The 67558-nt window shown below is 40.5% G+C and overlaps 1 long non-coding RNA gene across 1 annotated transcript; it reads right to left on the bottom strand.

Annotated features, from left to right (window-relative positions):
* Positions 1 to 4560: 4560 nt before the first annotated feature.
* On the bottom strand, positions 4561 to 24891 carry LOC116714065 (uncharacterized). Its single transcript, XR_004337992.1, has 3 exons — positions 24607 to 24891; positions 19589 to 19591; positions 4561 to 4571 (listed from the first exon to the last, which is right to left on the bottom strand). It is a non-coding gene; the product is annotated as an uncharacterized LOC116714065 (long non-coding RNA).
* Between the last annotated feature and the right edge of the window lie 42667 nt (positions 24892 to 67558).

Below are 67558 nucleotides of genomic sequence, written 5' to 3' on the forward strand. Positions count from 1 at the left end.
AGCTAGAGAGAGAGGATAATACTCTGAAGGACTGAAGAGAATCAGCTAAGACAAGAGGAAACAAGTACCTCTTCTATTTTAGTGAGCTGTTTTATTATTTTTTTTATTTTTATAGTGTATATGGAAAGCACAGATCCTCCAGTTTCTAAACAATGTTTTGAAATGTTTACGTGTCAGTCCAAAGTAGAAATTCTCCATTCTCCTTGTGTGGGGTCAGGCAGGTTCCAGCACTGGCAGAACAGAACAGAAATTATGGGCAGATGTCACAGAAAAGTCACATTTCTCTCAGTGGTAGTTATCTCTCTGTCAGTAAGGTCAAAGTTCATCAGACACACAGCACCGAGAAACCTGCGATGGTGGAAAATCCCCTGTAGGCAAATCAAGATCAAACTCTCCAACCAAATGTCAAGGTACATATTACATAGAAATTTACTCAGAAGGTTATGTAAAATGATATGCTTGTTTTTTTTTTTGGAGTGATGCAAAAGGAAATGTATGTTACAGACTGTCAAATGCAGAACTAGAGTTTATTCATCCGAGAACTGTACAGCATAGAGAAGAAATTAAAGAAATGTATAAAATTAAAAAATCTAGATCAGCTAAAAGGATAGAGCAAAAACTCATGTTCAGTATGTTCATATTTGTTTTCTTGGCTCTATGACATCATGGAAAAATATGACACTATGGAGAAACAAGGACGAGGAAATGACCTTTCAAAATGTTCATGTTAGCAAGACTCAAAACAGAGCAGAAGATGGCTACGTTACTCCGGTTTCTGTTTTGAACAAGTGTGTCAGTGATCACCTGCCTGATTCTCCACCTTCTACAATTCCTGACCTTCCACCTGAACAGACTTGGTTTTGCTTACTGGTTGACTCATTTTGGCCAATATCTGCAACCTCTGGGCTGCCCTTCTTGACTTTTCTTTTGTCATGGCCTCATCATGAACAAACCAATTAGGTTTGGAGGTTGGTTAAAGAACCAGGCAGAAACTCAAGTCCAGGGGTCCTGGACTTGAGTTTCAGGTGGAAGGTCACGGCCTCATCATGAACCAATGGAAGACCCAGTGAAATAATTTACTGTTCCTGCCATGTTTGAAACACCCTTCAGAAACGATTCGATGGTTCCTTGGCCTCTAAGGCACCTTAAGTAAGTCCTTCAGCAATCTTTGAAGTCTCCAAGCTCTCTTCCAGTTGACTTTTTTTAGTCCCTGCTGCCTCTGGGTCATTCACCAGATCTATTTCGACGTATGCGGACTGAACGTCATCCACAGTGAAAACGTCTAAAACCTCTAAAACGTCTTTGTCAAATCGTCCTCTCCAGTCTGCCGTCCTTTGGGCCGAGCTTCCTTCCCAGTCATATTGGCCCTTGTGTCCTCTGACAGAATTTCCTTGACAGCTCTGCACCGCCCTCTTGAACCACTGACACTCATGAATCAATGCTTGATGAAGCAAGCACTGGGAGTTTTCTTACTGTTGAAAGTATGTCTTGACAAAGCGCATTATTAAATGAAGAAAAAGAGCCTTTAAAGGCTTTAAAGGGGTTAATCCTGGAAATATCTATCTACAAGACGAGGCAAAAGTATACCACTGGAAGAAAAACAGAAAGCAACTCCTTAAATGCTGTATTTAAACATGTATTGAAGTAGGATTTATAAATGGCTAAGACTACTAGTGAAGTATTTCTGTCATTTTTAAACAGCGATAGAAAGAGAAGTCAAGAGTTTGTCATCTCTTGACTTCTTGACTCAGAACAAGAAACATATTTTGACCTTTTGTTGTAAATCTCATGTAAATGGACAAAGAGAGCTCTAGAGAACAATTCATAAAAAATCAACCCTGTTCAAGCAGAACCTAAACAACAAAAACCTAAAATCTCCAAGACAACTAAGGGATAGACAAGTAAATTAAATAACTGAAGAACTATATTGTACTCCGACAGAGAAGGGGAGTCTAGCTGAGGGGAACAAAACAACTAAACTACCACGGATAAGTTGAAACTAAAAGGAAGAAGACTGACAGAAAATCGGATGCAAACAGGGAAGGAGGCGAAAAAAGTTTCAAAAGAAGGCAAAGAAAAGTCAGAGGAGCACTTTTAAAGGTGGAGGTTGTGGCCTTGACTAATTGTCCATACGGCGCAGTGGCAGCAGAGCAGCAGGGAGCCTCTGTTTGTCCGTGACGCATGAATATGCATTGTTCCATGTCAGACATCAGGCTGCCAGCGGGTTCCGAGCTGGCCCGTTTTAACCAGGGAGGACAGCTAACACGGATCAGGCACGCTTGGCCGCACACAGACGAACTGTAGCTTAAGCACACAGAGAGAAGCACACTGTCTCATCCGACTCTCTGGGCGCTGAGCAGAAGCAGCAGGAGCCCAGACTGCAGCAGTAAAGAAACACACAACTCCTACTGCAATCACTCCAAAGTGGACTTATGGCTAGAATTCCTAACACAGCCACAGCTAAACTTTTTCTTGGATAATTAAACGTTACTTGGTGCAGTCAATCACAACTCTGGACTCAAATCTATGTGTGTTTGTGAGCGGAATAGACTTTGGTCAGTGCGCTCTTTGTCAGCCAGGCCTCTCCAGGCTGCTCAGAAGGTGTGTTGGCAGAAGCCTCGGGCAGTATGGTCTCTTTGCTGGCACCACTGGGACGACCACTGATGTGTGTTCACATCAGCTGCGTTAGATGCTCAGAGTTGAAAAGCATGTGCCACCTGGAGGGGTCATCAATACTGCATTGTAGTTCCACTATAAATGCTTTTGCTTTTCTTTTTTTTAATCTTGCATTTGATGTGAAACACAGAAGTTTAGACTAGGAACATGGAAGCTACATTAGCATGTCAGACTCCCTCTAAACTAACAGTCTAATGATGCATTCAGCATTATGAGAAGGGACAATACATGATATTGGGTTCACAAGAACGGTGAGCTATTTATAATATTTAAGCTGAAGGTAAAAATGAGCTGACAGACACCGAATAAAGGTTTACATAGCTTTTAGCTTTTATTATATAGCTTTTATTTTAGATAATCTATGATCAGTGCAGTACCTGCCAAAACATAAGTAATCAGAATAGTGTTGTGAGACCTGCCGACCACTGGTAGGCCAGCTGTTGCTATAACTCAAATAGTTATAACTAAAATAGCTAGTTTAGCTTAAGCTGTAACTATAGCTAGTTACAGCTACAACCACCAATGGCTATAGCTAGAATAGCTATAGCTCTAACTATACCTATAACTAAAATAGCTACAGCTAGTTATAGCTATAGCTGCCTATAACTATTGCTATAACTACAGCTACTTATTACCAAAGCTATAGCTGTTACTAAAATCACTATAGATAGATTTTAGCTAGTATATCTAAAATATAAAAATACTTAAGACCCTCTCTAAGAATGCTTGCATCTGTCTATTTTAATAGTTCAAAACTAAACATTACCTTATTTTGCATTAATACTCACAGTGGAAACTGTTTTAGCGCTACAATAGAAGCTAGCATCTAGTCTTTCCTATTTCTGCCATTAGGGGGAGGGTAACAAGTTGCCAAGGGAGGCTGAGCAACTTGGTACTCTATCCCTGATGAAAAATCAGAATTATAGTAAGGAAACATGTTTAGATAAAAATGTATAAAGCCTGTTAATTGTTAAAAATGCCAAATTTGCTCCTGAAACAGATGGCATAGCTCCTCCAGTCTCTGCTGTTTTTACCCGCTACCCCCAACCTATCAATGGCAGCCAATAGCCTGTCAAGTAACACTGCAGCTCGATATTTCAGCTTTCCAAGATGCATTTTTGCTTAGAATATTTTAGATATGCATTGTTGGGGAGAAAAAAAACTGCAAATAGGCAAAGAAGAAACTAGATTTTTTTTTACTGCTTTTTTAATGATGTAAAAACATTTTTTGTTTAATATAGCCTCAATGCGGCTGTATATTCCAGTTGAATTTATCACTGTTGCAAATGATAATTCAGGTCAAAATTGATGTGCATGTGACTAATTCAGTTAGCATCCAATGTTTTCAGGAACTTCAATTGTCGGAATATTCATTTGGTGAGTAAAGTAAGAAACAAGGTTGCATTTTCCTTGGCCCCTGCTTGTATTGGCGTTTAATCAGTGGGTGAAACGTTGAGGGGCAGCTGGTTGGACCAGAGATAAAAAACAAGCCGTCTGCAGACCGATTAGCGACCCAATATTGTGATGCGTTGTGATTGGCAGGACCCGCTTTGATCATCTTGCTTCGGGGCCCTCCGCTGACTCGTTAAAAAGGACACCTGGTGCCCGACTAACTGAGCTGAGCGTGTTGGTGTGAGCGCACAGTTTCAGAAGCAGCGCAGATGGAGGTGGCTGCTCTCCAAGTGCTCCGCTAGTGTCTGGTCAGCGGACAAGATCGTTTCAAAGCAATCTACAAAAGAACACAAACAAGCATGAGGTTTACAACAAGCACAGGCGTGCAGAGTTGTGTCTGGACAAATTAGGCATTCCGTCGTCATGAATAAAATCTTCTCTGTGAATTGCAACTAAATTAACACAAAGAGAGGAAGCCTCTCTCTGCCACCGCATGCGCTCGACTCCTAAAGAGTGCCTACTCCTTTGTGCCACATTTCACAGAATGAATAGTTTAGTTTTTAGATGTCAAAGCTATCGAATCCTGCATTTCACTGTGTCAAGACTGCTCTGTTGTTCTTCCTCCCCCCCCCCACACCTCCAACATGTTCTATCATGGCATTTTAGGCATACCAGATACAGAAACTGGTTGCCTAAATATGCAAATTAGCTCAGCAAAAAGATGACAGAATCCGAACTGTGTGACAGATTTCAGTAAACCAAGACAGGATCCAGCATCAAAGTGGTTCAATTCAGTTCAATTCAGTTAGTGCCGTTGCGTAGGAAGAGCAGAAATAGTCAGAAAATAGCACAGCTCACAAACTCAGGTGACTTTTCTCTGCAGTTTGTAGAGTGTTATATTTTGAAAAGTCTTTTCTTTTTGAAAAAATCAACTTCTTCCTCTGTTCTTTCCAACAAATACGCTTTGCATGTGCAGTTCACTCATCAACGTCACAGTAACTTCTACTGAACCACTGCAGTGCTAGCAAAGTTAAACCACAGTGTTCTGTCACCCCATGACAACAGCTGCCTTTCCATTACACATCAACGCAAATTTTAGTTGATATTCCACTAATGATGAAAAAAAAGACTTTTCCTCAGTTAGTCCTTGATGCGGCCATCACAGGTTCGAGTCCCATCCTGGTTATCTTTGCCACATGCCTTTCCTCTCTCCCAGACCACACTTTTCTGTCTCACAACTGTCAGATGAAAGCCTCTAGAGGCAACAAAACCTTAAAAAAACTACCAACTGTCTAGTATGACGTGTGAAAACAGTTATTTCAGAACATGAAATCATAAAAGACAGAGGTTACTTTCTTTTCTCTTTCAATTTTATATAAATATGAATAAAGTGTATTATTAAACTTAGATATATTTTATTGGGCAAGCAGGACATTTTCTTTAATAACTTCTAAGTCATTGTAACCTTGAGTTTTGAGAATGTTTTTCCTACAACCCGATCTTAAGCGCCAATAGTTGACATAAACTTGACCAATGTTGCCAATAAGAGTGGACGGATATTTAGCCAGAAGCTTGTTGACAGCACTGAAAATTACACAAAAACCCTAAACCATGCCATCGGTTCTGGAATCAAACTCTGTAATATGTACATTAGGGGAAATTATCCTATTTAAACACTTCCCTCATAGTCACAAATTATTATATTGAATGTACTATAATTTTTGGGCACGTCTTTACATGTTAGGCTCTGATGACATAAAAGTTGTCTTCCACCACTGCTTTCAAAGATATAACGCCGGAGGCCACATCTAAAGTGACTGTTTTACTGTCAGTGTGGATTATTTATCAGACTGCCACTGACATTAGCCCAATTGCCACTGGTCATTGGAGTCTACCCCCCAACCCCTGAACTACATTTGCCATTAAGTCTGTAGTCAATCACTCTACTCAGCCGGACAGCAGCCAAAGGCATTTCATTTGCAGAACTACTCAAGCTGTGAATGTCCATTTCACTCATGCTTCTGGTGAGTTTGGACTGGAGATGGGTAGCTCAGCACACATGGAGACACTTCAGGCCGGACACAAGACAAATCCACTGGCAGGAAGTAGTTACATTTACATTTGTTCGCAATCAAATGGTTTGTTTTTTTGGGTGCTCTCTAATGATCAGGTGCCAGTTGCATGGCAGCTACATACTTTCCAGGGATTCCTCTACACGGAATGGAATGTGCTGCATTGATACATGACAGCACAACTTCAGAACAAAAATTTTTTTTTACCCTCCGTGGTCTGAGTGTGACGCTTAGGAAGAGCTCAGCAGATGTCACGGTCAGAAAGCGGGGAAACGAGGGGATTGTCCCGTCAGATCGTCAATTCCCGAAACCACACACACACACAAAAACTTTGTGAAAGCACACAGAGTAAAAAGCTTGTGGGGTCCAAATGACCACATCCCTTAAGACCTCGGGAGGGTTAAATCTACGTTAAAACAACGTCAAATATATCACTTTCCTAAAATAACAGAACAGTTTTAGCTTTTAGCCAAAAGCAAAACATTTTGGCCATTTTTAGCTTTTGGCTAAAAGTGTCTATTTTTGCCAAAACTAACAGTTTTGGCAAAAAATGATTTAGGTCAGTATTTTAGGAAAGCGACAATGTTATGGCTTAATGTTAACCTGTGTTGCAATTGAACTGCGTAATGTTTCAGATAAGTTTTGAAGGCTCCCTGATTATGTTAATTAATCAACAGAGCCGTGTCACCCAGACAGTCCACTGCCATGGTTTTAAAAAGTCCTAGAAGTAACCCTTCAATCCTAGCCATGTTTATTGGCACCATGTTTATTAGAGACGCATTGAAAGTTTTTGAATAAAGTTTTGAAACATCCAGTTTTTCATTGGAGTACATTTGATAAATGGGGGAGGGAAACCATATTGTTTTCTTGGTCATGTCAAAAAGGTTAAAGTTTTCCTTTAACCAAAACAAACAGGATTTGTTCAAGCTCTCATGACAGTATAACATGAGACCATTAATCTGTAAAAAATAAATCAATCCTCCCATTTAGCCTACTGACCTCTGCAGGAATGCACCGCAGATGAACCAATCAGAGCCAGGGGAGGGTCTTAGCGCTGTCAATGCTGTTCTCACCGTTGTACAAGCTCAAGATTGCCAGTTTGCCGGTGAAACAACAAAACGTCAGAGGAAAAGCGTTTATGCTGTCACAACATGGTGACGGTTTAAAAAACACGTGAAAAACATATTGCTTAGAAAATTTGCATACTTCAGCTTTAAGGACAACAAAGTCAATGTTTTGGTGTGGAGCAGAACTGCAGTAAACTATTGTTTAAAGCTTGTGGAAGGATTCTAGTTGTGTTTCTCCCTCTGATATAAATATAAAGAACTGAACCTTCAGATTGATTTCTGATGGATTCCAAGTCTGACTCCTTCCTAAACATTGATATAATTTACCATCCTTGATATTGCTACAAAACTGAAGCATATTGAACAACACGCTTCTCTATCTTCAAAGTGAAACACGCTTCCCTTTTTTTTTGTATTTGGCGAGTACAAAGTAATAGCTCGGAGCAATCATCCACGGTAAAGCAGAACATGTATTCATAGCTGACAGTCTCAGATTGCTATCAGCGGAGTTTAACAGCAATATATAGAAAAACACCCAGAGACAAACTTTCTCATTCATATTTCTCTCATTTCTCCTGGGCTCAGATGTGTCGGGTTTATTCTGGTGTTGTTTAAGGCTGCTTTTGTTGATGATTACAACAGCAAAAAGAGTCATTTTTGCCTCTAATCAGATCTCACCGCCATGTTGCCCATCAAAGGATGTGACACGCGGGAGCCGTCGGCGCTTATTTCCACACGTCTGGGCACGCCATCAAGCTCGTTTTCGACTTCTCGGAGGAGGCATTTATTTTCCACGTTCGGCTCTATTCATTTCAGCCTTCATGAAACACTTCGGTCCACCACTCCTGAACTGCAATCAGCAGTAGACTTGGTTCATTAGCAGCTTACGGCTCGAGATGGGAGAGAAGACGCTCCGTGAATTAGTGTTGTTTACAGTCGGAGGTAGCGGAACATGAGCGTTTTAAGTTGTTTACCTTCTTGCGAGCCCTTCTCATGTTCTCCAACAGCAAATGCGACCCGGTGACAGTTGCCCGAGTTGGAAGAGAAAAACATATACTCTAGCCCGTTTCGTATTCCTGCTCTGTAGAGTACACTCCTGCTAGCTTCACTCCCTGCAGACCAGTTCCACATATTGCTCCCTCAGTGAGATTTCAGCTGAATATCTTTCCATAATGTGGCTGGATGAGATAATAATGGGAACTGCATAACTTCTACGTCGTTACATTAGAATCAAACCTTCATAAAAGACAACCAGAGACAACGTTTCAGCTTTCAATCAAGTCTTTTGCAAAAGGAGAAAACAGAGCAAACCACTTCTCGAAGGTGTTTACCATGCGTTCTGACTCTCTGCATCAGAACTGGTCTTTGATTACAAAACAGAGCAAGAATGGAATGTGGAGGGAGAAAACAAAGAGAATACAGAAACTAACATTTTACACACAGGCCATTTAGAAAGTATCCCAAGATAAGAAACAACTGTAGCTTTAAGGTTTAGGGAAAAAGCAAGTTTCGTCTTTCACACGGTTTAGCAAATTCCTCCTCTCTGGGCTGTGAATACTAAACCTATGAATGAAAAACAAACTAGTAAAACTGCTAATGTAAGAATGATAACAAAACATAATTATTCTAACACTAAGGTTTGGGTGAAGGAAAAAATCAATATTGAACATGAAGACAGAGGAATCCAAAGAGAGTTAGTAGAGCACCTCAACACAATGGATATTACATATTGCAGCCACCGTATGACTTTAATGTGTTGTGCTTCAGAGCATGTCCGAACCCTGTACAGTTGTTTGGCTCACCTTTTTCCATTCTTAAACTCTGTAGTTTGACGGTAGCTCCGATTCTGTGCCGAAGACTGTTGTCAGCAGATTAGATGAAATTCAAAAGGGGAAAACTGAAAACAGGACAAACAAAATAATAAAAATATAAGCATAAAATACAGAATTGTAAAATGGACCCACTGGGTCAGTCACAGGGAAACACTTGCATCACGGCAGCTCAGCCCCAAACTCAGCGAGGGTTTAACAGACGTTTTGTCACGAGTGTACGCGCTCAGAGATGAAATCAGGATGTTTTTGGACCAGGAGTGCATGAACGAGAGTTCAAATAAGTTAGGTGATGAACAGTTTGTGCTGAAGCTGGTCTACCTCAGTGATATCTCTGATACACAAAGTGATACATCTGCAGCTTCAAGGCAGAGACAAGCACCTTCCAGGCCTTCACTTGGAAGTTGGAGACGCGACTTGACCAGGGAAATACTGATCCATTCGAGAATATGAGTGAATCTCCATGGATTTCATGACTGTGATGTGACCACAGTGATTGACCACAGTGATTGACCACAGTGATTCCATGTCTGAAGCGCTAAGTGGATTCTTCAAAAAGTATTTCCCAGGTGGTAGCTCACAGTAAACCTCCACCTTGAGGCTGAGGTTTATATCGCAGACAATGGTTGAGTTCGGACTGTGTGTGGAAAGGGAATATACACTCATTGGACAGAAAGCTGTGAACATTCTACGACCCTCTGCCACATCCTCTGTTTTTAGTGCAGCAACAGTAGAAAAGCCCATCTCACAAAGTACAGATCTCAACTTAACACTGAGCAAGAGCTAAGAGTGGCAATATCAAGTCTGAAACCCAGATTTGAAATGATCTCCAGTCAGTAAATATATAGAGCAGAGTCATCGCTGTTTGGTCTGCATTTAAACACTGCAGACCAAACAGCTAGACCTCAACAGAAAGGATAACAAAACAATACGATCTAAAGAATCTCCATCAACTGCTCTTTCTGGCTGTGTGTAGTTTATACTGGCCTTTATGTGTAAGATAAACCACACGCAGATACACACGCCTCCAGTCATTATCTGCAGTATTGGGTAGCTGTAATCTGCTTGTTTTAGTTGAAATGTGAAAGCAAATATTCTGCTGCCCAAACTGTCTAAGTCTTGATTCCGCAAGTGCAGAAAGCATAGAAACACAACTGTCTGAGCTAAACTTTCTTTTCCCCTTCCTTTCTATTTCTATCAAGCTGCCAGCGCTAATAACTCGGGTTGTCGTGTACAAACTTTTCCTCTTTAGTCAGCTCTCCGATCTTTGGTGGAGCCCCGAAACTTCAACAAAGTAATGAAATGTTTGTGTAAACTTCAAGCTGAAAGGAACTTCATTTAAATTCTGCTGTTGCTTTATAAGCTTGCGACCTTGCTCGAGTGGGTTTTTCGTATTTTTGCCCAAATTTGACCCGCATAAAACATTCAACAGTATGATAAGCACAGTAGCAGAAAATGATGCCGAAAGAAAAATTCTTTAGGGATGTTATAATGAGGTTTCAGCAAAGAGAAAGTATCAAATGAACCAAGCCGCAGAAAGTCATGTTGAGTTTCTTCAGTTTTCTAATAATTGCTACAACATTTGTTGCCTTCTGACTAAGCTGTTAGCGTATTGTCCTGTAGCCCATCCTGGCTTTGTTCGGATGTACAGTTATGTCCTTGGTGTCCTTGGGTAGCTCTTTACTCTTGGCCAGGGTGGAGGAGTTTGAGTCTGACACAGGTAACGAGTTCAAACAAGTGCAATTACCCAAATATTTAAGTCACACAATGCTATTTTCTGGATTTTTTTAGATTCTGTCTTTTTATAGTTGAGGTGTACCTTTGATGAATTTACAGACCTCTCCATTCGATCAAATATTTATTGTCCCCTCTGGACTCTTGATGGTAAAAACACTTGAAGTGAAGCGTGAGCAAAGTCCAACTGAAATGTCAGATTTTGAAGATCTACTGTTGAACCACAGGCTTTATCTTCTGACGTCCCCTCATAATGCCGCGCTAATGCTGGGATCCATATGAAGGTGGGGGCATAAAAAGAGGGTGAACAGGGGGCGGGGTACAGTGGAGGGGCTTGTGCAAAGAGAATGGATAATCTATACACAGAGATGTACATTCATCTCCTCTCCTCTCCTCCGCTGCTGACTTGGCACAGAAAAGACTTATAAAGGCGTCAAGCCGAGCGCCGCTCGGTCGACACTTCCGTGTGTGCAGAGCGTGTGCCTGATTTAACAGGCCAGATCCGGTGGCAGACATTGGTCATGATTCAGGAAGTCAACATGCATGGAGGAATCATCTGGAAGGTTGACGAGCGGTACCGCGTTGCTCACCCACCGTACACAGAGACATCATCATCATGTGTCTGAGCTTTGCATATTTATGTTAGCGCCGATGAACTACAGAGAGTGCTCGCTTAGCCTCCATGCGAAGGAAACCTTATTCTACTCCATAAAGATTAAGGCAACAATTTGCATGGTAATCCCCGGTAACAGGGAAGTCTGAAGCATGTGAGCAAGGGGAACAATGAGCGGTCAGGGGTCTTCAGTCGTAACAAAAGTGCTTGCAGTGGCTTGAATGAAAAATTAATTGCTCCGTACTGTGTGGCGTAAAGCTCGATAAGGAGCTTTAAATTATTGGGAAATTGTTTTCTTACCCTCTCGACCAAAACAGAAGGGAGCGGTTTTACCGTGCGCTGCCGGCTCCGGACGGAAACATCAAAAGCATCACAGGGTTAGCTAACCCTGACCGTTATTGGCTGCAAGGAAAGTGAACTTTCCCGCTGACAGGGCTAATCTGCAAAAAAAAAAAAAAAAGTTCTGCTTTTGTCATGAAATTCAAGTGATTGCACTAATGGCTGTACAGGAGTCTCTGACAGCAGAGGCTGTGCACAGCGTTGGTATCAAAGCGGGAAAAAATTCGGCGAGGAGAGCTGTCTAAACCCCCTGAGAGATGCAAAAAAAAAAAAAAGAAACATAAAAAAGAAAAAGAAAGGCAAATAACTTAAATCAGTGAGATTTGACAGGCTTACATAAACATACGGCACTCTGGCATACATATGTGATTGGGAATTAATAACCCTAACAGCGTGAGGCGCGGGATCTGCAGGAGAAGGACAGATAAAGGAAGTCAGAAGTGAGCTGATATTTGGTTCTGAAGTTAAAGCCATTATTGTGGAAGATTTAAGCCAGTGGGAAACAAATCAAAACAGAGAGGGGCACTTTTCATTTATCTTCCTACACATTTTTACTGCTAACAGAGTCAGAAGAATTTACTTTTAGGGTTAAAGACAATGTTGCTGGTTCATAAATTGTAACAACACTCAGGTTATAGGTCATAATTGAATATTAAAGGGGCAGTATTATGTATTTTATAACAAAATCAAGTAGCTATATTACCTTCAGTTGTTAAAAAATGCTTTGTATAAAAAATAGAACTTAAAAGAATTTTGACTTGGTACTTTAATGGCTTGAAATTGGGCCTCTGTCTCTTTAAGAAACTTCTCCTCTTTCTGAAACTCCACCTTCAGGAAGTCATCACAACATGGCTCCTCGTTTATCCTTCAACAACATCTTTACCAAGGTTGCACTGAGAAGTAGCTCCTACGATGAGCTCAGCAGATAATACAAACATTTTCATATTCAATCAAAGATAAAAATATCACGATGCTGCTGTTAAGACAATGACTTAAAGAATCAACCTTACTGCATTCTCACCATGGAAGCCACATGCAAAGACCAAACCGCTCTGGTTTTATCCCAGTATGGCATAGCTTTGTCCTCTAAAAAGTACTGAAATATTAAAAATTGCTCAAGCATATACCTGGCGAGGGTAATAAGCTTTACTTTCTGTATAATACATGCACACATCAGGGCCCTCACCGTTTCAAGGCTAACTTCATCATTAAATAAAAAGTCACTGAATATCCAACATCCTACAAAAGCTGCAAAGAATTTCAATTAGTTTCAAGTTTTATGAAAACTACAAACGATTTCACTGAACTCCAGCAAGTGACAGAAAGCATCAGACCTCTGGTTCTTACATTTCTCAATTTTTTTGTTTGTTTCTCACTTCTGCCTTATTACATTCATGAACCATAATGTAAAAGTTGTTTTTTTCTTTTTTTGCTATTGCAGTCCTAGAATAGGTTTTCTGCATTCTGTTTTTGCCATGACATAACTGGAAGCAGCTGATTAGCATCTGAGAAGCTCAAATAGTAACTCAAAAAAAAGAAAAAGAAAGAAGAAGTCTTCTCTAATCATGTAGGCAGAAAAAGATTTGCAGCAAAAGCAAAGGAGGTGGATTAGCAGAACTAGATAACAAGTAACTGATGAAGCCATCCAGGACATGTTACTGTGGAATATTGTCTATGCTGCCTGGAAACTGAGCTGTTAGCATGTCTCGACAGTCTTCAGTCAGAGGCTTTTTTCATATTTGTTGCTACCAGAGATGCCCACAGCATCAACATCCACAACGACTCTTTGAAGATTCTTGGCCGATATGAGTTCCAACATTATTTAATTTCCCTTTGGGATAAAAATGAACATGTCAGTTACTTTCTCTCTGCATTCTGTTGCGTCATCAACCGGTTTGGTTTATCTGCCCTGGAGCACTTTGTGATGAGTTTTCATTAAATTCTGTGTTTCCCTCATGTGTCTGCTTTCTTACAGAACCTCTGTTTGATTCCTTACTGAGTTCGAATGTGAAAAGTGAGAATAAGTGTTATCATCACACAATAAAGACTTTTGAGGCTTTGCATGTGTGCCTCCGCTTACAAATACTATAAACTTACAATAAAACGAAAGTACATTTTAGTTTGGAGGTTGTTTTATGTTTGTTGTATCAAAGCTTCTGGGCAACAAAACCTCTATTGTTTAGAAAGCTGATGGATTTTCTTTTGAATGGTGCCATATTTGTAAGAGCAACAGAGTCTGACCTCTGTTACTCTTACACAATTATGTGTTTTCCACAGGCACATAGTGTCATTTTATAGCACAGTCAAGTCACCTTCAGTTGCTATAAAAATACTATACATATCAAATATGATTTTTAAAAAATTTTACTTTGTAATTTAAGGCCTTGAAATTGGGGCTCTGTCTCTTTAAAAGCTCCTCCTCTTTCTAAAACTAAATCATGTTGTGACAACTTACTCCTCTATTAACCCATTAACGTGTTTTTATCAGCATTTCACTGAGAAGTAGCTGCTATAATGAGCTCAGTAGATGTGCAGTTCAATCAGATGTTTGCTGATTGCTGCTGGCTAGTCTGAAGGAGCCGAGTGGGGGAGTCGCGCAGGAGGTGTAAGTTTGGAAACTTGGAAACTGCAGATCCGAGGAGGAAGGTGGCGCTAAGGTCCACCCTTTATTTATTTTTTTGCTGAATGGTTGTCGTGGAGATTAAAATGATTTCTCAAACATGAATGAAAGAATCTAGCAACACTCCAGGTATGTTTCGGATGAGGGAAGAAGTTTTTAATGACATGTTAAAAGAATTCTTTGATTTTACATAATCCTGCCCTTTTGAAAAATATTGAATGTTATTCAAATGTATTGAATAAAAACTTGTGCTTTAAAGCTAAAATGAACTAATGTCCTAAATATATAATGTCATAATGATGTATGTAAATGGAAAATGTTCTTCCAGAACAGTATGGAGGTACTCATGATAGACAATAGCTAAAAAAGCAACTTTGACTTGTTGTAAACAAATTGGTGCAGTAAACCCCATCTGGAAAACATAGCTGCTGGTAAGAGTTGGGCCATGGGAGAGCAGGGTCAGGGTTACGAAAAGCCTTCAGAAGCTGAGTGCCTCCCAAAGGGGAACAGGTTCAATCATGTATGTGGGCATGTGGGGGTGTGTGTGTGTTTTATGACTTCTGACATTGTATGGGCTTAGTTTTCCAATAAATACGACATTGTGAGGTCCCACTGCTCCTTATCACAGTATGGGCCATATAGGAATAAGTGCTGTTTCTGGGTTATAAGTTTGTAGTAGATCTAAGGTGTGAATTGAGTTTAGGGTTAGGCATACATTGGTGATGGTTAGGTTTGGGGAAGGATGTGGGTTAGGCATAAATCCCGTTATGAAAATTTATGGAAGTCAATACAAAGTCCCAATAAGAGCAGAAATACAAATGTGTGTGTCTAAACTTGTTCATTATATATGTTCACATTATACAGGAGGGACAGGGTCATGTATTATGTATTCATATCAGTGCTGTTTACATTGGCTAGCACTGAAACATTCAGGCAGAAATCCGATTGAGAATCTAAGTGTTGTGTTGTGGCTGTTGCATTTTGTTGACCCATCTGGGCCACTGTACACACACGCACACACCCACACACACACACACACCCCAACAGCCATAAACTTCTTAGTAAAAGGTGTTTCTACAAATTAATGACTGAGGGACTGAATGCAACCCTCTGTCTGCACTTTTCAGATTTTCAGTTTATCAATATCCTTTACAAATATGCATCGCTTTTTATTCATCCATTTAAAAAAACCAACACAGTAATGCGTAGTCTGTCTACTAGTTTCACATTCTGTGGTAGATCCTGTATGGACATCCTTTGATATCCTTATTTTTGTATTTTTAAAAACAAACCTGAATTACTCCATATACATTTATTCTCACTAATTTTTTTTTCTCTACAGTGGTTCAAATAAGACAGCGTCAGCAAGTATTTGAGAGCAAGGACATTAAGCAGGGAGGACAATTGGACCTACTGTAATCTCTATGTCCAGGAGATAGTCCTGAGAGAGACAGAGGGGATTACTTATTAGCCTATGTGTGTGTGTTCTTGTATTTGATACATTGTAGGGACAATGTTCCTAATAGATAAATTGTGGGGACCCATCTCTTTGTGGGGAGCGAAGCCTGCTCCCAATGAGGAGAAAGGCTGCATTTGGGTTAGCGGGTAGGGTTAGTACTAAGGTGTGAATTCAGGTTAGGCTAGGTTTAGGTTTAGACAGGTTACTGGTAATGTTTAAGTTTAGGCTAAGGGTCAGGATTATGCTGTAGAAAATCAATGGACGTCAATGAAAAGTCCTGGTAAAGATAGAGAAACATATCGTGTGTGTTGGTGTGTGTGGGGGTGGGTGGGTGTGTGTGTGTGTGTGTGTGAGAAAGAGAGAAAGCGGGGAAGACATAGAAGAAGAAAAAAATTAAAGAGCAAGCCCGTTCGGATGTTTTTAATCTTTCTCCAGAGACTGTTGCATAAAAAATGCAATTACAGACAAGGCCATGTTTAATATGCAAATGCACTTTAAACTATTGAAGCAGCTTTAATAATTTAAGGCAGGTCCTGCTATTGTTAATGCTGGTTGTAAAACAATACCGCTAACATCCTCACTGTCACACATCACTGTCATCCCTGCTGAGCAAAGATTAGCAGCATGCTCCCTTACAGTAGATGGATCTTAAATAGGTGAATGAACACAGGTCTGACAGCATGCAGGGAGGATATTATGCATGTATCAAGAATAAAGCTAAAAGCTGTGGGATGTAAAGAGGTTTGTGTGAATACATTAGTATATTAAGACAGAATAAAACCACTACAGACATCTAATTGAGCTTGATGCTCTGTTATTTTAGGTCAGAGTTCAGCGTTCGGGTTGTTGGATGAACCGGTCCAGGAGAGAAAACCCATATATGATTGATCGTTCTCCCCGACGACACTTTCCTGCTCCTTGTGGGGAATCCCAAGGCTTTCCTAGCCAAGAAGGGATAATCTGGGTCTTGCCTGGGGTCTCCTCCCTGTGGCATTTACCCAGAAAACCTTTGAAGGGAGGCACCCTGGAGGCATCCTGATCAGTTGTCTGAATCACCTCGAATGACTTTACTTTGAGCTCCCCCTTGGATAATGTAGCTCCTCGTCCTCTGAGGCTGTGGCAGCTTATTCAGGCTGCTGGTATCTGAGATCTCATTACTATCCACATCTCTGGACATTTGGGGAGAACTGGAACGTCGACAGAGCTGTAAATCCACAGCTTTGCTTTTTGGCTCAGCTCTTTCTTCCCCATGATAAACCAGAACAACACCTGCATTACCGCACATAGATATCCCAACTGGTCAATGTTCTGCTACATCCTACCATCCGTAGTGAAAAATACACCTGCATTCTTAAACTTTTCTGGTTTAAGCACAGAGCAGGCACCAACCCAGATGGAGTAATTTATCGCTATATCATTTATTCATATTTTGTGTCAATTTACTTTTGAGGCCAGGCTGGTTTGGAGAAAATAAAAAAACGATGAAAGGAAAAGTGGAGTAGATGACTACTCAGGCTGGAAGGTGTACGTTCATCAGAGATACAGCCTGGGGGAAGAAACTGCCTCTGTACTGTATAGGAAAACTCCTATACAGTGCTCCGCAGCATCGACCTGAAGGTGAGGATAAACAGATTGTGTCCAGAATGTGTGAGGTCTGCAGAGACTGAATAATAGTAGTGTGAAAGATGACTATCAGCCCCTTGCTTCTTCAGAATAATGTCTGTGTTTTCAGACCTTCTCAGGCCTCCACAGCGCGGTGCCTAGGCAGAGGTTACCCTAGACCTTTTCATCATCCATCTGTAACTGACGCCGTCAAAAGAGTCCTGACATATTCTGTTATTATCTGTCAATCTTTTGAATAATAATAATGTATTCAATTACATTTAATTTTCATCAAGCATGTAAATTCTTCTCCATGGGGACGAAAACCACTTACTGTAGCCCCCCACAACAACATATAGGCAATGAAGTTAAATGATTGCACTTGAAATATGAAATCTCCTGCTGTGGCCGAACTCACAGTTTCTTCCTGGTTTCCATGGTGTAAAATTGAAAAGGTCTAATGTCTTTATGTCTACATCAAGTGGTCAGGTGTGTGAATTGTAATCTGTCGAAATGATAGATGGCCTTTTGACTTTTCAATAATTGTTTAAAAAAAAAAAAGTTGGAAAATATTTAGTTGACAGGATCCCTGTTCCTAGAAAGTAGAATTGACTTAGAGAAGACATAGTGTCCTTAAGGATGGTGAGGTGATTAAGTTTAGGGGTGTTCTCTGGAAGTCAACCATCTTCCACAGTTTTGTGCAGGTTAAGCTCTGGGTGGTTCTGACCAGCTGACCAATCGATCCACCTCCTCTCTGTGTACAGACTCGCCACCATCCTGGATCAGACTAATAACAGTGGTGTCATCGGCGAACTTCAGGAGTTTCTTGGACAGGTCCTCTGAGGTCCAGTCGTTTGTTTACAGAGAAAAGTGGCCTGGGGTGAGAACACACCCCTGTGGAACACCGATGGTGATGCTGCTGCCGGTCAGACAGGAAGATGGTGGGTGCTGGAGGCCAGGGCCGTGCAGAGCCCTTTGGAGGGGCAGGGGCTCAAAGTTAAAAAGGGGCACATTGAACAAGTTCTTAAAACACCGTACAACAACATATCAAAAACCCCTATTGATCAAGCATCTAATTGGATCCTACTATATCATTGCCATCATGTGGGGACAATGCAAAGCAAATCTAGTCTATATTTTCCCCAACAGGTGTAAAGTTTCTGTTTCTGCTGCTGACAGTCCTGGAGATCTGAGCTGATCTGAGACTGTAGCTGTTAAACAGACCAGAGGAGAGAAGGTCAAAGGTTAAGAAGTTATGAAATAAGCTAATTTGCTGCCATTTTACTAATTAAGCCCTAATAATATCTATTTAACCTCTAGAACAACTTGGCTGCAGACTGATTTATAGATTAAAAAAGCTCAAAAGGGTTAACTCTATATAATAGTTTGATGTTAAACCTCTGAAATCTAGAATTTCAAGACAGGGATATCAAAGCAAAGAAAACTCAGTAGATGCTGGTAGGGGCCTCCAGACATTCAGGGGCCTCCAGACATTCAGGGGCCCCTAGAAATTGTCTAATTGTAACACAGACCATAGATCTAAACCTGTAGCATCATTTATAGAGAATGACAATGTTGTTAAATTTTATTTAATGCATTCAGCTGAGAAAAAAAAATTACATTTAGGATTTAATTAGGAAGTTTACTTTGTAAAAGTTTAAAGAATCATCTTGATAGTTTGATTGTTGTTACCATGGCTACAATATGGTGCAATCTTTGTGTTTGAGTTGGATTTGTTCACAAATACATCACAGCAAACAACCAATAATCAGTGACTGATTTTAAACTCGGCCAATAAACCTGATCTCCCTCTCACAGACTTCACCTTATCTAGATTTAAACATGTTAGTGATGCTGAGGTTCTTAGTAGGAAGAGTTTCAGGGGGTCGCAAGGGGACGGGGGGTTCTGTCTAAGGCCCCATATTACCTGGGGCCGGCCCCAGGTAATATGGGGCTGTTCATGCAGCGGCTGCATGAACAGCCGCTGCAATGCGCATCTCTGGAATCCACCTGGAATCTACCTGGAATCTGCCCTCCAGGTAGATTTCAGGGTCTTAGGGCTGTCAATCAATCACATTCACTCACTGCTAAATGTGCTAATGGTGGAAAAACAACTTATCATTACAGGAAAAACATTTATCTGCTGTCACTGGTAGCTATGCTAGCTAGACTGAGCATTCATAACAGGCTATGCTAGCTGCAGCCTAGCACAGAGCGAGGGGGAGGAAGGATGAGCAGCCACATGGAATTGTGATTGACAGCACTAAAACTCGCCTGCCTCTGATTAGCTGTTTGTAGAGAGCATTGGGAGAAAGCAGAGGAAATAGATTTTTCACAGATTATCTCTCATGCCATACTGTCACAACATAATGACAGTTTTAACAAATATGTAGAAAAAAACCAAAAACGAAAACAAAAGTATAAAAGTTCCATACTGCAGCTTTAATTTCACTCAGGAGAGGTCGGGTCAGGAGGGACGTGGGTTAGAGCTGCTGCTGACTGACTCATCTGTTGTTAAGTGTAGTAAAAGGTACAAGTTAAATATATCAATATGTTGGTAATTTCTTTCCTTAATTCATTAAATGCTAGTGAAATGGAGGCAAACAGTAGCCTGTAGCTAAGCTAACTATGCTGAATGGTTGATAATCTCACACAGTCTGCCCACCTCTCAGAGAAAATCTGGGTTATAAATTGACACTCTTACCTTTTTCTCTCCCTCTTTCTACTTTTTGAAAACCTAACTTTATTACTTTTCTTAGCAGCAGAGTAACAGCCACAGTCGTTCTTGTCTTCCACTAACTGCTGCTGAACAGCGTCACCGTCAAGCGCTGCAAGCAGGAACGAACCATTTCATGCAGATCCAGGGGGGTTCAGGGCAAATGTGAGCTTTTTGGTCTGGGAGGGGTAACATTTAATAAACGGGATCACAATTTTTCATCGGCGATGGTGCCAATCATTTGAAGAAAGCTTTCTGTCTATACTCCACTTATCTCTGTCTGATACGAAAATTTGTTTGATGATCTGAAATAAGGAAGTGTGACAAAAAAAATCTAAGGAGGCAAATATGATTTCACCGCACTGTGTTTGGGAACATTTCACAGAAATCTGCCAGTGAAAAGCCTACCAACCCCACTAATTTTATGGATAGACACCCATTTAGATTTTGCTACTTGTGTGGCCATAACAGTCCTCAGAGTGCGAGCCAACAGGCAGCCGCAGTTCCCCTGGCGCCACTGTAATAAATGGAGCCCTAGTTGCTCACCAGCCGCTGACAGGCATCCAGAAAGTTTAGAGACAATCTGTCACATAAGCATTTCTCTCTGAGGGATCATTGTACATATATTTACTGCCAGTGTGAGAGCTGAGATGCTGTCTTCAGCTTTAGTCTTTTGACTCTGGGCTGAGAGGAAGCTTTGATTAGAAAATACCAGGTCTGTATTTCACATTACTTTCAACAACAAGAACGGAGAAAACATTAAGCAGAAAAAAATTAAGGAGGAATGGAAAGCAGAATGTGATTAATCAGTGTGTAGCGTGCGTAAAGTAACAGCTGCTCGATATGCGTTTTGTGTTTAATCAGGTTATCTTTGCCTAATATGTAATGATCTGCAATATGATGAAACCGCAGAGTCACTTTTCATCCTACATACAAAACACTACACTGCGGTGGAATACTATTAAACTATAGTGACTAGACTGCAGAAAAACGACCCTGACCAAGTAACCAGTCTAAAATTAATTTCAGCGTTGTGGCTGTAATGTAACAAAGGTTAATGAATTTAAGTATTCCCCTAAGTATCCTTTGCAAAGTTGAAGAGTTTAACATTAACAGCAATAATTTGGGTAATTCCGCATGTCAAAAGAGAAAAAAATGGCGTGCCTATTTTCACCATGTTCTTTATGGTTTTATAGGGTTAGAGTGACTTACTCCTTTTTTACGTACAACGGTCCTAATACATCGTATTAAATATGCAAATTCTCATGCCAATAACCCAAACAAAGCAGATGATCGAAATGAAAGCTGAGTATTGAGAACTTCTAATATAAACTCCTGCTGGTGAGCTCTTGCAATTGAAGCAAATTAGTCACGTCTGCAGGGGTTTATATAAAGGTTCGCAAGACTCAGCTCTTATTCGGGTTGATTTTGAATTTGCAGATTGGCCAAATATTTAACACTGACCTCTGCAGACCTGGATTAAACGGAAGACAATGGAGAATGTATGCATGGTTCTATGAACTAATAATAAATAGGACTATGGCAATATTAGCCTTAGTTATATTGGAGTGAAAATCAGGTTTGTCATTTAAGTGTTTTTATTTGAAATTCTTAACAGTATCACCTCCATGTACAAAATAACTATTTGAAAGGCTGCCTGCTGATGTTTCTTTTTATTTTTAAACACATAGTCGTGTGTGTGTTTTTCTTTTAAATTAGTCTAGAATTTCACCTACTGGTTAGATTTAGTGAGAAGTTTATAACCACAGTGCTAGAAGATATCTTCTCCTCTGGGAGTTTCAACTCTTATCATTTTACTAAGTGCAGGCGTTCTGGTTTTGAGCCTGCACTCTGTGAGCAGATTATAATTAGACTTCCTCATTACTGGCGTCCTTTGTTGCCCTAAGCAAGGACAATCATCTCTCCGCTTATTAATGTGTTACATTATTAATTTGCATGGATTCTTAAAGTGCCACGCCTACATGTGAATTGTCTCCATTTGAACTTTTTTCACTTGAAATGACACTGTTGGTTGAGTGTTTAATACCATCTACATAAGTTATAAAATGTGAATATGAAGGTTAGTTGGTTGACCTCTGCCACTTAGAGATGTGTGTCAGAGATTGAAAGGTTGAAAGCCATAAAAGCTACAGAAAAAACCCCAAAAACACACAAAAGGAGGAAACACTCCAGGGATCTGCACAGAACATTTATCTTACAAAATCCAGGGACATGACCAAGTGCATTTTACAAAACTCTAAGAATAAATAAATAAATAAATAAAAGGACAATATTATTATAGATTGGTTAAAATGTAGAACAGTAGCAGCAGTTCCATTGACCCTATGCGTAATTTGACATTTTGAAAATAAATGCGCTTAATAGAAGCTTGGCAATTATAGAAAAAAACCTCTTATTTTTCAAAAAAAAAAAAAGTTGGATTTTCAACTGCATCAAAATTGGTTTATCCCGCAAAACTGCAATGGAAACAATTTTTTGCATCACATAAGTCACATGATCAACAACTGGATGCTGTCACTGGTGAAAACCACAAAGAAGATGACGACGAGAGTATGATGGTGCGGCAGGTTATTTAATGGAAACACACTATTGCAAAATTGTGTTTTTTCAACAGTGAAATCTTGAGACAGTTTTGCGCACATTTGTAATGAAAACGCAACCTTTCTACATTTTCTCAGGCCACAATCTCAAACTTCAATGCAGAAGGATAGTACTCCTCTCAAATGGGACCAAAATTGAACTTTTTGGCCTATATGCAAAACGTTATGCATTACCCTGAATATCAATGAGAAAGATAGTGATGGCAGCGTCATGCTGTGGGGATGCATTTCTGAGGCAGGGACAGGGACTTGGATGGACCTGCTGGAGGTTGAAAAGACTTGAGACTGAAGGGGGCTCACCTTCCAGCAGCTCAGAGACCACGAACACGCAGCCAGAGCTAAAAGGTAAGACTTTAGATCAGACAGATGCCCATGTTTTAGAATGGCCCAGTCAAAGACAAGAAGAAAATCCAATAAAGAATTAAGGTAAGCCTTGAAAACTGACGTGCCTTGCTTAGGGAAGGGGCGTCGGCTGATATGGAGATCAGAAATGAAGGGCAAACTTTGCCCACCTCAATCACTGGTTTGATTTTTAAGATCTAAATAATGAAAAGCAAGGGGAAAAAAACAGTTAACAGTCCATGTTTATATTTCAGAACAAAACAGTTCTGTATTTTCTGAACCTCATGCCTTTGGATAAACGTTAGCCCTTTCCTAATCTTTCCCATGGTTTGTAGGGAGAAACTTCAACGAACAATAACAACTAAGCAAACTATAATTTAGGATCAATATATCCAGAACCCAAACAATGTAAAACAACTTTTGCAAACCCTACGCCTGTCAACTGAAGCTTTAGCCTATGAACTACTCTGTTACTGACAACAAAAACCACCAACAAAGGACACATTGGTTCTTCAGTTCCAATGGAATAAGGCTTTCTAATTGGATTCTTTCCCATGCTACCTGCAATTATAGTGTTTTTATTGTATGGAGGCGATAACGATGCTATGCAAACCTCTGAGCATCCTTCTCTTACAGCAGCAGCTGGCACTCAGCGTGGCACAGGATCTTCTTGTTAGCTCTCTCCAGCAGAGCCAGTTTGTAGGTTAACTGCAGGGGTAGAGTCTGCTACTGTCTGCACCGGTCTCTGCAGATGGATTTGGTTTGACTAATAACACAGACGGGGTTGGCAGGCAAGGCTACGCTGCTATCTACGAGTAAGTTTCTGATGAAAAAGGTGGATGGGTTAAAAGTTACCATAAGAACATCTCTTCAATGCAGAACTGATGGATCACATAAATAACATTAAAACAAGAGAGTGAAATCTAATTAACCAGAAAAAAACATGTACTGACTGAGGATAATGACTGACTCAATGTAAGTGGGATAGTGGATTTATCAAAGAATTCGAATCGAGGGTCAAGACCTGCTTTGTTAACCTGGACCTAAACTATATGTAACCCAGATAGTAAAAACATAAGATAAGTCTAAGATAATAAATAGCAAAAGGATAAGTTCATTTATTCTATCCTTTTATTTCAATTAACATTTAAAAGTTCATATAAACTTATTAAAATGTGTTTATGTTGTTTAAAGTAAGTTATCTTTCATTTGTTGGGAATTACCAGTGAAAATTGTATTTTCTTACAGGAGGACGTTCAAGGTGCGAGGGTATGTGGGAATTTTCCTGCCATAATTTGAGAGAACACATTTTCAGTCTGAAAGCAGGATTTCATGTCTTTTATTCTCAAAACTTTTAATACTTTTGCTTACATTTTCATTTTGAAAGCAGGACTTCATGTCTTTATTCTCAAAACCTGTAACGTTTGCACTCAAAACTTCTCATGCTCACACGGAGTCTCTGACTAGATAGTCGCTTAGCGTACCTCTGGCTACGTGGGAAATGAGGACCAGTAGATGTGGAACTGTCATGTCCACGAAGCGGTGCTGTGAATGTGTGTTGTCTCCTACCCTCTCTCCTGCAGGGCGTGTCGGACAGGAGCGGCCAGCTGGAGCTCATCTATTCATCAGGAGGAGCGTTTTTATAGAAGCCGGATCCTGATAGCGCTGCCAGATGGTTCTACGCTTCCAGTGAGTTCCTGTTCCTGGTCAAAGAGTCCTCGTTCTGAAGTAATCCTCGTTTCTGGTCTGTAAGAGGGTCTGGTTTGGCCTCTCGTCCGGCTCCTGCTCACAGCCGTTCCCCGTCTCCTGCCTGGCACCGTTTCCTGTCCGTCCGCCTTCGTTGCTGGATTCCCCCCCCCTCGCTCAACGCGCTCGCCTGCCTGTCCACCCATCGACCCCAGTGGATGCTCCGTCCACCTGTCTGCCCCCCCCCCCCCCCCCCGCTGCTGGTCACAAATAAATTCTAACTTACCTTTTGCTGGTGTGGCGTTTGTAGTTGTTTCTGCACTAGAGTCTGTGAACAAACATGTCAGAACCATCTGGCCATGTTGACTCTGCAGCGCAACTACGAACTGCAGTAACAGAGCAAGGAGTTCTGTTAGGCCGCCATAACAACGCGCTTCAGGCTATGCAGCAGCAGCAGTCTGAGCTAACGCAGAGCCTTTCCGAACTGTCGCAGCAGCTGAAGGAGATAAGTGCTAAGATCAAGCTGTCTGCCGCAGGAACCGGTACTCCTGCCGCCTCGCCTGCTCCCGTCACTACCTCCCCTTCACCCAGCTTCCGTGAGGTTATTTCCCCTCCGCCGGAGCCGTTTTCCGGGGAGCAGGGTAAGTGCAGGGGTTTCCTGCTCCAGTGTGCTCTGGTTTTTGGCCGATCGCCTCAATCCTTCCGCGATGACGCCAGTAAGATTTCATATGTCGTTGGTCTTTTAAGAGGCAAGGCCCTGAAATGGGCTGAGGCGATAATTAACGAGTCAAGCGTGCATCGTTACTCATATGATGACTTTATTGAGTCCTTCAAGCAGGTTTTTGATATGGCAGCCAGTAGGGAGGACGCTAGCAAGAGACTTTGGGAGCTACGACAGGGTAACCGGCCTGTCTCTGAACTCGTAGTGGAGTTCCACATTCTGGCTGCTGAGACGGGGTGGAACAGTGCGGCTCTTAAAGGGGCTTTCCGCAACGCTCTCTCCGAGAGGATGAAAGATGAACTTTCTTACCGTGACGAATCTAAGACTCTCGAGGAGCTAATCAATCTAGCAGTCCGGATTGATAACCGGATACGGGAGAGGTCCAGACAACGATCCGGGACCTCCGCAGTCCCGTCTAGGACCGAGGTTCCCAGAGTCACATCTCCGACCCCGAGTTCCCCTTCGTCCCCATTCCCACCGCCTGAACCTATGGAGATTGGTCGGGCCCGGCTCACTCCCGAGGAGCGTCAACGGCGGAGAGACGCCGGATGCTGCTTGTACTGCGGGGTTCCCGCCCACTTCATCGCCAACTGCCCTGTTCGCCCAAAAGCCGGGGCCCGTCAGTAAGCGTGGGGGTACTGGCGGGCAAACTCACCACCAAACCTCATGTGAGTATCCCTTCCCTTCTTTGTATCCGTCGAGAGACGCATCCCATACTAGCATTTATTGATTCAGGGGCCGAGCAAAACTTAATCAGTCCAGAGGTTGTTAAGGAGTATGACATCCCGGTCCACACTCTCTCTGCCCCCATTCCAGTGTCGGCATTGGACGGAGGTCCATTAACTACCATAACCTGCCGCACTGACCCACTCTCGTTAGTGGTTTCAGGAAATCACCATGAACAGATTTCTTTTTTTGTGTTTCCGACCGAGTCCGCCCCCCTGGTTCTTGGTTACCCTTGGTTACAGACTCACAACCCGCACATTAATTGGTCTAATGGTCTCATTGAGTCGTGGAGCGAACACTGTCATAGTTGCTGTTTACAATCTGCCGTCCCTAGGGGGCCCCCCAGCCCTACTGCAGAACCTGAACCCCCAGACTTATCATCGGTTCCCACCGAGTATCATGATCTTAAGAGAGTTTTCAATAAGGCACTAGCTCTATCTCTCCCTGCACACCGCCCTTATGATTGTGCAATTGAATTGCTCCCTGGAGCCCCCCTGCCTTCAGGCAGACTTTACAATCTGTCAAGACCTGAACATGAAGCCATGGAGAGATACATTTCTGAGTCTGTTTCCGCAGGCATAATCCGTCCCTCCTCTTCTCCCATGGGGGCGGGGTTTTTCTTTGTCCAAAAGAAAGACAAGTCACTCCGTCCCTGCATTGATTATCGGGGGCTTAATCAAATTACCGTCAAGAACAAATACTCTCTCCCTCTCATCTCTTCATCCTTTGAGTCGGTCCAAAGGGCCACCATTTTCTCCAAATTAGATCTGCGCAATGCTTACCACTTAGTGCGAATAAGAGAGGGAGACGAATGGAAGACTGCTTTCAAGACCCACATTGGACATTTTGAATACTTGGTTATGCCTTTTGGACTTTGCAACGCTCCAGCAGTTTTCCAGGCCCTAGTAAATGATGTCCTTCGGGATTACTTGAATGTTTTTGTGTTTGTCTATTTGGATGACATTCTAATCTTCTCCAACAGTCTCACCGAACACCGGACCCACGTAAGGAAGGTTCTTCAACGTTTACTGGAGAATAACCTGTTTGTGAAAGCAGAGAAATGTGAGTTTCATAAACCATCCTTGACCTTCCTGGGTTTTGTGTTTGAGGGAGGACAGGTGAGGCCCAGCCCTGAGAAGACCCAGGCTGTCCAGGAGTGGCCAGTTCCAACTTCCAGGAAGCAGCTGCAGCGCTTCCTAGGTTTCTCGAACTTCTACAGGCGGTTCCTCAGAGGCTTCAGTTTGGTGGCCGCCCCCCTCACGGCTCTTACCTCTCTCAAGAGACCTTTTTCCTGGACCCAAGAAGCTGACCGGGCCTTCTCAGAGCTCAAGAAGAGGTTTGTTAACGCACCCATTCTGATTCACCCAGACCCATCTACTCAGTTCATATTAGAGGTGGATGCATCCGACACCGGGGTAGGGGCCGTTCTGTCCCAACGGTCTCACCTCGATAATAAGCTTCACCCATGCGCCTTTTTCTCTAAACGTTTCACTCCTCCCGAACGCAATTATAACATTGGCGACAAGGAGCTCCTAGCCATCAAATTGGCTTTGGAGGAATGGCGACACTGGCTTGAAGGCACAGAGCAGCCCATCCTGGTCTGGACAGACCATAAAAAACTTAGCCTACCTGCAGTCTGCTAAGCGCCTGAACCCTAGACAGGCCCGCTGGACGCTGTTCTTTTCCCGTTTTAACCTGACAATCACATACCGCCCTGGGTCCAAAAATTCTAAACCAGACGCCCTCTCCAGACAGCATTCCCCTGACAGCTTGGATGACTCCTCCAAGAGTGTCCTCCCGCCCACCTGTACGGTCGGTTCCATCACATGGGAGCTGGAGAGTTCCCTCAAAGCAGCCCTAGCAGGTGAACCGGACCCTGGAGGAGGTCCCCCCAATCGAACCTTTGTCCCCACCTCCATGCGGTGTCAAGTGATCCATTGGGGTCACGCATCGAGGTTCTCCTGTCACTCTGGGGTTAGCCGCACTATTGGACTCCTCCGACGCTATTTTTGGTGGCCATCCCTTAACCAGGATGTGCAGGAATATGTCAGGGCCTGCAGCGCCTGTGCTAGGGGTAAATCGTCCTACCGCCCTCCTGCCGGCCTGCTCCAGCCTCTCGAAGTCCCTTCACGTCCCTGGTCTCACATTGCCCTGGACTTCATCACTGGTCTTCCCTCCTCCCATAATAAATCAGTCATTCTCACCATCATTGACAGGTTCTCCAAGGCATGCCACCTAGTGGCATTGGCCAAGCTCCCGTCGGCCCCCGAGACAGCCAGACTCCTTTTACAGCATGTCTTCCGCCTGCACGGCATCCCATCTGAGATTGTCTCCGACAGAGGGCCTCAGTTTGTCTCACATGTGTGGAAGGATTTTTGCTCCACGCTAGGGGCCAAGCCCTGTCTATCTTCTGGCTTCCACCCCCAGACCAACGGACAATGTGAGAGACTTAATCAGGAGCTGGAGAATACCCTGCGTTGTGTTTGTGCATCTAATCCTGGTTCTTGGAGCACCCACCTACCTTGGGTGGAGTATGCGCACAACACGCATGTCTCGGCCGCTACAGGCTTTTCCCCGTTTGAAGCCTCTATTGGCTACCAGCCACCTCTCCTACCATCCTCTTTTCCAGAATCAGCCACCCCTTCTGTTAAAACCCACCTCAGAAGGTGTCAGAGAGTGTGGGGGCAAACTAAGGCTGCCCTGCAACGCACCTCCTTTCAGAATAAAAGGATAGCTGACAGACGACGTATGCCGGCTCCCCAGTACACCCCTGGCCAAGAGGTTTGGCTCTCTTCGAAGGATTTTCCCCTTAAGTCCACCTCTAAGAAACTCTCTCCTAGGTTCCTTGGCCCTTTTACCATCATTTCGGTCATTAGCCCCTCTACAGTGCGCCTCAAACTCCCTTCTCACCTCCGGGTTCACCCGGTTTTTCATGTTTCTCAGATCAAGCCTGTTCATTCCAGTCCCTTGTGCCCTCCACCGGACCCCCCTCCACCCTCCCGGCTAGTGGATGGCCATCCTGCCTTTTCTGTCCGACGCATCCTGGCGGTCCGCCCTCGTGGGCGTGGCCGTCAATATCTGGTGGACTGGGAGGGGTATGGACCGGAACATCGGTCCTGGATTCCCCGTTCCTTTATTTTGGACCCTGATCTCATCTCTTCCTTCGAGAGGTCGTCTGCTCCTACCTCTAGTTGTCCGCCAAGAGGCGTCCATTAAGGGGGAGGGTACTGTCATGTCCACGAAGCGGTGCTGTGAATGTGTGTTGTCTCCTACCCTCTCTCCTGCAGGGCGTGTCGGACAGGAGCGGCCAGCTGGAGCTCATCTATTCATCAGGAGGAGCGTTTTTATAGAAGCCGGATCCTGATAGCGCTGCCAGATGGTTCTACGCTTCCAGTGAGTTCCTGTTCCTGGTCAAAGAGTCCTCGTTCCGAAGTAATCCTCGTTTCTGGTCTGTAAGAGGGTCTGGTTTGGCCTCTCGTCCGGCTCCTGCTCACAGCCGTTCCCCGTCTCCTGCCTGGCTCCGTTTCCTGTCCGTCCGCCTTCGTTGCTGGATTCCCCCCCCCCTCGCTCAACGCGCTCGCCTGCCTGTCCACCCATCGACCCCAGTGGATGCTCCGTCCACCTGTCTGCCCCCCCCCCGCTGCTGGTCACAAATAAATTCGAACTTACCTTTTGCTGGTGTGGCGTTTGTAGTTGTTTCTGCACTAGAGTCTGTGAACAAACATGTCAGGAACAGGTGGAGACCACACAACTGCACCGTTCCTGAACTGCTGTTTCTTACGGATCGCTGACAGGTCTTTCTGGACCACAGGACAAAGTATTGCCCGGATTAATCTGTGGGAAATCACAATTACACAAAGTACTGAGTTTTACTTTAATATTTTGCTGTTTGAGTGAAGAGGCTCTGGACTGCTGAGTCGGTCGGACTCCTACATTCACGAGCATCTACACAAACCTGCAACATAGGATGTATTTTTGCTGGCATTAGGTTTAGTTTTCTTTTTTTTCTTACAATAGTAGGTTATATAACTGGTGGTTTACATAGTATATGCGGATTGGTTGCACAGTTGGTAAAGTGCTATGTTTTCCTTGTTTGTTTGCTTGAAACAAAAGAAAATTAAATCTACCATTGAATTATTTGATTATTCATTATTTTGCCTAATTAAAGGCAGGTTAATATGTTCTACTTTACATGGTGTATAATGTAATTTACTTCAGTGGTGTCCAATGCTGATTGATCCACAAGTATAAAGACAGATTAAATTAAATAGTAAGAGAGTACACTGAAACAAAGAACCCAGAACTCAAATATTTACTGATATGCTTAAGTGGGCTACATATATCCTGTCTATTTAGCATTTTCTGTTCTTTGACTTTAAAATCTACTCTTGTCTACATGTATGTTTCTCTTCTAAGCCTAGCAACAGCTTAGAGTCCTTAAACAAGTCTAACATTGCTTCTTCCATAATTAAGTGAGAACATGAAGACAAACTTCATGTAAAGGATTGCAAAGTATAAACTACTTTACTACTACTTGTCCATAGAAATGTGGAAGCTCAAGACTGTTTCTCATTTGATCAATACACCAGTAACCAAGGTAGAAATCTACACCACATGTCAATGTGGAACTGCTCTCATGAAGCAAAACATGGCTGCGCTATAATTACTCTGAAATGCAAGTCAAGATGTTGACTGTGTTTATGTGTCACACATGTTATATGATCTCCTCTTGACAAGCAAGGGTCAGCGCTAGCAGTAAATATACCGCCAAGATCATAGAGAAAGACAGTCGGAGCGGGAAGGTGGTAAACGAGATGGAGGGGATCAGCTTGCAGTTCACCACAGCCTTAAAGTGTGTGTGTGTGTAGGGGTGTGTAGGTGTGTGTGCGTAACCTCAAGTACATGCGTGTTAAACACCAACAGAGTGTCAGCAGATCCAACAGAACAGAACACATTAACCACAAGCTGAGTCTTTCCTCTTCTTAACAGTAGCTCTTCATTAGAAGATTAAATGGACGTAAAAGAGAACCAGTGTGCGGACCTGTGTTTGTATGAATTTGCATAAATCATCTGCTTTGTTTTCTGTTTCAAATGAAGTCTCAGCTTTTGACGAGTACCAACAGAAGTTCATTAAGGCTTTACATGAAAAGTAGAAAACATTTCAATGTCCTGGTGTAAAGCAAACCTCCATCCCCAATCCAACAAGTTTTCCTTTTCTTCTTCCCCCGTATTTACCTCAATAAAAGCAATGCCACAGCATGATGCCATCACTGCCATGTTTCACTGTCAGATTAGTGGCTTTATGTTTATATAATATTTATTTTCCCAAAAATATTGAGGTTTCAGCATCCATGTCTGCCATGTCCCCAACATGACTTGTGGCAAATTGCAAAACAAACCTCTTATGGCTTTCTATAAACATCTGCTCTCTTCTGTCTGCTGTTTGAATTTAGAGAATATTTGAAAAAGCAAATGTACATATCTTTAATTGAATTTAGGTTTATTTCTTAAGGATACCACACTGAACAATGTTACATGACTAAAACAAAACAATCATTGTTTTGTATGAAGGTTTTCAAACCACAAACTGATTTACAAAACTAGTCTTTGTTTGAACCTTGTTTAAAAAACAGGAAAATCACAATTAAAGATTCTCGTCACGACCCCGCCTCTTGCTCGTTGACCACTGAGGATGTGGGCACCAGCACACCTCACGACCCCAGTAAGGATAAGTGTGTTTGATAATAGATGGATGGATTCCCGGCAAATGCGCACACACACATCCTTGTACTTCTACACAAACCGAGGGCTTTGTATTGACTTCCATTCATTGTAGTAACTGCATTTATGCCATACCAAGATATTTTCCTCAACCCTAGCCCATAATAGTCTATTCTAAAACTTGACTCACATATAGCTCTAAACCTCACTAGTAAAAGTGGTAGAGAACAGTAGAAGTGCAAACAATGTGAGCGCCAAGAAAAGGTCCTCGCCTTCCACAAATGAACTCGATTAGTTGATAAGTATTGTGAAAGCGGTCCTCTACATGTGGTATATACAAGTACACATACACACACATACCCACACACACACACTGAATTACTGCAACTATTAAGAAGAAATACATAAAAATGCATCTTTGAAAAAACAAATGCTCCACAGCAAACTTAGTTGGTATTCCATCCACTTTGCAATTACATACTACTTTGTATTTATCTATGACATAAAACCTAATAAAATATGCAAAAGTTTGTAGTTGGCACATGATGTCAGGTGAACAAAGATTTTAAGGTATTAATTCAAGGCATTGCATATGATTGTTGTTTTGGTATACACTGAACCCTCGCTATAACACGGTTCACCTTTCGCTGCTTCGCTGAGTTTTTTGTGCAGTTTTTTGTTTCACAGTGCATTGTGTCCTGCGTCCTGATTGGCTAAACAGTCTCCGTGCTTCTTCTCTACCTGTGTGCCAATAACGTTGCGGTATTTAAATATACGTAATACAACTCGGCAAATTTTGGCAAATATTTTTGCCCAGAAGAAAAAAGAGCAACAACAACTACCGATAATTACTGTACGTTCTTCTCTTGAAAAAACACACCTGCACCTCAGGCTTCAGGAGAAAAAGCCACTAGAGAGCGGAGTCAGGCCGCAGCGTCAGTCAGAGGAACAGTGAAATACACGAGTCACAATTTGTCTTAGTGTACTTCGTATTGATGACTAAAATGATTATTTTACTGTAATTATTTGTAAGAAAGCATTCTATTTGTTTAAAAAAAACGCTTAGGCCTGAAAACAGTTTTTGTTCTTTGGTTTCAATGTAGAGTATTTAATTATGCTGTATAATAATTGTAAAAAATAAAGGTAACTACTTCACGGGTTTCGCCTATCACTGGTTCTTTGTGTAACTTAACCCCCGCGAAAAACGAGGGGTTCACTGTATACTGCTCTCTATATGTAATATAGAGTCCATATGTTTGGAGAGGAGTGGCTCATTAAGTGATCAATGCCCCTCTTTCAACAAACTATTTCAGTTTTCTTTCTTTGTTTTCTGTCTGCTTTGAAGCTCTTCAGAAGTCAGAGCCACCACTTCCCTGTGCTGTCACACTGACAATGCCCTTGGGTTTTTCATCTAGTGGGACTAGAGACCCACTAGCTGAAGGCGTATAGCTCCAGGTCTGACAACATCTGTCATGATCTCTGGAATGCCTTAAAAATCCAGCCTCCAAAGCCAAACAAAGATTTGTTAGAAATACACAGAGAATATGAAGCGGATGCCTTGAGGACTAACGTCAGGAACAGGCATTCCTTCCTGGTTGTACTATGCCCTCAAGCTTCCTTGTTCCTAGAAATACGAAATAAAGACAGAAACACATGATACCAGGTAACACAATTTTTTACTTTAAAGGTAGATCATAATAGAAGGAATTCAGTAAACTTCACATCATGTCCTCACAAACAATGACTAAGATGCAAATGATGTTGAGGCACTTCTTTGTTCAACAAAGCTTTGTTTAGCTATCTCTTAGTTGGAAGTCATGGTTGCCATGGCAGTCCTCCTCAAGCTCACAACAAAGTGCTCTTTTATATTTTGCCTTCATGCTTCTACGGATAACCTAATTAGAAGCCAGGCTTACCTTCCTCCATCATCAAGGGTGGCACATTTAGTTGGTGAAACATTTTATAGTCTGATGAATACAAGACAGGTGAGAGATGTTAAGCTGCAAACAGCAGCTCCTCTTCTTTTCCTTTCAGCTTTTTTCCTCTAGGGGTCGCCACAGCGAGTCATCTATTTCCACCTAACCCTATCTTCTGCATTTTCTTCACTCACACCAACTACTTTCATGTCCTCTGTCAATCAATCAATCAATTAAATTTTATTTGTATAGCACATTTCAGCAGCAAGGCATTTCAAAGTGCTTTCCATCATATCAAACACAGAAACACAGTGCAACATAGAATCAACAATCAAAACACGACATTAAGTCAGGTTCCATCAATGAATTTGTAATTGATTACGTTTCAAATACAATCCTAAACAGGTGGGTTTTTAGTCGAGTTTGCATCCATAGAAGGTTTACCTGTTACACTCCTACTGTGTTATATGGAACAAAATACCTGTTGCTACTTTTATTCCCACTCACGCTCACAATCATGCAGTTTAAAACGATGTAGACAGCATTTTAATGGGCTTCTGGCACCAGGCTCCGTACACCTCTTTCATGGAATTTCGCTCTGGGACTCCGCCGTCCCTCACGGATTTTTGTGCAATTTCAACATAGAATCAACAATCAGACCATGACATTAAGTCAAGTTCCATCAATAAATTTGTAATCGATTACGTTTCAAATACAATCCTAAACAGGTGGGGTTTTAGTCTAGATTTAAAGGAAGTCGGTGTTTCAGCTGTTTTACAGTTTTCTGGAAAACTGTAAAACTTGTGGTTCCAAATTTCCAAATTTGTGGTGCATAGATGCTGAAAGCTGCTTCTCCTCATTTGGTTCTGGTTCTGGGGATGCAGAGCAGACCAGAACCGGAAGACCTGAGAAGTCTGGAAGGTTGATACAATAACAGCAGATCTTTAACCCTTCTAGGACTACCATTATAAAAGTCCGCATGAGCATCTTTTTACATTTTTGGATGCTGCAGAGTCATTATTAGGAGCATTCCAATGTTCTTTACATCTATAAAATCCTTATAAGTCCTCCTTTCCAAGTTTGTATGCCATTTATCAATAATAACTGATTAAAAATAGAAAATTTGCAAAACAATAACAAGAACTCCATCCGTTTATAATTTTTTTGACATATTTTTGTAAATATGAAGAGTTTCCTAACTTTATTTACCAAAGTTCCCAATACAAAAAAGTTGCACACAAGCCTTCTAAACCAAACACAATTTATTTGGAGTTTTTTCAAAGCTTCGTTTCAAAGTTACAGCCAATTTTCTAAAAACAATAAAACGAGGGAAAATAAAAAAAATGCTTTTATCAGTGCAATCAGAAAAAAGAAGTGCAGAAGATACATTGCACATTGTACATCAACAATAAAATACAAACATTTAAATGAAAGTGTGTCAGTCTTTGTGTATTCACATGAGAAAATGTCATGATGAGAGCAAGGACTTTATTTTTTAGGTGTTTGCCTTGCAAGAGCAGAGCCAAATAGCACGTGCAGGAAACGGAAATGACTTTCATGAAATCTCACCTGAAGTCATGTGACATTTCATGAAATCTCGTAGTATTTCATTCTGTCAACGTCAGAACAACACAGGAAGTGATTGGCCAGACCCGAGCTGATCTACAAATATAGGGATGGATGCCACATCATGTTTGTGGACCCATCCTTTTTACTATAAATCTGTGAACTCGTCTGCGTGCGCACAGCAACTCGGGGGGGATGTTTAGGGTCGGAAAAGGAAGCGCAATTCTTACAGTTTAATATGCAAAAAAAAAAATTGCTCTACCTTACGTGGTTCGAATTCTACCGGCATTTGAAAAATATGTATGCATCTCAGATCGCCGGCGATCTGGTAGCCCGAATCGGGTTAATGTATTGTGGTGCTAAACCATTCAGTGATTTATAAACTAACAACAGTATTTTAAAGTCTATTCTCTGAGCTACAGGGAGCCAGTGGAGGGACTTTAAAACTGGTGTTATGTGCTCTATCTTCCTGGTTTTAGTGAGAACGTGAGCAGTTCATTATGTGTGTTTGTTGTTAGTGTCAGAGACCAGGTAAGGGGTTAAGGTTCGGGCTTTTTGCTTCCAAAGCATGAGGAAGCACAACAAGCCCCATAGCTTAACGGTAGAGCAGCTCTGGTGTCAGAGTTTGAGTTTGGTTCAAAGAAAGGTTCAAAGTTCAGGTTCAAAGTTGTGCTACCGTGTTCTTTAAGGTCTCCATGTTATTTTGTTTTATTACTTTTGCATGCTTGTTGTGAAGAGCTCAAATCGACAGCAGTGTGTACAGGCGGATCAGTTTCTCAGCTGTCTGGATCTGGTCTGCTCACTTGTTCCCATAAACTCGCTCTTTCAAGCTGAATACAGACGTGATTCCATGGAAATGACACAGGGACGGCTGCTTTATTTACCATCCGTCTCCCCCCCGGTAGTTTTAGGCTGAAGAAGTTGATCTGGAGTGAAGTGAAGGCTGCAAACTTTGCTGTGCAGCGTTAGCTTTAACTGGTAGCGACAAATATTTACAAGCCACCGTCTTCTTAATTCAGGATTGTTTGGAAATCCATGAAAACTTAAAAGCCCATTATATTTGGAAGACAACAATGTTCATGGTATTCCTTCATTTGCGTCTGAAATAGGACTTTACCTTTTCTAGCTGTCATGGTAACTCAAAGCGGAAACAAGAAAGCCGTATTTTGCTCATGCGGTTGTGACGTGCCATTCCGCTCAATTCTCATCTTCCTTCCGTGCTCCACTTTTTATTGCCTGCAAAGATGTTAAGTCATGAAGCCTAGGCGCAAATTCAAACTGGAAGACTCTTTAGCCCCACCTGCATCATCCAGTTGGCGCGTCCCGCTCATCACCGCCGACCTATCAACGCTGGACCAAGCCACGTCACGTCCAATCACCGACCAAGGCCCAGTTGATAAGGACCTCCATCCATGGCATCTTCCGCTTTCCAGCTGCGCTCAACCCTCCTCCACCCCTTCTCCACTTCCACTCTTCAGGCTCCCATCCTTCACCGACCTCCACCACCAGTGTCGGGTCCAGGGGGATGACATTCCTAACCTACATCGGGAATGCTCATCCGAGCTGATCGCAATTCACAGCTCAATGTCCTCAGCCGGGGCCCGAGCGCCAAAGAACTTTAAATTCATGCATGTCAATAAACCTTTTTAATCGCTGTTTTTTCCGTCTGAGTCTCTCCAGATTGAATTCACAGTGGGCAACGGTTGCTTACAGTGCACGCAATTTCCGGTAATCTTAATAGTATATGTAGTTTCCTTCATGGCTGAGTTGGTACATTACATACGTCAAATGTTAGCAATTGAGTAAAATTAGATCGAATTTTTCTAACTTCACCGGGATCCATGCCTCCAGCAAGCAATCATTTCTCAATATAGTCAAGGGTCCAGAACAGCTTTACAAAGTAAAGCATAGAACAAGGAATTGGTTTTTACCAGAATACCACTGTTCATGGTGTACTGTAATGTGAATGTGGCATATGTTAACTTACACTTAAATGCCTGCAAGGCTGCTCATACATCACTTTACATCTTGCTTCAGGTGTAAAACTCATCACTGATGTTAGTATCTGACTCAAAGCTTCAAATTCTTCTGTTTAAAAGTTAAAACACCAAGAATGGCTACAAGTCATACCGTAACCTCAACTTGCTAACCTTAGCTAAACTGATGAAAATATTAACTGGGTTAGCAGTCAACCTCAGGCAGTTCACAAACAACCAAATCAAGACATTCTGTAGAAAATCATAAAATAAATTTAAATAATCATCTATTTTGTTTACCTCCACTGATTTCTATTCTATTTTTCACCAAACCCTGTGTTCTTGACTTAATTCCCACCATTGGTGCTCTTGATTCTTGTCTTCAACACAGGATGCAGAGGTGACAAGGCGTAGCAACTACAGTTTACAGCTTTATTATAATGACATAAAGTCTTTATTACTGATACTATAACACCCTTCATTATGAGAGAACCTTTCCATTTTTACATAGAGACTGTGCGATTGATTTCATGTTGAAAAATAACATCACAAATATGATTGATTTGGCGAGCTGGTCTTCAGAGAACACCCAGCGACACGTGATGATGACAACTGTCATCTCAAACAGAACTTCCCATTTATCCACTTCAGGAAAATTTAAAAGGTTAAGCTATTCACGCAGCACCGCTGCTCAATGATGCACTGCAGCTGGAACAATTGCATAGTTCCATTTAAACAAGCACATTTACATTCATTAGCAACATACTATTAATGAAGTTGTTTCATTTAACATTTATGAATAATGATAGCAATCACCATGATAAAGAGCAGGGTCCGTTATTTCCATTTAATCACAAAAGTCATGAGATTTATTAAGGCAATGCGGGGTGTTCTTCATTCTGTACTCAATGGATTCATTATCTTTAAGATCAAAACATTCACTGGGTTTTCTTCTTACAACCTTTAACAGACCAATCTTATTGTAATTAAATAAATTAACTACCTGATTAGAGTCATGCCCGGGTCACACGGCAAATTTTTTAAACTGTCGGACTCCCAACCCACCACTCTTACCTCTGACAATGCATCCGAACAGACGACTCCACAGAAGTTGGAGTCAATACGCCACAAAAAGCCGTCGCTATAAGTGGCGCTTTTTTATTCCTAGCTTCATTTGTCTTATGATCTTATGATCTTAGTGTCAGCTCCCATTGCTGAATAACTTCAAATCAGTTGGCAGAATCCGTTATTACTTCAATAAACAATGTGTTACGTCAACACTGTCCTTATGCTTTGGGGTTGTAAATTGTTCACACAAAAGTCTGATTGCAGTTTGGTTTTCATTTTCATTGACAAATAATTGTGCCATTTCAGATTTTGAAAGTACATTTGCTTAATGGAAACACGTCAATTTGGAAAAAGCTGGGTTGGTTTTTGGATGTATCAAAATTGGTTTATTATGCAAAACTGTACTGGAAACACTTTTTTCAGACCACGAGTCACGTGACCGTGTGGCGTTATTAACACAAACCCCAAAAAAGAAGACGTCAGGAAGTAGTTGGAGGATCACAGTGCGGCATGTTTTTTTTGTGTGTGTGTGACTTAGCTCTTATACACATGTCATTTAATTGCATTTATTATTTAATGGAAACACCGAAATTGTGTTTTTTTCGACATTAGCAGAATATTGACAAAGTTTTGCGCACATTTGTAATGGAAACGCAGTTATTCGCTTCTTTTTGTCCACACATTTAACTCTTAATGAAGGTGTGACTCAAACACCAGATCTATTTGTCCTTCGTGTTCCTTTCATTTAAGAAACATTTATAAAATATGACACATGGTCTCCCGACTGGACCTAGAAAACATCATCATTCAGTCTGGACTATTTTAAATCTTCTTTTACAGGCCTGGACAGCTCATCGGTTTCCCATCTGCAAGCCATTCAATACGCAGCAGCCAGACTTTTTACTAAATCCAGTAAATTCGCTCACATCAGCCTTTATACTCACCATTCTGGCTCCCAGTGGATTTTAGAATTCGGTTCAAAGTTCTTGTTCTCACCTACAGGGCTCTGAATGGCCAAACCCCGACGGTTTTTCCTCCGATAAGCTCAGAATCTCCTGGTTGATCCATGTACTGAATTAAATTAAAACAGAATTATTAAATATATCCAAAGACACTGAAGAATGATGGACTCTCTTCCTCCACTCCTCTCTCCCTGAAGCTTAGTTTGGTTTTAAAACAGCTTTAGAAACATTTCTCAGCAGCATCAGTTAAACTATTGAGAGGCACTTTCCACAGACACATGCTACATTTTACTGCATCCCAGCTGCCCTGCAGCTGTAATTCATCCCTGCTGGAGCCAATATACGAAGCTTGCAGCACTTTTTTCCTCCTCCTTTCATCGTTTAAATTTTTTTTTTTTTTTTTTACTATGTTTGAGTTATAAAAGAATCTCAGCGAGATGATATAGAATGTGTGGCAAGGATGCCATCTGCTAAATTCTGATTTCCGTGACCACGAGCTTTAAAAGTGCCTCAGTACCTTTCACGTGTGATTTGAGTCATTAAACTTTTCTTCCTCTGCTGACTTTTAGCATTCAGTGCCTCGCTAAATCCATTTCCAACCAACTGTTAGGTGCATTATAGAGGCTCTGCATGTTACAAATTTGTGTGCTGACTTGTTTTAGAATTGTAGTCCGCCTACAACTGAGGCTTGGTGACGGCAGCTGAGAAAGTGAATGAAGCCGTTCAGTCCACGCTACCAAATATTAAGCAAGAAAAGTCTGACGAAGAGGAATGCTTAAGACAATTTATTGCTGGTAAAAATGTGATTGTCCTACTACCCATGGACATTTACACAGCGCATTAAATTTTTAGTAAGTCTCATCAAACTATCACTTTACATACGTTACGGCCAAATGTTAGCGATTGGGTAAATAAAATCTGATCAAATACTTTAAAACATCAACAAAGACCCTCGACAACGGAGGGTCACCAAGCTCCGAACGAAGCAAAGCGTAGACCTTCACGAAGTAGTCAATCCAAGAGCAGATGATACATGTTAGCTTTGGCAGTAGGGTTTCCTCTGTGTGAATTAATGCGTATTAAAGTTAATTTAGTGTTTGGAGTATCAAAATAGGTGTCAGATCTGGTCATCGTGTGAATGAAGGTAAGTCCAGCCAAGCTCAGTTCAACAGAATATAGAAGCTTTATTTTTTAAACTAGTACCTTTCTAGATAACGACCGATCATAAACTACACTGAGAACGCAGCGAGCAACGCAGAGGATCCCACAAAGACCTAGGGACACAGGTGAACTTAAGTATACTGGGGAAAAAACGCAATCAGGAAAACAAAAGAGCTGCGTTAATTATGCCCAGGTGGCAGGAATGAAGAGAACAACTAATGACAACAAAACACATCATGACAATAGGTTGTTATAAACATTTTTAGAAGGGGTCATAAGTATTGCATATAGTAATTCATGAGCGGTTGTGGTCCCAAACCATCACGAATTGCTTTTTTTTCTCCCTTCCATAATTACAGAAGATATCTTCTGTCCTATCATGTTGGACTGTGTGAACATCAATAAGTTATTTGGCAAATAAGTCCAGGCAGTAATTTTAATCTACATATTCACTAAGTTGAAAGAAACATACTTCAAAAGGAGCACAGCTGTGATTCCAAGGTGGTTCTGAACAGTCATGGCTCAAAGGGGATAAATACAAATCCGCATAGCACTTTTTTCCCCCTTGTGTTTATGTCCATAACTCGCCTTTTGTCTTCATCTTGAGGTTTGGCAGTGCTAAGATAATATCTCCCCAGGTTTCACTCCTTATTTGTTTCTTAAGGAAAAAGGACAAAAACACCTTCAATAAAAATGTGTCAGAAAGTCTTGGTGAGAATGAGGGGAAATAATGGTGCGCACAGGAGAGAGGGTGTTGAAACTTCGAAGGGATAAAATTAATCAACAGAGCAGGAAAACTTGGGAGACAAACATAACTAATAAGTGAGAAACATCTCAGGCTTTACCATCTGTTTTATGAGGGAAATTTATTTTCCCGAAAGGACTGGCTTCGTGGTTCTGTGGGTACACAAACAGCCACCAGCTGTGTGAGTATGCTAACCGAAATACACTTAGCGTGATCCCACTGGGTTTCCATCCCGACTTCCATCTCACAGCGTCCCGGTTTTATGGCTAGTTTAATGTAACAAATAGTGAAGTTCAAAGCCACATAGGTGTGCCAATTATGGAAATGATATCTTTTTTGTTGCTCGACTGATATTTCCAATTAAAAATGCCATAATCGTTTCAAAAAAGCAGATAGCATGCTGTTTTAATTAAGATCCATTACTTGAATGCTGGAAGAAAGTAAACACTATGGAATTTGTCTTATTTCTTTTGTACCAAAAAAGGCACCAAAGCAAAAGAAAGAAGACAAACTCACACATTCGTCTTTGTATAGATGAACAGAGAAATTCCCTGGTAACCAGAAATTGGCTGAATGTCGTTCTGGATCATCTTTAAACAAACTTAAAAAGCATACATTTTTCTGATGAGTAAATGCATGCTAATTTTTAAATCAATTTTTTATTTAACCTTTTTCTTTTTTTACCAGGTTTGATTTATCTGGTAGAATTTCAACTGGGTCAATCAGGGTTGTGAGCAATGATGTCAATTTTCTGCTCTGTTTTAGAATTGTAATCTGTCTGTAGTTGTACTTTTAGCAATAGCAGCGGAGGAAGTCAACAAAGCTTTCAGTAAGCCATGCTTCCAGATATTGAGCTTCTAAAGTTGGAGCAAGAGGAATGTTTAAGACATTTTATTGCTAGCAAAGATGATGCTTGGCAATTCTCTCTTCACAGTGGGGGATGGTTGTTTACAGTACATGCAAATTTCCTGTAAACGTCCGAGCTTAGCTTCCTTCACGGTCGAGCTAGCTCATTACATACGGCACAGCTAAATGTTAGCGATTTGGTCAAATCAGATCTAATCGTTTACACGCCTCGAGCGAGCAATCGTTTCTCAGTAGCCGAGGTTCTAGATCCTCTCTACGAAGTTAAGTGTGGAAGAAGGGGCTGCTTTTTATCACGCTAGATCACAGCAACACTCAAAGGAGAAATCGCAACTGGGCAAAGGAAGCTTAAAGTTAGCACAAAAAAACCCAATGTTTTTAAGAAGACAATATGTTTTCTACAACAAATTGAGACACGTCTGTGGTTTCTGTAGAGCTCTCAGAAGGCGTGAGATTGACAACAAACAGGACTTTTGACAGTCTTGTGAAAATCTCAGAACTACAGACCAGTATTATTCCATAAAATGTACATACGTAGAATGTTGTTTTCCCTAGAGAATATGATGGGTATTTTCCATAGTATTCTGAATTTTACAGAGTTTGTGTAATGCTGTCCATGATGGCTGCTAGTTCTAAATGTTAACTGAGCTTTATTTGTTTAAAAAGTACAGAAAAAAAATGGTACAACTACTTCAGGTCCTTATAAATAATGATCTCTCTCAGTATGATACATGGGAAAAACTTATTTTCAATATTATTTTCCTATGTTCTTACATAACAACTCTAACTGGATGCCACAACATGTATCATCTGCATCTGTACCAACAACACAGTTGCTTTAATGAGAAGGTCTGGTTATGCTGCCCTCACAATGTGTTGCTCTTACAAAGCTAGACAGCTAGCTAACACTTGAGTTGTTGAAAATAATCCAGTCCTTGATAGTTTTCTTGTTTTATTTTGCAACTCTTTGCTGGTTTGTTTTTCTTCTCTTTTCCTTTATTTTATTTTAGTTTTTGTAAAACTGTAACAAAACACAAAAGTATACATCAGCTACAGATACAGAAAACAATTAGGCAAACATGTGACTCCCAATTCTCTCCAATTAGCTAACGATGTAGCTTTAAATATTGGTTGGGAACATAAAACTTTTCTACAAAATATTACACAATACTGGAATAACAATAAATAAAATGAACTTACAGACAAATAGTGTCCAAGGAACAAACGTGTCTGAAGGACAGACGAAGACACCAACCGTACAGCTGGACGAGTTCTGCTTGACTGATCAAATTAAATATGTAAACAATGTCCACTAGGTGTCAGTAAGGGTCCATAGTTTAACTTAAAATTTACCAACCAAACAAAACATAATGATGGAGTCAGCACACTGGTAGATAGGATTAATCTGGACTTTGATGCAACATATTGCTAGATTAGTTGTTTTCTCATATGAAGTTTCACTAGCTGTTCTACTTTTTAATAACACACACCTCTAACTATAAATAGAGTGTAAAATTGGGAAGAAATGTTTGTGTTTAATGTTTTCTGGCAGTATTAGGCTGAAAGAGGCCAAATCAGGTGAGATCTCGCTCTCTTCTAAATGGTGTTTGGTTGGGTAGAAACCTGATGCATGCAAGCTGTTTATTAGCTTCTTCTACTAAATATGTCTGTGATATGGCCGAAGATACATTACCGTCTTTATGTTTCCTCTGGCTGGTCGTAAATCACCAATTGAGCCAGCCACAGCCTGTGATGAGGGGGACACACAGACCTCCATGGGACCAGACCCATTACAGCCACCATCTTCCACTGCCCAAGACCAAAGAAGCAAAAAATATTACACAAACCATATTCCATCATAAAATTACTAACATTTTCTTACAACCATGCCTGTATCTAGAACAAGGCAAACCCATTCCAGTGCCCTAAGATCAAATGGTTTTTCAATAATAGAAAAGTAAAAATCATTTTCAATTTTAAACACAGACTAAAATTTTAAAAGAATATATAAAATGCATAAAATATTATAAAATTCTTCAAATACTCTCAACTTAGTCTGTGTTAATGCTGAACATTATTAGCTTATTTTAAAAAAATTTAAATTAAACTTTTTTTTTTCTTTTTCACAAAACACGTATGGCATCATTTCTGTAATAAGTCAAAAGCTGCCTATACTTAAAAATTCATAGGAAAAAAAAATCCAAAATTTATATTTTTCAAATTCCAAGATTACATATTACAGTTTTTCAAATAATATTTGTAAACAGGTTTTCCAGCTGTATAAAAATTTGTTTCGCAAAAACTCCATGGAAACACTTTTTTGCATCACAAGAGTCAGATGAACAACTAGATGTTACTACTGGTTAAAACGACAAAGAAGATCACAGGAAGTAGTAGGAGGATGATGGTGCTGGCATATTTTTATCTCATGAACAAACTTATTCACGTGTGATTTTAATTGTGTTCCTTATTTAATGGACCCAGTTGGGGGTTTTTACATTAGCAGAATATTGACACAGTTTTGCACACAATTGTAATGGACACACAGGTAATTAGAGATGCTTCAAATGAAACATAAACTCAGTTTATTCAGGTCTGGAATTGGCTTCTTTATTATGCCATAACAACATAATATCAAGAATCATGTTTCCGTAGCGACCCACATACACATTTTCTGAAATCTTAACCAATAATAGACACTAAGAATCATTTATCTGATTTTTGGTTGGACCCCAGCAATGAAACTAGTTTCACCGAAGATGAAATTATTCATCAACTGGTTTCCTTCTGCTCTGTTTTTTGCAAAGCTATTTACAGAGATCGCTCTGCGGCGGAGTGAAATACAAGCACTAGTTTACATTTACTAGATAAAGAGTTTTGTAGCTGTGTTTATGCATCCAGCAAGCAGAAAACAGTCCATCACCAGCACAACTAGCTCACAGCAAGCCATTTATAAACATTTTGCTTATGCTGTTTACTGCCGAGTTGGAGGATTTCTATTGAAATAATAAATCAAGTCTTGGTCTGTTGTTTTATTAGATGATTAGCTTTTTATTGTGTGGATATTAATTCTCTGTAGAGCCACAAAACAGTGGGAGTGAGTGTTCCGCATCGGGTTTTGTGGGGGTGTATGTGTGTGTGTGTGTCCCCTGAAGCTGTTCCAGTATCTGTTATAGACAATAGGCCAGACTGGAGGATGAGGCCTCTCAATCAGGCCTTTTCTGTTTGCAGTGGTGAAGTGGCCATCAGAGGGGGATGTTTTCCTTTGAGAGTCCACTCAGATTGAAGCAGCAGCTCAATGGGAATGGAGGGAAACACAGAAGCTGAGTGGACTCAGCAGAAACGCTGATCCCTTGTTTTAAATCCAGACAATTCTGAATGCATTTCACCTTTTTTGTTGTGAATTTAGTGAATAAACTGCAGTTACTCTTTGTTCAAGAAACTTTTCAGTCTTGATTCTAAAAAAAAACCCTTAGAGCTTTTTCTGACTTTAGTTTATTGTCCAGTTAAATTTGCACTTTCAAATTAGAGTACCTTTGGCAATTCTACTCAATTCTCATCTCCCCTCAGGTCTCCATTTGGGATTTATCCCTTTGAGTTGGATTTCTCCAGGAAAGCTAAAAAATACCAATATTTAAAGAAAAGTAAAAATCTTAACTTAAATATCAGATGGTCACTTTAACACCATAAAATACTGTGGATTTTATAGTCTTAAGTAAAATCTCTATGTTACAATGATATTCTCTCATCATTATTTCAGGCATGTTTGAGAAATTCTTTAATCTCCATGGGAACCATTCAGCTGCACAACATGCTTAGTTGGACCTAGCCCCGTCTTCGAGGACAAAGCTCCTCCTCTGAGTCGCGGTTTTCAAGCTTCTGTCTCGTAGATCACTCTTCCCACCACGACTCCCTCCTTCTGCTCCTTCAGACTAGCCAGCAGCAATTCGCAAACACCTGGTAGAAATGTTGAGCTCAATAGTTGACAAAATGTTGTTAAAGGGTTAATAGAGGAGCCATGCTGTTGTCAAGGCAGAGTTTCAGAAACAGCAGGATTTCTTAAAGAGACAGACCCAATTTCTAGGCATTAAATTACATAGTACAATTTCTTTTAAGTCATATTTGATAAATACAGCACTTTGATAACAAATGAAGGTAACATAGTTACTTGTCTGTGCTACAAAATGGTGCTATGTGCTTGGAAAATACATAATAATGCCCCTTTAAAGGCTGGGGTAAGCCACCCTGGTCTAACAGAAGATGTACTGTATCTTATATGAGCTTTAAGCATGTTGTATCAACAAAACTCTTGAGTTAGGCTTAAACTTAAAGTTTAGCTCTTGGAAATGTAAACGGTAGAGGAAAGGCATAACTCTAGCTAGACGGGACTGAAATGTGCGTTTTCAACTCTGCATGTGTTCTTTTATGGATTTAACGTCGTCTCCTATTAAAAATGTAGGACCATAAAATCTAATATTGCTGAGGTTAAATATTTTAGTATTCCGTTGAAATTATTTTTTTATATTTTTGAAATATTGAGTAATTTTCTCCAGCACAACAAAGAGGCAACTCTTTAGCAGCTATTTTGCATCTCTACTTCACCAGATACAAGAAGACGGTCACTTTTTTGTATATTTATGTTTCTACTGACGCTTCAGTCAGAGAAGTGCTTGGGATGTCTCGTTGCTGGAGTACTTTTCCAGTAACTCATTTATAGGTGTTTATTTTCCTGCAGGGTTTGAAGAAATTAAACCAAACCTAAGACAAAGTTTGGAGAGAAGACTCTGTTTTGATTAGTTTTTTCTTCCACCAAATAAGTGGAAGCTTAAAAGATCATGGTCCTGTTGCTTAATCCCAGCAAAGCTTAGTAAATAAATCAAGATTGAAAGATATTTCTGAACGGGCATAATGAGACGAAATGAAATCCAAAAATAGTCTGGTATAAGCTATTTATCTTAATTTTGGGGGCTGGAAAAGAAACAGTAAAAACAAACAAAAAAAAAACAATCTAGAACTAATGTGACTGAGCTTTTCTGGTGAGGAATAGCACTTTGTTGTATTTTTTCAATATCTGAAGGTAAACCAGGCCAATTTTGTTTTTTTATTTCAGGCCAGTTAAAATTACCAAAAGTATTTTCATTTGCTAAATGCTGTAGGTGTATGTCAACTTTTGGTTTCAGCTGTATGTAATTTTTTTTTCTTTGTTTATGCTAGGGAGTTTTTCTGAATGGAAGTCCAAAAGGACCAACGTTGCTTTCAGATCGAGGTTTCCAGATTGACCGTGACAAGGAATGTCTCTCATGTACTGTAGTTTGTAAAGAAATACAAATTGTTCCAAAAGTTTGATAAAAAAACAGGACTTTAAACCTGCAGAAATTCACGTTCAGGTTTTAATGTCGGCAGGTTCTAATTTCCTCATTTCCAATCTGACAAAAAATGTCCTAAACCAACCACGTTACCATGACATTCGTTCTGAAAGGAACATCTGACCTTGCTGATAAATGACGGTACATTTTGCTGTGATCTACAAACACTGATCCCAAGGTGGCTGTGGATATTCTGAAACTTTATCCTCTATGACAAATGAACCATACTGCACATAAGGAGAGTTTAGTACTTACTGGAATTGCTTTTTCCAGCTGGATCCAACACCTAAACCAATGTCCAAAACCGAGGCCTAGCTAAGCTCTCCCTCAGCTACTGTTGATCTTGTTTTTATCCCACTGCAAACATCCATCAGAGCGCTGTCCCTCGACTAGTAAATGCTCCCAATGACTGTGCTTTTGCAGTCTGCACTGATGGAAATGGATCCAAATGCAACTAATCACAGATATTGGGTGCCAGCTAGCTTTAGAAAATGGGCCTGAGAAACAGTCCAGCTGCTTCCTCACTGGTTCCTAAGAAAATAAAAAGCATTTTAAGGAACATAGAGAAGCCTGTCATGTCTATGAAGTATGAGTGTCATTATTTATTAATTCCCGTTTTATATTTGATATGCTTGTTGGGATAAAAGGTGTAAAATTCATAGTATTCTGCAGCATTGGAATGGAATACACTGCTTTTACTGGCTTAGCTTTTTCCTGTTCTCAATGATTAACTTACTATCTTTGACAAAGTCCAGCAGTTTAAGGTAAGATTCACACCAGGCCTGTTTAGTCTGTTTTAATCAAACTCTTGTCAATTTCTCAGTTGGGGAGGTGTGAACACGCAATCAAACTTTGATGCAAACTATTGTCTGCCCACAAACGTAGGTTTTGATTCAGTTGAAATGAACTCTGATGCGGTACAAATGGATATGTGAATGCCAGGAAGCAGACTTTAGAGCTCTGGACATCACATGACCAAGCTTTTGTATGGCGCCATATTGATGGCGCCATACAAAAGCTGTGGATTTTTGTGTCCACAGGTTTGTGACTAATAGCTGACAAGGCTGTTGTGAAAGATAATGTTAAGACACCATTAAATTACGTTAGCCTTAAGTTACGTCCATTGAGTGACGGGATCCATCGGTTTTCTTCATTGCGCTCTGACTCAGTTTAATCACTGAAATCTCTTCCCCTCCAAACTGGATCGTTAGGGTTGGGTATAAAAGGTTTTACCTTTAACTTGCCTACAGTGGTCTGCACATCCAAGGGCTCAACATAATATTAATAATAATAATAATACTTTATTGATCCCCTTCAAGGGGGGAAATTTTGTTTGTCCCAGCAATGCACACAATAACAATAATAAATAACAATGAGCATATAATGATAGTACTAAGGCCACACATATTGCTCAGAACAATAAATATATAATCAACATTTAAAACAGCTCTAGAGACTATATATGAATTATAAAGTCTGATAGCTTAACATGAGTGAACAACTGTTGCAAACCTGAAAAACCACAGACTAGTCAGTCACTTTATGTAGTCAATATGGCGCCTGGTGGTTGTGAGACATTATCTTCAGTAACTATCGCACTGCTTAAGTGTAAATCAGGGAAGGTTGTTGTTTTTAGACACAGAGGGAAATAAAATTAACTAAGATCAGTTACTTCCACTCGATTGGGAGGGGTCAGTGGAAAGTAAAATCTATTCAGGAATGTGTCAGTGTGTGGTGGAAAATTACTACAAGTTAACATCTGCTAGTCATGTTATATGAAATGCTTGTGAACTCTCACCAAAAGAACTATTTGGGTTACATGTAGAAGGTTAGGAGTTGTTTTCTACAGCTGCAGCAGAACCAGACTGTCTCTCCCCTTGTTTTGAATTCCTTATCCTTGGTATAAAACTCAAGTGTTGTCTCTGCCTGGCAGAGCTTTTCATCCAGACCTGCTTCATTATTGATTGTCCTACAAGCTTTCTGTATTGTGCACAATATATAAATAAACCTGATTGAGTGATTTCACCTGGCAGTGCTTGGTAAAATAGTTTTTTTCCCACAACACAGTGTGACTTAAATGTGTATAACTCTCATTGTGTCAAAGCACAACTAGTCAATAACAGTTGTGAACAGTCCCTCCTATCACAAGCAATAGTGTCTGTAAGATAAACTAATCTTCCAGCTATCAGTTCAACAACATCCACAAAGAATCATTCTTACTCAATACTTAAAATAGCATATAATAGTGTTGTCACTGAGTGAACCTTACCTTGATGAAGACGGTTTTTTTAGGGTATCCCTGTGGCACCTGTAATACCACATGTATCCTCCCCAATGCCAACATTTATTAGCCTCCATTTCACTTCCTGATTATCTATTTATTTTCACATTCTTTTTGTCTGCCGGTTCTATCTCTTTTTCTCTCCGCTCAAATGAACCAAGGGCCAGAGACAATCTGAAGGCAACCTTAATCATTTTCTTTCACTTCAAAGGCAGTCCTATGCCATCAGCCTGACTTAGTTGGCAGCCAGCGACTGTTGAGTCTTGTTAGGTGTATTCCCCCTCGAGGCCATTTAGTGTGTTGAACTGCTATTCCGTCAATGGCTGTGAAACAATGACACATGAAGAGCAGGAGAAAGGACAAGTCTGAAAAAACACTAAGGAATAGTCTTGGCCAATTGTTCCTTATTTGCCCTGCCTATTGTTTGCTTTTGTCCATTGGCACCTACATTCTTAGTTTTTTTTTATCAGCCGCATCAATTCACACCAAGCTATGACTGCACTTCCATCAACTTACGATTACAAAAATAAATTTGCTCAACGGAAACACGCAAGTTTTGATAAAAAGTTTAGAGTTAGGGTTAGAACACAACACCAACGTCTCCCCAAAAGATGGTAGATGTGTGCTAGCGCCACCAGGACTGTATTACAAATATCTCATGTAACTGTTTACATCCACAGCTGCCATAATTTTTAATGACTTATCGTGTAAACAGGCTTGATTTTAATTAAATTTCCTATTTAATGGATAAAACGCAATTGTGAAGTTTAGTTTTTTCGACATTAGCAGAATATAGACAAAGATTTGCTCACACTTATAATGAAAATGCAGCTAATGCTTTTTGGCTGAACGTGTTGTAATCTAGTCCAGCGTTTTTGAAAGTTGAGACCACGGCTCCTTACTGGGCAGAGGGGAGCCGCAGAAAATTCAATGGAATAAGAGAAAAAATATTCTAATTTAAATACATCTAATAAATTGGTAAATCATAATTTTTTCTTTAGTTTTTCCAATTTTATTGCAAGATATAAATTAATATAAATAAATTAATATAAATTACAGAAAACTTATTTGCCATTGATCAGAATTGATTGAATGCCAGTCAAATTTTTCAAGCTTCCTTCCGTAGATAACAAGCACAATGAGGACAAGTTTCTGTCAAGAAACAAACCAACAGGCAAAATTTAAGAACGGTGGAGATAAAATTGTGAAAATAAAATCTGCTGTGATAAATATAACATGTCACATATTTTCTTATAATCAAAAGAGGACATTGTAATGGACAATTTTATTATTTTTAACTCAAGCAAGGTTGCCCTTTTGTCATTGATTTAATAACTTAGCGTGTCTTTTAAAGCATTTTAGAAATGCATTATTATCAGGTCATGTATTAACTAACTAAAATCAGAAGATATAAGGCAGCATTTATGCTAAATGAATGTAATAACTGAGTAGTGAAAAAAAAAAGTTTGGGAACCCCTGATCTAGTCAGTGCTGTTATGTTTTTTTGGAATCCAGTCTCTTACCGAAGGTTGCTTCCACATGGGAAGTTTGGAAATTGAACAATTCTCTGTTTTATTAACCCAACACAAACTCATTAAGGAGGTGGCTAAATCACCACAACCCAGCCTGAGTGTGGCTGCTTAAAGCTTTGCCAACTGTTGTCCAAAACAGCCTTTTTACTTTTTGCCAGCAGATTCAGTACACAGTAACACTGAGTAAACTGCAGCCAAGAAAAGAACAAATCAAATGTTTATGAATCATAATCATAGATTGGCCTGCTTACCAACAAGATAGCTCCATCTTTCTAAAAGACTTTTTTTTTTTGGGCAATTTCTTCAGACTGTCGCTCAGCACACCTGAATACACAGCAAGGAATCACTTTGTTTGCCAATGGAAAACTCTAAAATTTCGCCAGTTGTTAGGTGTGAACAGAATGTGAGGTAACTTCCTTTATTTCTTCCTTTCACATAGAAATAAGACCACTCATGAAAACAAATGGAAGCACTGTCTTGCTGTTTTAAGTGATGGGCCAACACCTTTATGGAACATTTCAAACAGAAGCAAAGCAGAAGACTGCCAAAACATCGGTACCAGAGAACAACTTGTATCATATGAACTTATGATGCACCATATGGAACAAGAGAACAGGACAGGACGGGGAAAAATACTCATGGTTTGTCACAAATCTTGTAAGGCTGCAATAGTGATCCCTTCTGTATTGTCTCTATAAATCAAAAATTACATTTGAATTTATTGCCCAGTCGAGAACAGCACACCATATGACATTGATGGCAAAGTTGTGAACTCGTGCAAACAAAAGCATCACTATTTCCTAAAACCTCTTTGATCGGTGAAGGGGTGTGTCACCAAACTCAAACAGTCCCTAACTCGTGTTACGGTGCAAAACAATCAAGAGAGATTTGCTGATTGATGCCACAACACTTAATTTAAGACCTGTAACACAAAATAACTAAATTAGAAGTACACAGGCACTACACAGTGACAGCGCTCATTCACATTCATTTTAGCAACATTTACCACTTAGCAATGTTTTTCTTTATTATTGGTGGAGCTATACTGACCCGTATTGGCAACTATGTCAAACTGTAACTGGTGTTGAATAATATAGTCTATTTTTAGAACCAAAATTATCTAAATTTCCTGATCTAATCATCTAATCCCAATCTAATCCCAAGAACACATTGAGTAAATATTACAGAAAACACAAATTCATATCGACTACCACGCTGACATGGCCTATGTGCCACACTCGCAACAAGAACTCTACGCTTTCTGCCAAATTCAAAGAACCAAGAGGAGCTTTGAACCCCTTGGCATGTGGATTGTGGCTCTTCATTGGATCAAAGAGCCTGTCAACTGTTTAAAAGCAATTACCAGAAAGTTGAATATATATAAACATTAACATGGCCCTTTGAGTCAATATAAGTACATTATAAAACTAGAAAAAGTGGAGTTTTAGTGGCCTTGCGGTAGTATTATATCATTATCACCTCGATGTATTCAGCCGTTGCTTTGCACTGTTGAAACTGTGCATAGCCAATGTCCCTCGGAGCGCGCAGAGCCACTCAGAGTCTGTGCAGCCAGGGACACCTTCATTTCCTGAGAGTCAAAATTCACATGCTTGTCTGTCACTCTGTTGGCAGCGTGTAACTGATTTTTAGTGTGGACGTCATTGCGATGAAGAATATAACTCCAGCGAATATGGCCAATAGTGCTGGTTTTTGGGGCTGTAAGCCTGAGGCATATTCATGCCAGCTTATGTGACACATCCATCATCACGAAGACCCCCTCACCAGTCACTGGATGTGGAAAGAATGTTTTTAAGGGCTCAACCGGGTTTCCCTTCAGTTAACAGCCAAGTAGGTTGCACACACGGACATTGGAGGCATGCCCATTGATTGTGACACATATCACTTTGATGCCACAATCTGATGCATGAACAATCAGAACCTCCTGATTTCTGCTGAAAGGCACTTGATCAGGTAAATAGGTGTTCAGTGTCTTCCAAAAGTCTTGTAGGCCGACCACCATAAAAACAAAGAGCCTCTGTATCAACTTCTGTTTCATTTAAACCATCCCCCATATCCATGAATCCTGACATTTTCTGAGTTTGGGGGTTGTACTAAAAAAGTTTTTTTTTTACCCCTCCAGGGGGTCTTTGTGGGCTCTAGTGTCCCTTATATGAAAGTAGGCTGACAGGAAAGGGGCAAGGAGAGGGGGGAAGACATGCGGCAAATATCGTCGGGTCCGGGAGTCAAACCCGCTACGGCCACGTCGAGGACTCGAGGCCTCCAAACATGGGTCACACTAACCCCTACGCCACCACGGCACGCCCCTGAAAATGTTTTTTAATGCCCATGGCATCCAACATAAGACACACATGACCATATGTAGTTGGATCTTCCTCTCGTTTTCCCTTTAACATGTCCAACATGACCATGTTTGGCCCAGGCTTGGAATCCTCAGAACTCATACATCTTGGTAAGAAAGAGAAGCATTTACTGCCGGTGTTTTGGTTAAGATTTTTCTGGCTTCTCGCTAGTCACTGGAAATAGTATTAGCAAATATTTCCAATGAAGGATACCTCTGAAATGTAAGAGGATGTGGAAGGTCGAGATTAAGAGTCTTTCTCAGATAGTTGTATGCCTTTGGGCCATGTAAGTGTAGAGTGATGGCATACTATTTGGTCTTTTGTGTACTCTTGTCCCTGTTTAGTCAGGAGTTTTGTTGTAAGAACTGAAATTCAATTAGCACAGCCACATTAAAATCACAATAAAGTCTTAATAAAGAAGGGAAATTGTTACACATTTTAGTTATAATTTTGTCCACAATTGTATTTAAATGTTTCATTGCAATGCAACTTTATAAGTTGTCTCTCTCTATATAAAAACACTGAAATAAATCAGAGTATTTACTTCGGTGACTTTATAACAAATACAATCATAAATACATTTCCATTCTTACCTGTGGAAGGTTATGCAAGTGGATCTCGTTTGTGATGTCAAATGGTTCGTACAATTTCACACAGAACATGAATGAGGCATCTTTCTCCGGGTCGCTCCATGTGCTCCGATAACTCTACTGCCACATTCAAGATGGCGGCGATGTAACGTAGGACTCGGTGTTCAATGAGGCATCTACGTATTCATGTCTGTGGTCTTTTCCAGAGTCCCATCAAATCGTTTTTGATGTCAAATTTAACCCCCCTGTAGGCCAAGACAAGCAGCTTTGCAATCCATCGCTGTGGTCCGTGGTTGTTCGCACAAGAAACATGCAAATACAAAAGTTCCGCTTGGAAGTTTTGTGTGTAAAAAAAAAATTAATTTATGGTGTTAAAAAATTTTCAAGCATTACAATCTATGTAATTACTCAAACTTTATGTGTGCTCTACCAGATAAGTAAAATTGGAAGATAAAATAATATCAGAAACAGTCATTTTTGTACATTTTGGTTTTTCCAACATAATATTCTGATCGCTGTTCTTTTTTTCAACCTACTGTGAGCAACACGTTTAATTGTCTCTCTCTTGTCACGGAACATGAGTGAAACATCCGCATGATTACCAACTTCCTGAAAGGGTACGCATATTAATACCTGAATCCTCCACAGACGCGCCGATCTAACGTTTGTTTGTCTCTTTCAACAGTGCTGAAAAGCCGGTGGGAACATTTTAAGTATCTGTGCTGCGGCGCCGTGTTTGGACGACCGCTGCGAACGGCACATGTAGAAGTCGACAACAGGAGCCAGATCTCTCTGACTTACACGCTTTGGGGGTTAAACAGCTTACAAGTGGGTGGCATCCAAGCGTAATGGCTACACACACACACACACACACGCCTACACACACACACACACCGAGAGGAACAAGTGCAGGTAGGAGGCAGAGAATAATAAGCGTACACAAAAATCTCTCCAGCACACGCTTTGCCGGCTTACGGCAGGCCAGAGGGGACGAACATGAGCGAACGCGCGGCGCCCCGAAGTCACACAGAGAGGCATGAGAGTGACAGTGTGAAGTACTGCAGTAAAAAGTCAATGTGAGCTCCAGGCACTTACCATCCATCACTTGCTGTGGTAAAGCTACACACAAAAAAAAAAGCCCAAATGTGATGCAGCTAACCGCTATATAGTACAGCAACACTGGAAGATTGGAAATATAAGACAGCGGTTCAGCTAATGTAGACAACATGCCTTCACCTTGATCATTCAGGACGTACCAACACACTAGAATTCAATTCTGGAAATGATCAAACAGATTCAGCACAACAAAGATCCGCTGAAAGCAACACTGGCCCAGCAGAGGCACAACTTAGCATGATAGCCCCGGCTGAATGTGACCAGTTGGCAAAACTGGGAAATCTCCCTGCAGGTGAGGAGCTATTCATTTTTTTTTTATTAATCTAAATACTAACGCTAATAAAGGGATTATTAGTTTGTAAACACAGGTGCATGCAGACCTTGACTGCAGAAAGAACCTTCAAGCTCTCACCTATCGCCATGGTTACTTGCATTTATCTGGCTGTTTTATCATTAGCTAGCATGTTATCAACATACTACAAGTGTTGATCACAGCCTGATAAAATAAGTTATTCTACCAAATTGACATTAGTGATCCATTAATGACCGCTATGCACAATATGCAGGTGAGTGAATAATGACCACAGAAAATGGCCCAGACTCTAGTGGCTGGGCATTACTTATGTAAAGGAAAATGATTATTTGTTGGCGTTTAATACAGCTAAGATACGACATGTGTAAAGGTACAGCCAACACTCTTATTTGGAACAGTTTTCTGTTGAACATGTGGGAACTGATATAGCAGGGCCCTTTTGCCTCTCCCACACACAGAGCAATAAAGTTACATTCCGATGGGGCAGAAGAGACTTCTTGGCGCCAGGGATCTTCCGTATCAGGCAGAGATGACCACGGGGTAGTCCGCCCTTTGCTTAGATAAAAAACAGACACCTTTGCTATAAATCAGGGAGTCCGGGCTTTCTCTGGGGGCCTGAGGGAGTTCTAATTGGTCGAAGAGCAGAACGCCTTCTTTGCATATATTAAATAGGGAAACACCTCTTTCATTTAAAAGTACAAGTCAGCAAGCCAACGGAGAGTTTTTTTTACCATCTTTTTCTCTCCACGTGGGCGCCTTTGTCTGTCTCTGTGTTTCGTGTTGTCTGTTTCCCCTTGTCTGTATAAAATGTATATCTCTGTACCTCTGCAGCTCTGTTAACGGATTCAAGCGGTGCTTTGTATGAATTAAACTCTGTGATCTGTGACGTCATTGTGCCTCACCTTGTTTTGCAGCCGTGACGACATCCATTCGCGACCCGGGAGAACAGGAGTGAAAGAGAGCCATGCTTTTTCCAAAATTAAGCTAAATAATAACTTTCCTCTTAACACTTACTAGAAATATTAAAGCAAGTTTGTTAATGGTAAGATTATCACCTCTTAATAAGATATGTTGAGTCCTTCTACATAATTCAAACATGTGCATGGGGCGCAAGGGCACTGGAATAAGCAAGCATTTCCTCTTGTTTTGGTCACAGTTAGCATAGCGTCTTGGTACCTTGCATTACTGCTATGCTAAAAGCTAAAAATAAAACTTCTGACGTCTGTAGACACCGCAAAGCTGTGTGGGTGATGTGAACCAGGCAATTTGTAAGTTATTTTAATTTAATTGTAAATAGTTGAAATAGTTAGAATAATGTATTTTTGCCCAACTTATGAATGTAGCTCATGAAACTGTTCACATTCGTTACTGCCATGATTTTTAACAACGTATCGGGTGGACAAGTTTCTTCACATGTGATTTTACTTTCATTTCTTATTTATTGAAAACAACCCAGCTGTGATTTTTGTTTTTACAGGACACTGACAAAGATCTGCACACATTTGTAATGTAAACAGATATTGTCTTGCCCAAGGTCTCTTCAGCAAGTTGTATGGTATGGACAAAGCTGGAATTCAACCCACAACCTCAGATGCCTCTATATTGCAGCGATAATTATGAACTCCTCGGCTCCTTTTAAATGTTTAACGCAGAATGAGTGGCGTTCTGCTCAGTGCAGGGTGTGGTGTAAATTCACAGCCCAACTTGTCCTTGACGTTAATGGACTCTCTCACTCCGCCGCCATCTGAAGAGCTGCTCTAAAGGTCCGTCAGGGTCAGAGAAAACATACCGTGCTTAAACAGACACGCTGATTGAAAATCACCCAGGGGAGGCCTCAGAATATTTGACTGAAAATTGGATCAAGACAAAAATAATAAAAAGAAATGTCTCAGGGCTCAATCCTACTTAGAGCCAAATGGGAAGAATCCCTGGAGATGAATTTTATGGTTAAGTAAAATATCTCTTTTGACATTCACTAATAGAAGAATGACTGGAGGAGTCATTTTCCACTTAAAGGATAGAAGCCTCTACTTCTGGCTCTGAACAATGACAAAAAATAAAAGCATATTTTAGCTGTATGAGAAGTATGTTGCTTGCATCTTTGGAAACGTGACATCAAAACGAGGAGTTTAGAGAACACCATAAGCAAGTAGAATATTTGGAATTATGAGTTTTGGTGTTTTATATTCATTTTGTCAAGTTGTACAGCCTGTTCTTTTTTGAAGAAAGGGTCATGTTCACCTCCACCTGCTGGGATTGTAGAACAGAACGCCTGAGCTGTGGGTTCTCTCCAGAGTCACTGTGGACGACCATGTCTTGGTAGGGTTGCGGTTGTGTCACTCTTTCCATTTTCAGATGATTTATTGAATTATTTATTGAACTCTGTCAGATGTTTGTGCTTGTTACATCACTGGGTTCAACACACAACAGAGAAAGGCAAAGGTTTTTCAGAATGAACCCAAAACACAGGATGCAACAGCGACTGCAGCGCCTAAAGTAGAAAATGTTTCAGCTTTCTTGTGTAGCGTTGCTAGCCCTCGTGGCTACACTCAAAGTTCTACATGCACAAATTTCGCCTGACACTTGGCTGGAAGAGCACAAGACATTGTTGCCTCATCGTGCAGGATCCATAGGGAATGACTGGAGAGGGAGTGAAGGTATGAAAGCTTTTGCAAGAAGCAGTGCAGAACCACAATGGGGATCAGAAGCAAGACCTGCAGAAGTCTAGACCTTATTCAAAAAACATTTGGGTATTAAATCCCTTCCTTATCATGATCTTCAGCCTACTTGCTTTCAAAATGCATTTTTTTTACATCACATTTTGAAGCAGTTTATTCTAATTTGACTTTTGACAGCTAAATTATACCATCCAGTTCACCCTGCTAATTGCTTGACGCTCTTGTATAAATTAGTCTGTTTTTGTTCCAATCAGAGCTCGCATCTTAAAGGCCGAACTCATTTTTAATTCTGCAAACATTTCATGTATTTGTCATGACTGAGAGTCTCATCAGGAGGATGTTGAATCCATTAAAAACTATTCGCATATAAATGCGAGCTGAGTGGAGCCGACGAAGGTCCATTTGACCTCTAGATCTCGGCCTGAAGGAAGGCCGTGTCACTGCGGTCTTCACCATCCTCACACACCAAACCAGGGAGGAGACAGGAGATGGTAAAAGATTACGACAGCGCAGACGGTTAGGTGGAGACAGAAATGAGCTGTTGAAGACATCACACAAGTAGGAGACGTCATCTAGTGGGACAGGAGAACAAAAGTCCTAATAAACCGAAGCATTCCCCCCTTCAGGGAGCTAAGTGTGTGTCCAAAGTGTTGTACCGGCTGTATTGGGTGTAATGGCTGGTCAATGTCATTGAGGCCTGTTGCAGTTGCCTTGCAGGGCTGTTTTTACCATGACGGGGACAAATAAGATGGGAACAGGCAGTTTAATTCTGCCTCTGAGGAACAAAGAAGGAGTCTTTCTGAATGAGAATCTGAAGTCCGTCCTCTACAGCTCAGGCTTTCTATTAGCCATTTGGAGGGCGCTTTCTGGAAGTTTCAGTGTAATGTTGAGGAAAGAAAAATAAACTAAAGAGGTTTGCTGTTTCTCATTGTCATTGCAATTCAGTTCAAGTTATTTTTGTAGGCCCAAAATAACCTCAAAGGTCTTTACAAAATATACTACAGGTCATTCTATCCAATCAAACAGACAAACAAATTCAAAGTTACAGACATTACAACTCAAGCCAAGTTGAATTTATCGCTCAACTTCTGCTCTCCTTTTGGTGTCATAAGAGAGTTGAAGAAAAAAGTGTCAGAGAATATGTGGCCAGTTTGTCCTCCAACAAGCTAGGCCTATAGCAACATAACTACAGACATAGATCAGGATAACGGGAGCCCTTTATTAAAAGGGAAACTTTCAATCTAGCCGTAGGGTGCATTCACACAAAGCCCCCCAAAGTTTGCTTTAATCAAACTGAATGCGTCGAATGCTGACCAAAAACAAGAATTCCGGTCCACCTACATACCTCGGTCTCAGGTCGGTTGTAGTGAACTCTGATGTGTTTTAAATGCATAGGTGGACGCCAAGTGGACAAGAGACCATTCCAAAAGCAGGAAGTGGACTACAGCACACAGCATTTTGGTTAAATACAACCAAAACAATGCGCGAGTGCAGCACTAGCAGGAGAAATGGGTCGTAGTCTTTTGCCAAAGATAAAATCTTACACCACTCCATTTTTGTTTACATTTTGTGAAGAAGGACGTTGTGCTCAGCGTCATCTTCAGAGGTTTTGGTGTCGTTTCCTTGATAGGTTCTTGGTGCAACTCCATCACAAGAAAGGGAGGGAGCAGTTGTTTCAAAAAGTTTGGTTCGTTACATACTGCAACGTAAAAGAGGACCGCAGCAGCTCAAAATGTCACTTGGTTCCAAATCGAACCGACTCCACTGGACTATAAGGTGTTAAAAAAACATTAAAAGCAGACAGAGTGTCTGCCTCACGGACTAAAACTGTCAACAATTCTTCACATCTGGTAGTTATTCTGGTAAAATAAGAAAAACAAGATTCATACCGAAAAACAGTCACAAAGATTGCTAGTCTTAGCAGGAGTGGACATCCCAGTAGGCTCACCCAAAGGTCAGACAATGTGCAAAGCTCAGAAAAAATATCAAGAATTCCACAGCCTCAGCTGGAATAATAAATGCTGGGTTTCATAGTTTCATAAGGTTTGCTTGGGGACAGAAAGGACTGAACATGTATGTTAAAGGTAGCTGTCACATGAAGAAGTCTTCATATGACAAACAATTATTAGATAAAAAAAAAAAGACTAGAAGTCAAAATCAGAAGATTTTGTAATATTGAACCTAACATATAATTATCTATCTTAACAGAATTAGATGGGAAAACAACTACTTGTTACTTGTTAAAAAAAACACTTGATCAAGTTTAGCCTACTTTATATTAGTAAAAATGAAAAAAATTCCAGCGTGAAATGTCTGGGCAGAGTTTTTCTACCCTGAAGTGTTCATGTTCAGTAATCACATTATGTGTAACGTTTAAGAAAACGCTGCCTTTAACGCTGCCTCTCTGTCGGAGGCCTTAAAGGAACAGCAGGAAATATCATTACTCTCTATGTAAGATAATCTTCAATGATGTTCTCGAATTCCTAACATAGTAGAAGCCGCATGGGAACTTTGGTGAAACTGTTTTTCAGGTGATTCATCGTCTAACCTTCATCTTTTATCTTCTTGGGAGATTAAGACTGAAATGCTTCCTAATCACTGCTTTGAAACTGGTACAGTTCCACTGAGGGGAGAAAACATTCATGGGGGGAAGGTTACTTATAGAAACTCTTTGATTGTGACTATTACTCCAAAGGCTTGAGAGACGTTCATTAAAACCTCTAGGTCTACACTTGAAATGCTCTCAAGCAGTAAAATAAAAGAGAAAAACATTCAACACACAGGTAGAGAACTACACACCTGTACGCAGACTGAAGAACTCTGTTCTTTTTTTTTTTTTTTTAGACCGTGTAAGAATGACAAATATCTGGAAAAAACATGGAATCTGAATTTGATTTGAATTTTGTAATTTCGTGTAGAACCTGTAATTCCTTGTTCTATTATCTGGATGCTATCTACCCATTCATTTATTGGTCCTCGCTGTAGTCACTTTACTCCTGCAATGTGAACTTATTCTGTTTCATCTGGGTTTTCCTTTCCTCATCTGTCCTGCCTAAAATGTGCTCACACAATCCTAAAAAACTAGATTCCGTCTCTGTTATCCCTTTTGCTAATGCTATGGCTAAAGTCTTAATGCTAATGCTAAGAGGGTAAACACAATTAATTCTGCTGCGTTTTAAACATCCTGTTCTGTTTGCTGGGTGACAAACTATAAGACAGTTCCAGAAATAATAAACACATGGATTATTTTATTAATAGTGCTTAACAGGTACTTGTGGGACTAAAATGGGTTGCTAATTAGCATTTTGCTTTGTTGTCGTCCTAAGCTAGTTCTGCGTGTAGCAGTCACTGGGATGGCAAGCTAACAAAACATTAAGAATCAGTTGTCCAAAAGGTTATTGATTTCTGTTTCAGCATATTATTTTTGAAATATTATAAATTATTTTATTTCCCCTTCTGCTGTGCATTAACACATTGTTTAAACACTGAACAGCTGATGTTCCCATAAAGCTTTCATAGCTGATTTGACCACAAAACTAGTTCGTATATTTTGTGGAGTTGTCTGTTTCTATGTATGCAGGGCTCGCTGTTTGAGATCAATTATTCTATAACACCACACCTCACTAGGCTGGTATTTGTAAAGCAATAAGTGAGATTGAAAGGTTTTTGGCTTTCAGTGGTGCCCCGACTTGGTCATTTTCATCAATATTGTAAACTTTGATAATAATTGCCATTGGCACATTTTGTTATTCATAGCCAAACCAAACCCATTATTCCATAACACATCCATCTGTCCATCGTAGATTATTCATTTGTTTTTGGTTCACCCTCATTTTGGCTTTCTTTATTTGGTCAGCATGAGATTAATGATAAAATCATATGAAGGATTTTATCTGAAAGTGCCAATTTATTATTTGCTTCCAAAGCTTTAGAGCAGCATTTCACTTATGAACAATGGACATCAACTGTTGTTTTTTTTTTTTCGTTTTCTTTTTTAATTTGAAATAATGATACAGGTTGTAAATGTAATTAATTTTGAGAGTGGGTGCTTCAGTTTTCATTTCAAGTTAAGAGATAAACCACAAATCTTTTGTTGCCATTACAGGTTTCTGGTGTAAATACTGATGGCATATTTGAGCCCATTGCTTTGCAGAAATTGTAGAGTTCACATAAATTCATTGGCTTCCTGTCACAGCCCATCTCTCAAGGATGCCCCATAAATTTTCAACAGGGTTGAGGTCAGGGCCACTCCAGAGGCGCAATATCACTCTGCTGTATTTGTATCAAATTCAGTTGGAATGCCAAGTTGCATCAAAGTTTCACTCATCTGATGCAAACTGTCAGGAAATTGGTTGGAAGGTTCAGGATGAACACAGACAGCAAGGCTCATACCTATGATGAATCAGAATCCGTTGGAACACCATGACTGTTGTCCTCAGTAATGGTGGTTTTGTCTTATTTAATGCCCATATAAAACAATAAAAATGAAAATCCGGCTCCAAAACTGACATCTCAGCCTCGACAACAAGCCAGAGGTGTTATGGAGAAAACCTCTACGGACACATGACTCTTCTGTTTTCAGTCAACTGATGTGAATTTTGAGTAAACTTCTAAGATGTCACAAAAAAGGTAAATTAGACATCTTTTCACCTATTTGTGAACCAGTCAGGCTATGCCAAGCGTAATTTCATCTGATGTCAACAAAAGTAAACTACCATGGACCACACATCTCAAAAAATTCAGGTTTTTCAGGAATGTGTTGCACGCTAACGGTGGTTCACATTTCTGAATGTGACTCACGGCTGATGACGTGAGTCAAGTAAGCTAAGTGTTCGCAATGTCAGAAATTTTTTTAGCAAATGTGTTAACGTCTCTCCATAACCGCTCTCTTTCGGAAAAGCCAAAAATCACTGCAAGTGAGTGTAAAAACTTTTTTGTGAACCTGAGTAAGTTATTTAGAATTTAGCCTTTTCCATCAACCTGGAAAAGGCTGATGGAAAATGTCAAAATGCGGATAAAAAAAAATGATAGCAGAAACAGCCACAGGCTGAGCTGTTAGACCTCCACTCCAAGAAGAACGCTTTACTAAAGTCAAGGTGAGACTTTTACATCTAAAAGCGACGTAAACGCTGAAACACTATTCAAAGGCACACCACTCCAAACTGATTTCGGACTGGATAAACGAGGCCAACATTACGTTTAGAAGTGCTATCAGAGGTACAAAACCAGGCTATTTAAGATGAATGCCACCTGTAGCTCGACATTATATGCTAAGGAATCATTCAACCAAACAGTTGATCAAACAGGGTCTGTATTGATTTGAGTCTTCATGTAAAACTTTGACTGCTTTGAAATTGGGGAAAATGAAGTTCCTGTAATTAAAAATCTTTGAATTGGCTTTTGTTGTATGACAATTCAAATCTGAGCTGTGATCGAGTGGTGACCTGGGTCACTACTCTACCACAGTTAGCCCAATAACCCCTAGAGATAAGGGTAAGCGGATTTGTACAACGTAGATTTGATTTATTATTGGGATTTCTGATGAGAAAGCTGCTAACAGAGGTTGACAACCAACATGTGATATTTCCTTTGACTATGCATGGGAATGTCAGTAATCAAATCTGGATGTGGAGTCAATGTTTCTGTTGGCCTTAAAATTGTGCAAAATGGAGTTATGAAAAAATGAATCCCCTTAATGGAAAAACACCGATTTAACCCCCCCCCAAAAACTCCTGTTTTTTGATACAAAGTTTTTGCACTGGGTGAGGGGGTTTTGTGACTGCATCAAAATTAGTGAGTTTCATTGGGAACACTTTTTCGCATCACACGAGTCCTATGATCAATAATTGGATGGACTTGAATTGAATTGGACTACTTGCGAAAACCAACAAAGAAGCAGCAGGTGGATGATGACGTGGAATTTTATTTTAATGACATATCGTGTGAACAAACATTCAGAGGCGATTTTAACTGTATTTAACAGAAACACGGTGGTGAAATTGTGTGTTTTTCGACATTATGGTAATATCAACAAAGTTTTACACATATTTGTAATGGAACCGCGACTAGACTGAAATATCTCTGAGAAACATCTGCTAACCCACCATACGAGTAATTTGTGTGGATCATGTTGGAGCTGAATAAAGGTTATAAATTAACTTCCTTTTGAGGTGTAGGAAAACAAACAGACCTCACGCCTATCATTTTCTTTCCTCCGTCAAGATAACAGCTTTGACTTCAGGCTGTAATTTTAATAGAACTGGCATCAGGTGGAAAGAGATAATAGATCTTTCAACCACAGTTCTGAATATCTTAATTGGAAAGCACTCCCAAACCAAACGGAGGGCTGTTTTGGATTTATGATGACTGACACCAGCTTATTAATAAACAGGACCGGAGAGTTCACGAGGATCTAATGTAAAACTCATCATTAAAACATTCACAACTACTGCAAAGTGATAGTCTTTTTGTTAAACGTGAACAAATTGGTGAACTTGACTTCTTCTAGCCTCACTGTTCAGCGACTTTCTTACAGCTATGCAGCTGTTCAGTCTGAATCCCTCGAGTAAATTCTCCTCCTTTTGCTATTAAACATAGCCCTGAGTTCTACTGTAGTTTTTCTTCTATTTGATTTCACCAAATGATTAAATGATCGTCAATTGAGTCAGTCATTCACGTTTTTTTTAGCCCCAACCACATTTCTTCCTTGAAAATGACGGTTCTCCACTTTCCCTCTAGGTTTTAATGATCCATTAGGCCATATGTGTCAAACTCAAGGCCCGCGGGCCACATCCAGCCCGGCTTGCAATTATATCTGGCATATTTATCCGACTGCATGGATCCTTGTGTTTAGTGCAGTGGTGTGTCTGTTATGGACTAATGTCTACTTTGGTCCCAAGTTTCATTGGTCTTACTGTTCATTCAGGTGTGTCTTTGAGAGTTGTATTAACCTTCCAAACAACCAGTTAAGTCAGTCAAAACAATCACTTTCTGATCATTTCATTTTCCCTTCATCTAATATTTCCTGCTGATAAAAACTGCAGCAAAACTATCAAACCATCCCTCAGCTCTGTAGATTTTGAATGGCTGTATACTTGGACTAAAATGTGTATTTTCTCCTTTCCAATTGTCTTTGGCTGCTCTATTGCCAGACAAAACCCAAACAAAAAGTGGGCAAGACAAAGTTTAATTTTATGGATAGCTCCCCATGGGACAGACCAGTAATGCGACGTAATTAACCAGTAAGCCATTTGCTGATTCTGCCATGGTAGATGTCCCACTTTCTGACTGCACAACGGTGAGCTAATAGCTAGTTAATTATGGCTGTGCTGTTGCTCCCTCTCCAGAGGAATGATTTGGAAAATTCACAGGGAAAAGCGTAGAATGGGGGGGGGGAAGCATTAATTAAAAGGAAGGGACAAAAGATGATGGTTTCAAAACTGAAGGAGATAGAAGGAGGCAGACCACACTCACTCCCTGAAACTTCAGAAAACATGCGTGTGTATATTTCAAAACGAAAGCATGCAGTTTTAATCTGTTCAATAAAAACGGCTCCCTTAAGCAGAAGCAGGTCGCTTACACAGGCTGGATTTAGGAGTCTGGGATCTGAAATCATCGCGGGAACAGGGTTCCAACTGTCCGGATTTCTATCTTGGTGTAGGATTCACAAAATACACGCGATGACTTTAAGTGAAAATCACTGTGCGGGAATAAAAAGTGGATAAGCCTTCGATTAACCACCAAAAGAGATCCAGGAATGTAATAAGCTCATAGCTTTGTTACTTTCATCAAAAGTGGAGTTTATTTCAGTATTGAGAGACTTGAAGTTTGACTCTGAATTTTGGGCGAAAGCCTTGAGAACGGACTGAAAAAATGACTTGTGAATGTCTGTGTGGTGGACTCACATCCCTGAACCACCAATGATTTTCGCCTCGAAGTTTATCAAGTGGAACATGGTCACAAATGTCTCATGGGTATATATATTAAATGAATTTTAAACCAATATATTTATCAGCAAGTTTCAACAAAATGGCAGTTCAAAGTGCCTTACGTCAGTAAAATACAACACAAAAAAAGCACACTGTACAGTCAACAGTTGTGGAAACCAGTAACAGGCGTTATATTTTGTGGAATGCTGTAGTTAAAATCTTTAATGCGCATCAAATATATTGTTCAATGTTCCATTTATTACGGCTCAAAAGCAAGTCTAATTTAATATTCTGAAGAAGAAATTATTATTTTTTTTAATTCCCCAAAAGAGGCATTGGTTTTATTTTAAATAGTTTCAAATTGATTTTTATACATCTTAATGTGTAATCAGTCACATTTGATAAGAATGTACATACTTCCTATTAAACCAACATTTCTGGATTATATTTCAATGTTTTATATATAGGTGTCATGTCATGTTTGGATTCACCCTTCGGACCCACGTGCAGAACCAACAAGTCCAAGTAAAGGAAATAAGGTTTATTTTTAAAAGGTACAAACAATTGACAGGCCTTCAGACCCTTTCTGGGGAGCGGCGAGAAGTAAGTTACTGACGGCCAGGACTGAGGGGATCAGAAATGCGATAGGAACTGCTTACGTCAGAGTGGTTCTAGGGAGGTCTGGGGGAAGAGGTGTCCAGGGTCCTGTGTGGAGAATGGTGATGAAGATTCCAGAGGTGAGTGCGAGGTAAGGCCGTGACAGAGAGCCAGATTTTCTGATGGAGCGGAGTGGGGCTGAGGAAACACGGCGGAGCAGGCCTTGCAGGTGGGTACCACAGGAGAAGAAAACGGTGAACGGATCCTTCTAGTAAAATCCAGTGACGAGCCACGAACCTGGAGGCAATAAAACACAGGAACAGTAAAACTTCTGGTAAGTACTCAAGAAACTAATCAAAGGATGGTAGCAGCTGACTGCAGCTGCAAAGGAGACTGACTTAAAAGGAGAAGGCCAGGAAGATAATCAGGGCTCTGCTGCTCCTTTATTCCCAGCACTCAGACGAGGCACCAAGATCCTCGCTGGAACAGACGCATTACTCACACTCACACTCAGAGGAACCCTGACATGTCAACTAATATTCTAACCTTGAATGTCATGTTTTCATTCCGTGTTTGTGGAAAATGATAATAATTAACAGAAAT

The sequence above is a fragment of the Xiphophorus hellerii genome, chromosome 23, assembly GCF_003331165.1.
Source record: "Xiphophorus hellerii strain 12219 chromosome 23, Xiphophorus_hellerii-4.1, whole genome shotgun sequence".
Classification (NCBI taxonomy): Eukaryota; Metazoa; Chordata; class Actinopteri; order Cyprinodontiformes; family Poeciliidae; genus Xiphophorus; species Xiphophorus hellerii.